This window comes from Amblyraja radiata, chromosome 8 (genome assembly GCF_010909765.2).
Source record: "Amblyraja radiata isolate CabotCenter1 chromosome 8, sAmbRad1.1.pri, whole genome shotgun sequence".
NCBI lineage: Eukaryota > Metazoa > Chordata > Chondrichthyes > Rajiformes > Rajidae > Amblyraja > Amblyraja radiata.
In genome coordinates, this window is record NC_045963.1 from 11,318,233 (window position 1) to 11,390,321 (window position 72,089).

The window sequence follows — 72,089 nt, forward strand, 5'->3', positions numbered from 1 at the left end:
AATTATTTTCTTGCATACCTATGGTATGCAAATAGTCACCACATAAAGGGTACTGACAAAGTTACTGTAGATGGTTTATGCATGCAACCAATAATATAGCTACCTCAATACCACTAACCACGCCTTAGTTACCAATTATAATAACGCCTTCTTCTCCTTCTGCGCGGTACAGTAGCAGACTGGAGACAGTGACTGCTGATGTGTGTTTAACCCTGTGTTCTCATTGAAGACTAGTGTAAAGTACAAGTGTGTTTGATCACTCATTTACATGATGTCAGTCGGAAAAAACTCGCATCTCCTGTTACCCGGGTTTTATTTCTTTTTCTGAGTTTTATCTCTTCCCCTGAGTTTTGCTTTCACTGACCATGGCATCCTCGTGCCAAAAGCCCGCGCCCCTCATCTTTGATTCTGACATCACAGAGCGCTAGGCTACCTTCGAGTTGGACTTCAGCCACTACATCAACATCGCACATCGGAACGAGCCTGATGCGGTCAAAGCCTCTCTACTTCTCAACCTTGCCGGCCCCGATGCCATGAGGAGAGCAAGAACCTTCACCTACGACTTGGGTCCCGATGATCAGGTACAGATACCTCTAGAGACTGCTGACGACCCAGTATGCCTGCTGCGCAAGTTCAGGGAGATTTGCGATCTGCCCTCGAACCGTATTTTAGAGAGGGCGTGTTTTTTCACCAGAAAGCAGCTGCCGGAGGAACCTGTTGAATGTTTCATTGCTGACCTGCGATACCTAGCCCAAAGGTGCCGTTTCGGTGCAATGACAGACCAGCTTACCAGGGACATTTTAGTGACGGGGATGCTCGATCAGAGGTTAAGATCGGAGCTCCTCAGGAAACCAGATCTGACTCTGAGCGAAGCCATGCACGCATGCAGAATGGTTGAGGTCGTTGTCCCGCAGATCGGTCAGCGGGGGTCGGACACAAAACCGATCAATCTGACCGGGCTTAACAGACCGCGTCCTCGGATGGACAACACAAAATTTGTGCCACGGGCCAGCTACGGTCCCGGCGGGGTGCCCCCCAGTGAGTGCCCCAATTGCAACTACATGCATCAAAAGCAGTCGCCGTGCCCAGCCTACGGCAAATCCTGCAACTTTTGTAAGAAGTTAAATCATTTCTCTGCAGCTTGCCGCTCCCGTGGGAAAGTTCCACAGGCTTCTAGACCTAACTTAAACATGCTGATGCAAATTGATAACCAGTATGGTTCCCAGTCCTCGCTAGACACGGCCCACGATTCTGATCCAATTAATTCTCAAGGGGAGGCGAGTGTGTTCTCACTCCTCCACGCACCTGGTCAACTACCCGATCCGACTGTCCTGGTTACTGTCAACAATTGCAGTTTCCATGCTAAGCTCGACACGGGTGCCAAGGTCAACGTAATGTCAACAAATGTCAACCTGTTCAAGAAGATTAGAAATAATGAGCTCCTAACTGCAGACCGCTCCACTCTGCATGCTTACGGGGGCGAGGTGCTGAGACCGATGGGAAAGGCCACCTTCAATTGCGTGCTGAAGAAAACATCGCGGGCCCTTACGTTTTATGTCTTGAACTCTGACCGTGTGACTCTGTTGGGCAACCAGGCATGCCAGGACCTGGGACTGGTGTCGTTCGACCGAACGGTCCACAAAGTGCTGATTTCGCTGGATCCGATATCGGAATACCCTGACCTGTTTGACGATGAGCTGGGCAAGCTGCCCATCACCTACAGAATTGCCATTGACCCGAAGGTGGCGGCCGTGCTCCGCGCACCGCATAGAGTGTCCCACGCCATGAAGGGCAAAGTTGAGTCGATGTTGAACGACATGGTCGCCATGGGAGTGCTGGAGGCGGTCAGCGAGTCCACCGAGTGGGTCTCCACCATGGTTGCCACCCTGAAAAAGGACAGAAACGAAATACGGGTGTGCATCAACCCGAAGGATTTAAACCTCGCAATCAGGTGCCCCCACTACCCCATGAGGACCGTGGAGGACGTTGCAGCCCAAGTCGGACAGGCCACCGTTTTCTCGGTCCTCTACGCGAAGAGTTCCTTTTGGCAAATACCACTGAACAAGGGCTCCTCCGACCTGACGACATTCTCGACACCGTTTGGCAGATTTAAGTTTCTGCGGATGCCATTCGGCATCAATTCTGCAAGCGAGGTGTTTCAGAGGGCGATGGAACAGTTGTTCTCCGGCCTGCCGTGCGCCATCATCGTGGATGACATCCTGGTTTATGGAAAGGACGTTGCCGAGCACGACATGAACCTCTGCCGCGTCCTGGATCGGGCTCGGCGGATCAACCTGAAGCTGAACTCTAAAAAGTGCAGGTTCCGGGTCTCGGAAGTCACGTACATCGGGCATGTCTTCACTTCGGACGGACTAAAGCCCGACCCATTGAAGGCTGCCGCAATCACCGAGATGCCGGCCCCCACCGACGTGCTCGGTCTGCAGCGATTCCTGGGTATGGTGAACTACCTAGGGAAGTTTATACCCAATCTCAGCGAGCTGAGCTCGTCCCTGCGGCAACTGACCAGAAAGGAGACCATTTGGTCCTGGTTCCCGCAACACCAGCAGGCGTTCGACTGTCTGAAGTCCAAGTTGATCAGCACCCGACACTAAGGTTTTTCGACCTATGGCGCCCGATCACTGTCACCTGCGACGCCTCCAGGTTCGGGCTCGGTGCAGCCTGCCTACAGCCCTCTGATGATGGATCGCAGTATCCTGTCTCGTACGCCTCCCGCACCATGACCAACACCGAACAACGGTATGCTCAGATCGAGAAAGAGCTGCTCGCGGTCGTGTTCGCCTGCTCCAAATTCAAGGACTTCCTTTTTGGCAGCCGTTTTACGGTCGAGACTGACCACCAGCCGCTGGTGACCATTTTAAACAAGCCGATCCATGTTGCTCCTGCCAGGCTGCAGCGCATGATGTTGCAGCTACAGCGCTTTGACTTTAAACTCGTCTACAAGAAGGGCACGGAGATGCACGTTGCCGACACTCTCTCTCGCGCCCCACGGGCTTCCTGCGACCGCCATCCCTACGAACAAGAGGATCTACTTGTGCTCGGCGTTAACTTTGTCCACACTAAGCAGCTCCAGTGCCTGGCCGAGCACACCGCTGCTGATCCCGCTCTGCAGCAACTTTCTTCCGTGATCAAACATGGCTGGCCAAGCAAGCACGCCAGTGCACCGGCTGAGGCTCAACCCTTTTTCCTGGTCCGCGGCGAGCTGGTGATCCAGGACGGCATCATAGTCAAGGGTCACAAGGTCGTGGTCCCTTCCTCCCTGTACGACCAGTACTTCAACGTGGCCCACAGCGGGCACCCTGGAGCTGATGCGACTATTGCCCATGCTCAGTGCCAATGCTACTGGCCTGGCATGGCCAAGTACATCCGAGACCGCATCTCGTCCTGCTCTACCTACAACAACCTTGCGCCCCACCAGCAATGGCAGCCACTTTTACAGCAACCGGCGCCTGCCATGGCATGGACTTCGCTGGCTGCTGACATCTTCGAATGGCGTGGCAAGCAATATCTCGTCCTGGCCGACTCTTACTCGAACTGGTTCGAGGTGGACCTTCTTACTTCCCTCACGTCCGAGATGGTTATCCGCAAGCTGCGAAGACATTTCTCCACTTTCGGCTCCCCAGTCCGTTTGCAGACCGACAACAGCAGGCAGTTCACAAGCAACGAGTTCCAGGCATTCGCCAGCAAATGGAACTTCCACCATTTCACAAGTAGCCCGGAGTACCCACAGAGCAACGGTCTTGCGGAGCGGGCCGTCCGAAGTGCCAAATTTTTAATGGAGCAATCGCGCCTGACAAAGTCCGATTTTTACCTAGACATCCTGAACCTCAGAAATATCTCCAGAGACCCGACCATGGGTTCACCTGCCCAGCGCCTGATGTCCAGGACAACCAGGCCACCGATCCCGATTGCTCAACATAAGCTGCTGCCTCGAGTGTTGGAGCCTGCCTCCGTCCAGAAGTGCATACAGGAGAGACATGACGTCCAACGGCGATCCCACGACAGGTCGTGCAAACCTCTTAAGCCTTTGCTGCCAGGACAGGTCGTTCGGCTGCAGACTGCCAGCGGCTATTCCTGTCTCGCAACAGTGGTTGGCGTGGCCGAGTCTCCCCGCTCCTACCTGGTTGACTTTGAAGGAACTGTTTATCGCAGGAGCCGTCAGCATCTGCTTGCCGTGAACGAGCCGAGACCGCCGCCTGAGGGTCCATACGCTCCGCCGCTGCTGTTCCAGCCACCGACAACCGTACCGGTTGCTGACCCCTGCATGCCCCAGACCCCTCGCGTGCTGCGATCTCCTCCGCGTGGGTCGCCCTGTGCCGACTGCGTTTTCACCCCTCCTGCATGTCGGCCCCCCCTACCGTTCTCGGTTTCCCCTGCGGTTTCACCATCTCCAGCTCCCGCTGATTCCTCTGTTCTTTCCGGTGAAGTGGGGGAAGGCATGGTCCGTACGCGCTCGGGTCGGGTTAGTAAGCCGCCTGTTCGTTACGGCTATTTTGTTTAATTTTGTTTAACTCTGTTGCCATGGTTCCATGCCATGTTTGCTTTTCTAAGGGGAAGGATGTAGATGGTTTATGCATGCAACCAATAATATAGCTACCTCAATACCACTAACCACGCCTTAGTTACCAATTATAATAACGCCTTCTTCTCCTTCTGCGCAGTACAGTAGCAGACTGGAGACAGTGACTGCTGATGTGTGTTTAACCCTGTGTTCTCATTAAAGACTAGTCTAAAGTACAAGTGTGTTTGATCACTCATTTACAGTTACAAAGCCAGATCGACCTTTGTTCTCATAGCTCTTATAGGTTTATATACTTCTATCAGATCTCCCCTCAACCTCCAGTGCTCCAGAAAAAACAATACAAGTTTGTCTCACCTCTCCTTGTAGCTAGTACTCCCTGATCGAGAAAGCTTTCTGGTAAATCTCTTCTGCACCCTATCCAAAGCTTTCACATCCTTCCTGTAATGGATGACCAGAACTGTACACAGTACTCCTAATGCAGCTAACCAAAGTTCTATAAAGCTGCATCATGAATTCCAGACTCTTTCACTCAATGCTCTGACCTATGAAATACTTCTTATTTACCACTATATCTATTTGTGTTGCCATGGACTTGGACCTGACAGAGAGCAATTGACTTGGATCCCAAGACTCCCTTGTACATCAGTGCTATTAAGGGTCTTACCATTAACTGTATACTTTGCCTTTACATTCGACCTTCCAAAATGCAACAACTCAAACCTGCTTGGATGAAGCCCTATCTGCATTTTTCCACCTATTTCCGTAGCTACTCTATATCCTGCTGCATACTTTGGCAGCCTCACTGACTGCAACTGCAGTAATCTTGGTGTCATCTGCAAACATATTAACTAACCCACCTGCATTTGCATTAAAACTCATTTATATATAATCACAAACAAAGATCCCAGCACAGATCCTTGCAGAACTCCACTGGTCACAGACCTCGAGCCTGAGTGTCACACTTCAACCACAATTTCCTGTCTTCTCTGAGTGAGCCCTTTCTGAATCCAAATGACCAAGTCACCAAGAATCCCATGCATCTTAATCTTTCAGATCAGCCATTCATGGGGGATTTATAAAACTGCTTTACTAAAATCCAAGGAGAAAACATTCACCACCCTACCTTCATTGATTGTCTTTGACAACTCTTTAAAAACTTAATTAAGTTAATAAGACATGACCTGCCACATGCAAAGTCACGTCCCAATTAGCCTATTTCACCCAACTGGGAGTAAATCCTATCCTACAAAATCCTCTCCAATGGCTTTCCCAGATGTGAGGCACACCTGCCTAAAATTCCCTAGATTCTCTCAGCTTTCCTTTGTAAACAAGTAGACGTCATTGGCTACTCTCCTGCCAGAGGGTGTCAGTGGTTATGGGGAGAAGGCAGGAGAATGGGGTTAGGTGGGAGAGATAGATCATCTATGATTGAATGGCGGAATAGACTTGATGGGCCGAATGGCCTAATTCTGCTCCTCTATGGCTAGAAAAGATACTAAAAATCTTTGTCAAGGTCTTTGTCAAGGCACTTGCAGTCTCCTCCCTTGCCTCCCTCAATACCCTGGATAGATTCCCTCAGGCCCTAGGATATTATCCACCCTCGGAATTCCTATTTATTCATAGGAATTAATGCTTTTCCAGAGACCCAACGCCACCTCCTCTTGCTCTCAAACTGCCCTTGCATATTAATATTTCAACAATGACCTCATTGTCCTCCATGTCCTTCTCCTTGGTGAATACAGATGCAAAGTACTTTGCCTACATCTCTCGCAAATTCCACCCTTTATCCTTGAGATCTTAGATTTCCATATCCTGACATAGTTGTGAATTTGGAATAATGTAATATTTTTCCTCACTGATTTGCACATGTTTACTAACTTGCCCAGAGTGTCAATTTTATTCTTTAAATTAACAATTGAAAATGTAATGTTCATATGCTGCAGCCAATTGGTTGATTTCCATTCAACAAACACCTCTATTTACTAAATGACTATGATGCTAAATTACAATGTGAAACTGCCAGTAATTTCATTCTTAGATCAATTACAATTTCAGGTACTTTTGTTTACTGGATTGAATGTATTAATGCAGATTTCCCTCTTCCAAACAAGCTAAAACTCACTTATATATGAGGTTATAGAATACCACTTGATTATGCAATCACTAAAACTGTTAGTAATGAACATGGTACCACTATTATTTTTCATTTTCACTTCTTTGTGCAAATGGAAAGTTAAATTGCCCACTATCTTATCTAATGCTTTAAACAATTCCCTTGTATCCATTAATCTGAGTGGTGTTATTGATCACAGGGTGTACCAGCAGCACTATTATATTTAAGTATGACCAGAGGTTATTAAAAATGTTTCTGTTTGAACTCTTCAGAACAAGCAATAATACTATATTACAATTTCTGGTGGGCCAAATGCAAAATCTAATTTTCTCACAGTGGGAGTGGTATGGAAATAATCCTTTGATTTGCATTATAAGATTTGACCCTGTTTATATTCAGACACTGACATTGTGGTGCAACTCGCCGCTCAAGCCTCACAGCTCCAGGGACCTGGATTTGATCCTGAGCTTGGCTGTTGGTTATGCATGTTTTACCTTTGACCCAATGGTCTTTAGGCTGCTCCACATTGGTGGGTTATCCACGATATTGTTAACTACCCATTCGTGAAGGCAAGTGGCAAAAATATCCATGGGGAGCTGATGAGCCTGAAACAGAGAGTGTGAGTTGTCGGGAACAGGGCAATAAGGAGAGCAGAAATGGGTTTGAGGGGCTGCTGTTGGGGCACAGCACATACCCAATGGGCCGACCAAACTATTTTTGTGCCAATGTAAGAAAATAAATGATTTTGATTTCTAAGAATATACTCATTTTGTTTTGTAAAGCAGGTACTACTTCTACTATCCCATGTTTAACACTGTGAAGATATTACAGCTAAATATTAGTTAAAACACTAGGGGGGAAACTGCTCAGACAGAAAAGTTCAATGCTCCCTGCCCCCACCCCCCCCCCCCCACCCCCCAGCCTCCAACCTCATCGTTCCCCAGCCCCGCACGGCCCGATTTTACCTTCTCCCCAAAATCCACAAACCTGACTGTCCTGGTAGACCCATTGTCTCTGCCTGTTCCTGTCCCACTGAATCTATTTCCACATATACCCCCTGGTTAAATCCCTCCCGACCTATGTTCAAGACACCTCAGACACTCTCCGTCGTCTCCAGGCATTCCATTTTCTAGGCTCCCATACTCTCACCTTCACCATGGACGTCCAGTCACTCTACACCTCCATCCCCCACCAGGATGGTCTCAAAGCCCTCCGGTTCTTCCTCGACCGGAGAACCAACCAATCCCCGTCCACTGACACTCTCCCCCGCCTTGCGGAGCTGGTCCTTAATAACTTTTCGTTTGCCTCCTCCCATGTCCTCCAAATCCAAGGCGTAGCTATGGGCACACGCATGGGCCCCAGCTATGCCTGCCTCTTTGTAGGGTACGTCGAACAATCCTTGTTCGAGAAGTATCAGAGCCGTATCCCCGACTTCTACCTCCGCTACATCGACGATTGCTTTGGTGTTACCTCCTGCACCCGCACACAACTCACTGACTTCATCAACTTCACCACCAACTTCCATCCGGCCCTCAAAAACACCTGGACCATTTCCGACACTTCCCTACCATTTCTTGACCTCACTATCTCCATCGCAAGTGATAGACTTCTCACCAACATCCACTATAAACCCACTGACTCCCATGGCTATCTAGACTACACTTGTTCTCACCCTGCTTCCTGTAAGGACTCCATCCCCTACTCCCAATTCCTCAGTCTATGCCGCAACTGCTTCCAGGATGAGGTGTTCCACACAAGGGCATTGGAAATGTCCTCATTTTTCTCCCCTACTATAGATGAGGCGCTCACCACGGTCTCTTCCATACCCCGCAACACTGCTCTCACTCCCCATCCCCCCACTCGGAACCAGGGCAGAGTCCCCCTAGTCCTCACCTTTCACCCCACTAGCCGTCACATGCAACAAATAGTCCTCCGTCATTTCCGCCACCTCCAACGTGACCCCACCACTCGCCACATCTTCCCATCTCCCCCCTCTGTCTGCTTTATGCAAAGACCGCTCCTCCGTAACTCCTTGGTTAATTCTTCCCTTCCTACCCGTACCACCCCCTCCCAGAGCACTTTCCCTTGCAACCGCAGGAGATGCTACACGTGCCACTTCACCTCCCCCCTCGACTCCATTCAAGGACCCAAGCAGTCGTTCCAGGTGCGACAGAGGTTCACCTGTACCTCCTCCAACCTAATCTATTGCATCCGTTGCTCTAGATGTCAGCTGATCTACATCAGTGAGACCAAGCGTAGGCTTGGTGACCGTTTCGCCGGACACCTCCGCTCGGTCCGCATCAACCAACCTGATCTCCCGGTGGCCCAGCACTTCAACTCCCCCTCCCATTCCGAATGTGACGTTTCTGTCCTGGGCCTCCTCCATGGCCAGAGTGAGCACCACCGGAAATTGGAGGAGAAGCACCTCATATTCAGCTTGTGCAGTCTGCACCCCAGCGGCTTGAAGCTTGACCTCCAATTTCCGGTAGCCCTTGCTGTCTCGTCCCCTTCTCAGCTCTCCCTCAGCCCTCAGGCTCCTCCTCTTCCTTTCTTCTCCCCCCCCCCCCCCCCCCCCCCCGCCCTACCCTGCATCAGTCTGAAGAAGGGTTTCGGCCCGAAACTTTGCTTATTTCCTTCGCTCCATAGATGCTGCCACACCTGCTGGGTTTCTCCAGCACTTTTGTCTACCTTCGATTTTCCAGCATCTGCAGTTCCTTCTTGAACAAAGTTTGATGTTTACCCAGCAGTGGTGATACAGAGATGGACATGGAGATATCAAGTCTGACTTTAGTGAGGGAAAGGTAGGTACGGTCAAATAAGAAGTTGGAGGATGGTAAACATTTACTTTTGAAGCCTTTTCTTCCTTTACATAAGCAGGGTTGTAAATTGGCACAGCGTTAAGGGCATGTCCCACTTGTGCGTCATTTGTGCGTCACGCAGGTGGCGTGCGAAGATTTAGTGAATCCCAAAATCCTGGTACGGCGCGCGCGACCGCTTGTCACTGCCTACGTCACCACGCACCATGCGCATGTAATGCATGGCATGCGCACATCACGTCCGCGTCACGGCCCAAGTGGGAAAGGCCCTTTAGAGTTGTTGACTTACCTCACCAGAGACCTGGGTTCGATCCTGAATACGACTGCTGTCTGTGCGGAGTTTGCACGTTCTCCCTGTGACCGCTTGGGATTTCTCCGGGTGCTTCAGTTTCCTCCCACATTCCAAAGACTTGCAGGTTTTGTAGGTTGATTGGCTTCTGTAAATTGTCCGTAGAATGTAGGATAGAACTAGTACATGGGTGATTACTGGTCTGTGCAGACTTGGTGGGCTGAAGGGCCTGTTTCCATGCTGTATCTCTAAACTAAACTAAAACATCTAACCTCATTCTACTTCAAATCGTGGTCACATTCTACCTTTTTTTTTAATGTTAATTTAAGAGGCATGAGAGTAATTGTTTTCGAACTAGGTGATGGGTGTGAATCATTATGAATTAGGCACATTCCCTTTCTTTTTTGTTTAGCTTTAACTTTTTTGGATTCTTTACTTATTTCTTTTCTTTTCTTAAGGCCCTCTTCTCTTTGGGGCCTTTTTTTCCTTCTTTTTCCCCCCACATTTTCAAGCACGCAGTCTACTTAACCATCATCATTCATTTAACGCCAATTACTGCAGACTACACTTTACTACTATCCTCACTCTTCTCTTCTTTCTCTTTTCCCTTTTTCTATTATAGGTTAAAGTTTAAAAAAAAAGAAGTTGTACACGAAATGTAGTATGTTGCATATCATGATTAAGATATATGTACATTGCTTCTAACAAAAAAAAAGTCATGAGAGTTTTGGGTAGGCACATGGAATGTCTTCTCGCATGTTCACACACACACTAGTGTAATGCACAGCTCATCTTCTACAATGTTAAACGCTGAAACCAGTTGGAACAAAATGGGAAATGGAGCCATCCAATTTAATTATTTCCACATTGCACTTACATTGAGCAGAGACAATGAAATGCCATGTTTCTTGTTCACATTAGAATTATCGTAAAAAGTTACAACATGTTCCCAACGTTTCTTTGCACTTACTGCCCACTTTACAGAGATAAATAATTACATTCACCTAATGCAAATAATTACGTTGCACGCCCAACATCAGTAAGGTCACGGTGCTATTCTACTTCTGGACCTTAGAAAAATTCAACGTAATGGCTCTAAAGGAAACCTAATCCATCACAGTGTTCTCATGTGTTAATTTTGGAATTAAATGAAAATTGATGGCGACCACTTCTGCTTAAATGACAAAATATCTTGTGACTTGAACATCACCGTGTCAGAAGCTTGCCACACAATTAGAATACAACGAATAACCCTGTGACTTAGCCAAAAATAGCCTCATTATATTCTTCTACCAGTCAAATGATCAATAACTTGCATTCATTGACAATGAAAGATGTCACTTGATATTCATTTTCTACGCTCTGTTTGTACCAAGCAAGAGAATTAGACAAGCAGAATCTCAAAAGATTGAATCTGGCAAATTAATTGCAGAAGACCAAAGCGAAGATAAATCCCCTTTCTCTATTGGAACTGCAATTAACATCCAATGTTTTCAATGGGAATTCGCAATCAATATTGCTTCATTGAATGGAAAACATTGGCATGGACAATGAGGTATCGCATCAAATGATTCAGATAAAATGAGTTATGAAACAACCAGATTGGGATTGAATATGTCACCATTTCTTAATACTATTTTTCTGGGAATCTCTTTATAAAGAATGTGTGATAGTATACTGTAACATTTTTACAAATGCAGTGATATAGCATAAATATATTCACGAAGAAGGTTACCAAACAAGGCAACATATTTAAACTATTTACATGTTTTTATTCTTCTAACTTATGGTGTTAGCTGAATGTAACATTGTCACAGACATTGTAGAATTCAGTAGAGACACACAAATAAATTAAAACATTGTGGAGAAGCAAATGCACCATGGGAAATTCAGTCCAATCCAAATATAAGCATTGATGCAGAAAATAAAAATGTTTTTGCTTAGATATACACCATGCATTATGTTGGCAACAGTGGAGATAATGCAATATTAGAAGGAGATGAACGCACAAAGAGAACACAAATACAACATTGAAGACCAAATCTTGTATTTGAGTGAGTGTAGAAACAAGGAAATGCAGATGCTGGTTTACAATAAAAGACACAGAGTGCTGGAGTAACTCAGCAGGTCAGGCAACATCGATGGAGAACAAGGATGTGGCATTTTGGATTGGGACCCTTCTGCAGGAAGGTGGAGGGAACCAAGCTGGAAGTCTGGCGAGTAATAGGTGGATACAGGTGAGGGGGGGGGGGGAGGGTTGATAGGCAGATGGTTGGACAGAGGTCAGAGATGTAAAAACAGAAGGTGTGAGACAAAAGGATTAAGGAGTTGGAAATTGTGAAGCTGGAGGAAGGAATGTAGATGGAATGGGAGGGAAGGGTGGGGGGGGGGGGGAATAAACAGGTGCGAGTCCAGGTAGGGCACAGGGGAGGAGGGGGGAAAGAAAGGGGGGTTTGGGGAAAGGCCGGGGGTGAGATTGGGGATTACCTCAAATTGAAGAATTCAATGTTCATACCTTAAGTTGCTACTCAAGCGGAATATAAGGTGCTGTTCCTCCAGTTTGCTTGTGGCCTCACCCTGACAAGGGAGGGGGGGGGGGGCGCAGGACAGAAAGGTCAGTATAAGAATGGGAAGAGGAGCTGAAATGGTTGGCAACCAGGAGATCCAGCACAAGTGTTTGGCAAAATGTTTGCTGAATCTCTGCTTGGTCTCACTGATATACAGGGGCCCACATCAAGAACACCAGATGCAGTAGATAAGATTAGAGGAGGTGCATGTGAACCTGAAAGGACTGTCTCACCTGAAAGGACTGCTGGTGTCCCTAGATGGAGGTGAAGGATGAGGAAGAGGGATATGGTCTACATCTCAAATGATACAAAAGTGAGTGGTTTTGCAGATAGTGAAGATGGTTGTGAACGATTGCAGGAGGATCTGGATCGATTGGCCAGGTGGGCGGAGGAATGGTTGATGGAATTTAATGTAGTGAAGTGTGAGGTGTTGCATTTTGGGACGTCAAACAAGGGCAGGACCTACACAGTGATTGGTAGGTCTCTGGGTAGTGTTGTGGAGCAGAGGGATCTAGGAGTACAGGTGCATGGTTCCTTGAAGGTCAAATCGCAGGTAGATAACGTGGTCAAAAAGGCTTTTGGCACATTGGCCTTCATAAGTCAGAGTATTGAGTATAGAAGTTGGGAGATTACGTTGTATAAGATGTTGGTGAGACCGTATTTAGAATATTGTGTTCAGTTCTGGGCACCATGTTATAGGAAAGATATTGTCTAGCTTGAAAGGGTTCAGAAAAGATTTATGAGGATGTTGCCAGGACTAGAGGATGTGAGCTATAGGGAGAGGTTGAGTAGGCTGGGTCTCTATTCCTTTGAGTGCAGGAAGATGAGGGGAGATCTTATAGAGGTGTACAAAATCATGAGAGGAATAGATCGGGTAGATGCACAGTCTCTTGCCCAGAGTAGGGGAATCGAGGACCCGAGGACATAGGTTCAACGTGAAGGGGAAAAGATGTAATAGGAATCAGAGGGGTAGCTTTTTCACACAGAGGGTGGTGGGTGTATGGAACAAACTGCCAGAGGAGGTAGTTGAGGCTGGGATGTGCTCCTTCATTCTCACATCGTATAAGAAACAGTTAGACTGGTACATGGATAGGACAGGTTTGGAGGGATGTGGACCAAGTGCAGGCAGGTGGGACTAGTGTAGCTGGCACATTTTGGCCGGTGTGGGCAAGTTGGGCTGAAGAGCCTGTTTCCACACTATATCACTCTTTGACTCTATGAATCTATCTCCTGCGGCTGCAAGGGAAAGTACAGCGGGAGGGAGTGGTTAGGGTGGGAAGGGATGAGTGAAACAAAGAGTTGTGGAGGAAGTGCCTCTATGGAAGGTAAAAAAGGGTGGGATTAACATAGAAACATAGAAAATAGGTGCAGGAGTAGACCATTCGGCCCTTCGAGCCTGCACCGCCATTCGATATGATCATGGCTGATCATCCAACTCAGTATCCCATCCCTGCCTTCTCTCCATACCCCCTGATCCCTTTAGCCACAAGGGCCACATCTAACTCCCTCTTAAATATAGCCAATGAACTGGTCTCAACTACTTTCTGCGGCAGAAAATTCCACAGATTCACCACTCTCTGTGTAAAAAATGTTTTTCTCATCTCGGTCCTAAAAGACTTCCCTCTTATCCTTAAACTGTGACCCCTAGTGCTGGACTTCCCCAACATCGGGAACAAACTTCCTGCATCCAGCCTGTCCAACCCCTTAAGAATTTTGTAAGTTGCTATAAGATCCCCCCTCAATCTTCTAAATTCTAGCGAGTACAAGCCGAGTCTATCCAGTCTTTCTTCATATGAAAGTCCTGCCATCCCAGGAATCAGTCTGGTGAACCTTCTCTGTACTCTCTCTATGGCAAGAATGTCTTTCCTCAGATTAGGAGACCAAAACTGTAGGCAATACTCCAGGTGTAGTCTCACCAAGACCCTGTACAACTGCAGTAGAACCTCCCTGCTCTTATACTCAAATCCTTTTGCTATGCTATAAAAATCAGCATCTGCAGCTTCTTCTTTCTACATTTATGTCCAAGTCATTTATATATATCACAAATAAGCAGAGGTCCCAGCATAGATCCTTACGGAATTCAATAGAAGGCAAGTATAGATAGGTACTTGATGGCCAGCATATACAATGGGGGTCAACAGCTTGTTTCCTTGCAGTAAAGATTTTATGACTAGGACTTCAGTAGTAAAAATTGTCTTGCTCACTTACAATCACAACTTTATCATTATGCAAATATCGGGAAGAAATGGGTGGCACGGTGGTGTAGCGGTAGAGCTGCCTTACAACACCAGAGACCCGGGTTTGATCCTGATATGTGCTTATCTGTACGGAGTTTGTATGTTCTCCCCATGAGATGCGTGGGTTTTCTCAGAAATCTTCGGTTTCCTCCCACACTCCAAAGACGCACAGGTTTGTAAGTTATTTGGCTTTGAAAATTGCCCCTAGTGTGTGTGTTGCATAGGGTTAGTGTTCGGGACCGCTGGTCGGCGCGGGCTCGGTGGCAGAAGGGCCTGTTTCTGCGCTGTGTCTCTAAACTAAACTAAACTAAACAAAAATGGCAATTAGAACTAACCCAACCTCAACCAATGTAAAACACCTTCATTTACCAATGTCACTCCTATGGAGTTATACAAAACAAGTGATGTGTGAGATGATGGAAGAGTTTCATTAAATGAATTATGGTGAATGGAACATAAGCATCTGAACTTTGAGATTATAATTGTGGCTCATGGAACAAAATAACAAAATATAAAATGCTTCCCATTTGAAACAGGTAGGTATTCCAAACGGCTGCCCATCCTTGGAACACATCCAAGATGGCAATGATTGAAATGCCAGCTTAAATGATCTCTTTCCTTGTTTACACCAGTGCAAGAATTGGTCATTAATACACCTCACACATTTAGTACCAATGCAATTTACCAAAAGATGACAAAAATAAACTGTGAGAACAAACTTAATACATAAAAGTTTTATGTACAATGCTTTGAGCACAAAGCTTTATGGATCAATTTCATTTTTAAAAGGCTACGATTATTCAAATGGAAATGTTTATGGATATACAATTACTATAATTACATTGTATTCAAACCAACTGTTATTCAAATGACTTTTTGCTTCATTCTCTTTTTAATAATAACTTTAATCTAAGTGGCACAATTCATATCCCTTTCACAGCATCCCAAAGAGATTTGCAGCTAAAGGCAAACATCTGAAGGATAGTCACTACTACACCGGAGGAAACAAAGCAGCCACTTCAGGCGGTAAGTCCCTAAATAAGCAGTGTGATAATGACCACCTATTTCTTTGATGACAACTGAGAGATGAATATTGGCCAGTACATTAGGTATAATTTCCAAACCCCTTCTCATAATTGTCCTGTACCTCCTTTACATCCATCAAAATGGGCAGACGCTACCTCAGTTTAACATCTCTTCAGAAAGGCGACACCTCCAACAAGCTTTAATTCCATGTTTCTTGTATCGTGTTGTGATTTATGACTGTTGGCAGACCAATTTCCCTCCTGGGATAAATAAAGTTCTATCGTATCGTACGCCAGCATATATTCAGTACCGCAGTGGTTTATTGCCCCCAATATATGCTGGGTCTCTGGTAAAAAAAAATTCAATGCCCAACATCCGACGCAGAGATAGGAGTGCAATGAGGTATTTAGTTTTAATAGCCGCCCCATTTCATTTTAATAGCCGCCCCTCCCCCCCCCCCCACACACACTTCCACCTCCATCAGCAATCTTCCACAAGTGGCATGAGTTAGCTGCAGTTAATATTGAGGCCACTATACTCAAATTTTGGGAAAATGCACCCACCCCAACGCTTAAAATGTGAATTACAAGCATGTTTAAAATGTTACATCTCGAAGATATGAGATTCGTCCTAGGAGGAAAATCAGAACAATTCTTAAAGATATGGTCTCCTTTCATTGATTTATTACAAGTATAATATGGTGCAACACAACTCGGGAAATTAACCGTTTCAGAACTGGGTGAAGGGTGAAGGGTGTGGAAAGATATGAAGTAGGTATATTCCTTTTCTTTTTTTTCCCCTTTTTTCTTTTCTTTTTTTCTTTGTTTTTCCTTTCTGGGTTTCTCTTTTTTTCTACATCTTTATGGGTTCTTTCTCTCTATCTATCCACAAACTACTAATTGTTAACCTCTGAGGCTTACACGTCACTACTTTCCTTAATCTTTTATTTTCTCTTTTTTTCTTGCTTCTGTTATTTTTCTACTGTTAAATTTAAAAAAAAGAAGTTGTACATGAAATGTATTATGTTATATGCCACGGCTTATATGACTGTACATTGCTTCTAATAAAAATATTTAAAATAAATAAAAAAATAAATACAATATTGAGGCCACGTTTTAGGGTGGGGTCAGAAAGGGGATGAAATAAATGGTTTGTTGGTTTTAGACACAGTGTTACTTTCAGCATCTTTTCGGGATGAATTAGACTTGGCGCCCTGATTCATTAGCCATGGTTCCCACCCGCCTGCACTTTTAGATTAGTTTTTTAGTTTAGATACACAGCGCGGAAACAGGCCCTTCGGCCCACCAAGTCCGCACTGACCAGTGATCCCCACACAATATCACTATTCTACACACACTTGGGACAATTTTTACATTCATACCAAGTCAATTAACCTGGAAGCCTGTACTTCTTTGGAGTATGGGAGGAAACTGAAGCTCTCAGAGAAAACTCACGCAGGTCACAGGGAGAACGTACAAACTCCGTAAAGACAGCACCCGTAGTCAGGATCGAACCCGGGTCTCCGGCACTGTAAGGCAGCAGCTCTACCACTATGCCACCATGCCGTTTACTAGGGCTAGACATGGAGTGCCACAATAACTAATCTTCTACACCTGAAAGATATCTGGGGAAGTGTAGCAAGGTCCTAGAGTGAGCCCCGATCTCTCCTCCAAACAATATTCCGGAGCCAACTCAATCAGAAGGGTCTCGACACGAAATGTCACCCATTCCTTCTCTCCAGAGACACTACCTGTCCCGCAGAGTTACTCCAGCATTCTGTGTCTATCTTCAATCCAGATGATCTATTTCTTAATAGACAAAAAAGCTGCGGCTGGTTCCTTTAATGAACTGTTAAGCAACAGAATGGCATCCTTATCAGTTTTTAACCTCCTCGGTCGCTGGTGAGACGGTCAGAGCACAGTGAGGCTACAGTATGTGATTCAGGGAAAGATCATTCTGCAGCTGATGATTTTACTGATCCCTATTCTAAATGGAGGATGATACCATCCAGGAATATACCAGAGAGGACCAGCAATTGTGCTAATGATTGTGAAAGCACCCAGGGACTGCGCTATGAAGCAGTAAACTCTGAAGACGGAATAACTAAAAAATAAGTAATATTGAAAAGAACATTTTCACTGTGTGCGAGGTGGTGATCGATAAAAAGCAATTCTCTGAGTGCAATCTCACTAATGAATTAGAGAGAATTAATGCCATTTTCTTGAACATGTTCTGTCCGGCACGGACAATGAACATTCAGCTATATTGACAGGCGCAAGGAGCCCATGTTTAAGAGGATTTTTTTTTAAACTTCTTGGTGAGACAGCATTTTGTGATTGCTTTTAATTTTGTTGATTATAGGTGGCGAGACATGGAGACCAGAAGCTGCAGTGGGGAACTTGGTCCACACTGGCGGGCAAGCCAGCTTCAGGTTCCACAGCCTTGGATCAAGGAAAGGCCATGGCAGTGAGTTCACGAGGGGCAAGTTGGTGGGCAGTTAAACCAGGACTATTTTGCAGGCAAGTGAAAACAGGAGTAATGGTAACCAAGATTTCTCAAGAGTCAAGAGTCAAGATTCAATCGTATTTTTTTGTCAGATGTCCCAGATAACAATGAAGTTCTTACTTGCAGGAGCAAAACAGGATATGTAGACATAGTACACTGTAAACAATATAATAAACAAGAACCAAAGTTCAGTGTGTATATATATATATATATATATACACACATACCCACATATATATACATAGAAACATACATATATGTGTGTGTGTGTATATATATATATATATACACACACACAAACACACACACACACACACACACACATATATATACACTAGACCAACTGGGACCCGTTGGGTCCCTGTCACACGGGAGGCCTGGTCCCCCAGCGCTAGCTGTTCCCTTTTTCCAGCAGTCACCCATAGCCGACAATTGCGCAGGGGCTGCTCATTTCGCCTTATTCAGCCTCCCTCATTCTTAAAAAAAATGCATTTGTACTTGCTAGGGCGAGCAGAACTCAGTGTACTTGGATAGCAACAATGTTGCGAGCAGGGCTGAGCACAGGGAAAAAGCAGTTATTTTTATCCATGTTTCTGCACATTTGTGAATATTTTCATAAATAACTCGGGAAATAATGCATCAAATTTTCAGATGAGGTGATTTTTGACATCATGGAGTAAATCTCTATTGGAATATGTAAAGATTTCACCATTAGCGCGTTGTGTTTTCGAGGAGATGTGAATCACAGACAAACAAGACACACACACACAAATAAATACATCCACATCCAAGATCAGAGTTTCAAAAGTATATAGAAGAGATATATATATGTGTGCGTGTGCGTGTGCGTGTGCGTGTGCGTGTGCGTGTGCGTGTGTGTGTGTGTGTGTGTGTGTGTGTGTGTGTGTGTGTGTGTGTGTGTGTGTGTGTGTGTGTGTGTTTTACAATATTGCACACCAAAATGTGACAAAGGGGGTCAAATTTCTAATTCCTTCAAAAAAGTTGACATGCACTTTATTGGGTTCATGACTAACATAGTATCAACAAAAAATAAGAAACGATAGCATATTGATGGCAAGTTTCCGAAAATGGCATCAGAATACAAATACAAATACATTTTGTGTCACGGTTGTCGCATGGTTTCCACCAGTGACCTGTTTGGCACAGTAAGTGAACTTATTTCTTATTCCTTTCTATATTTATGAATACCACATGGAACAATAAAATTGCAAACACCGTTTCCACTTCATTCACCTGATCATGTAGTAGAATACTGCCTTTACCTGAGTGGACACCACGACGCACATTACACATCATACACACAAATGTACATAGTGGTGGACACTCAAAGGTTTGGTGTCCCAGAAAACGAACGTTACATTATTAGCGAAAATCAAACATTTTCACCAATGTGATCTAAACGGTACATTACCTTATGGATTTGAGCTATATCGATGGCCAATGATTTGTCAGAAGGTGATTTGGGGTGGTTTTTTAGTAAGTAAAATGTCTCCATGACGGTAGTTGTGGAGCTTCCGGAAGTTGACGCGAAGGAATGAAGTTAGCGACATGGTTCGTACGAAAGGTAAACAAGAGACAGTGTGTTGCCAAATTGAAGATTGGCTCCATTTCTTAGTTTTGAAGACCAATTTATGTCCCCAAATTTTTTTTTAAATTGATTTAAAAAAGTCGGAAAATATATCGTAAACGGTCATCGCGTTTTTGACACCACGTTTTTGATATATTAAATTGGAAAATAAGAAAAAAATAATTAACTCGCCCAAAAATCGTTACTACCATAGGATACCTCGTTGGGTTTTTGAAAAGCATTAGAGGTTTGGAGCCTCCGTGGTTTAACTTACAGAGGTACCGAACCTGATAATGGTTGTTGTGACAATGGACACCAAGCACAACGACCGTTACAGGATCTTTGGGAGGCGGAATACCAGACTTGTTACTGTATTTTTCACCTGGTATTGATGAAGATATTTCCCAAGATCATTATCAAAACGTATATGTATAGGGGCCATATGAAGTTTGTTTATGAATTAAATATTCATGACTAAATGTGGCAGAGTTTTTAATGTCACATTTTTGGTGTCCAAATTGGTGGTAAAACGACGAAAATTTATCTGTCGAAAAACTTTTTTGACTTTCGGTCTTGAAGTTATCTAATTTATATCCGTTATTTATAAGGTTTCACATTATGGATAGATTTTTGTTTATAACAGTGTATTGGTGTGAAAAACTGAATATTAATCTTGTTCCTCAAAATCGCTCCAGTATTGTAAAAAGACAATACTGTACACACACACACACACACACACGCACGCACGCACGCACGCACGCACGCACGCACGCACGCACACACACACACACACAGGTTACATTTAAGGGTTTTTTCTGAAATTCCTGCCCATTAGCAGGTTAAACAGTGAACTCCTATCCAAGTAATTGGACAATCTTGCATACATTTATGAGGCTTCTTCTTGAGCCTGCTCTACCTCAGCAACCCAAAACAAAGAGTACAAAAATAACAACAATTGGTATCCAAACATCAAAGAATCACTCCTGAGCAGAGCTGGGGAAATTCCTCCTCATAACTTCAAATAGATATGGATGTTTCCAGCTTTACACTATGTTCATGAAGATGAAGGAGACTGGTGGAGCTAACTAAGCTGATGGTGCTCACAAGATGACACCCAGTGTCATACTCGCCAGCCAGCCCATCAGCTCTTCGAGTGCACAACGACCAGCGATCCCCACACATTTACCCTATACACACAAGGGACCTATTCCAAGCCAGTTAGGCTAGAAACCTGGACCTTTAAAGTTTGGGAGGAATCCCACGCAGATCATGGGGAGAACGTACAAACTGTGTATAGACAGCACCCGTAGTCGGGATCGAACCCGGGTCTCCGACAATGAAGTCCTATAAGGCAGCAACTCTACCGCTGTGCCGTCATGCTGACTTCTACCAACTTCAACCAAACCAAACTCCTCACGTCCAAAACTCACCATTCCTCCGATTCTCGATTCCTGTGCATTGTGTTCCATTTGTCCACCATTGGCAGGTGTGGCGATGGTTACCTTGGAAACAGAATTGCCCTTCCCAAAACCCGCCCCACTACTTCCTGGCAATCATTCTCTTTGACCACTCCATTCTCATACCACCTTCTTTGATTCAACATTATTGTTGATTACATCTTTGTAAAAATCTCCATACCTTGCAGCTACAGTATGTTTTGAAATATTTGGATGGCACAATATGCTCACTCAGAAATCATTTCCGATTGATGTTCCAAACATTCCCATAATTTGATTGAATCATCAGCCCAGATATCTACAGGATGTATTCCTATAGGAAAATAATACTACTTTGTGGAATAAGAATGGTTGAATTACTTCCCAGAATCTCTCTTGTTTTAGATCCCTGATGACTCCACTTTTAACGAAGCACATTCTCACCAAAGGCTCAAGTTTGAACTAGTTCACATATCTGAACATGACCAATGTTAACAAGTCCTTAAGAAAAAATAAGTGGGTGCTAGATCTGTGTATTAAAGCAATTTACTCCCCAAGAGAGTTTTTAGCACATCTTCAAAAATATGTACATATTCAATCACAACTAACTCACCAATTCATGTTATAATAAAGCAGACTTGACTCTTAATCTAGAGAGGAATGTGAACCCATAGGCATTTTCATATTGTTCATCCTTGGGAGAAATATTAGACATCTGTATCTGGTAACAAGGGTACTGTGCTCTTCTCTCGGTTTCTTTTTCTTAATCATATTTCTTTTAAAAGGTTCCACATTCCACATCAAAATGCAAAATGTTCTTAATCCCCAGTTGAGTATTCACCTTAATTCCACAGGACAGAGCCATTGACTGGCAGGAAATACTAGCAAAAATCAGTGAGTGATATATAATTGCTCGAGTACAGAAACAGGCAGGTTTTGAGGATGAACACACTGCCTGGCAGACATTGCGAAGGTGGTTTTCAGTTTTGACCTGCTGTTCCTTCCAGCAGGATCCAACCGCAGACCCCTGGTCTGTTAACAGCAGGGGCAGCCACTAATCCCTGAGGATAGAAGATCCTGCAACAACTATTAATCTGCCTGGATCCAGTCTGAACTGTTCGTTATGTAGAAAATGAAATGTAATGAAAAGCTTGCAATGATCACATAAATTAAAATTCTAAACTACTTTATACAAAAATCAGGAATACATTTACATTAAAGTTCTTGAAATTAACACATTAACAAAGGGAGCAAACTTACGAAGTGCAGCTTCTCTTGAATCCAATCTTTTTTTAAACTATACTCAGTATTTGGTTTCAGTTTCACCTTCATACAGTTAGATTTCAGTTTGGTCACAGAAATTCCCTCTCTGTGAGTAGGAAGGAACTGCAGATGGTGGTTTACACCGAAGATAGACACAAAATGCTGGAATAACTCAGCGGGACAGGCAGCATCTCCTTCCATCCAGGCATGTTGCCTGTCCTGCTGAGTTACTCCAACATTGTGTGTCGATCTTACCGCTCTGTGTGGCAGGAGCTATGCTCACTCTCTCTGCAGGCACCACACTGGTGGGAATCAATGGTGGAGGACCAATTAATGAGGAATTACCAGTGTGCCACGCTGAAGAATTAGCTGGAGGATGATGTGCTCCCTTCTCATATTATCATTTTTGTCTATTTTCAGAATACATGCAATATTGAAAGGTCAGCATTTATTACACATCCCGAATTGCCCTTGGATGAAGTGGTTTACTACCCTATTTCAGAAGGTGTTTAATTTAGCCATATATCACCTTGGTAGGGCTGCAGTGACATATAGGCCACATTAGGTAAGGATCCATGATTTCTTCCCATGAAGAACATTTGTGACAGAGATGTGCTTTTATAAACAATCCAGTAGTTTTGTGATCATCATTATTCATCATTGGGGAATTTAATTTTAAGACTAGATTATTGATTTAATCAAAATTGCGTAACTCCCACTGTGTGATTTTAAGATAGACACATAGATTGTTAGGCTCGGCCTCGCGATTCTATTCTGATCATTTAACCACTCTGCCACAGCCACCATACACTTCAAGGATGGCACGGTGGCGCAGCGGTAGAGTAGCTGCCTTACAGTGCTTGCAGTGCCGGAGACCCGGGTTCGATTCCGACCTTGGATGCTGTCTGTACGGAGTTTGTACGTACTCCCTGTGACCATGTGGGCTTTCTCTGAGATTTTCGGATTCCTCCCACACTCCAAAGACATACAGGTTCGTCGGTAAATTGGCTTGGTATAAGTGTAAATTGTCCCTAATGTGTGTAGGATAGCATTTATGTGCAGGGATCGCTGGTCGGCGCGGACTCGGTGGGCCGACGGGCCTGTTTCCGTGCTGTATCTCTAAACAAGCTTCTGTTGAGGAGCAGGGCATCGAAGGATGGGTGGTTTGCAAGCACACTCTACCGGCGTTAAAATCAAAAGGGTCTCCTGAAAGGATATTATTGATTCTCCCTCATTTTAAGCTGAGCGTGTGAAATATAAAGCAGATCCTACACCCAAAACCTGCAGATGATGATAACACTGGGGTCTCTATTTTCCGCAGATCCTTAACATAAACATATAGCGTGAAAGTAAGCATGTAGTGTGTAATTCATAAACTGCAAATTAGGTGAAAGAGTAGGAAAGCTATCGATAGACCAACTTTTGAAGATGCAAGTCACTGCAATGCACACTATTGTTCAGGCACCAATAATAACCAAGTATTTTATACCCTTGTGGGATTATAACAAGGAATAGTTAAAGGTGGTGTAATGTATGTTTTGAGCAGATAAATATCTAACTATAAAATATCATGGATAGTCACAAAAAGCTGGAGTAAGTATAATTCACGCTTAGTCCACCTTGGCCTACGCAAACTCCCGGTTGCCAAACATTTTAACTCTCTTTCCCAATCCCATATTGACCTTTGGCCTCCTCCACTAACAGAGTGAGGCCACATGCGAATTGAATGAATAGCACCTCATGTTTCACTTTGGCAGCTTACAACCAAGTGGTGTGAGTTTTGACATCTCTAATCTCAAGTAACACTTGCATTCCCTCTCACCCCATCCCTACCCCAACCTAGTCATCCTGCTAGTTTCACTGTACGTATCCCTTCATTATCGCCTCTTCCACAGCCAGCAATGGACCATTGTGGGCTCCACCTTTCCTTGATCATCGATGCTGGCTGTGATTTGCTCTGTGCCTTTTCATGCCTCTAGTTCAGGGGTCTCCAAACTATTCGGCACGCCACGAGATTTTATCCGGCCCGCAGCAAGCTCTTAACACGTTCCATGCGGCGGGCTGTAAGCGAGTTCGGTATTCCGACTGCGCATGCCCAGGTCATCGGGCACTCTCTATAAACATTGTTGGGCGCGGATCTGCTGTTATCAGACCTTCGTTTCATCCATTGAGTGAGCAAGATTGTGCTGCTGCGTGGGGTCGTGGTCAGGCCCGGGTCCCCGGCGCTGCATGCGCTGTTCAGTTGCTGCTGGGCCGTCCCCGTTCCCCCCCGGGTGCCCCGGCCCTGTTCGGGGATGGTCGGAGGTGTTGGCCTGGGATTGCAGCCGGCGAGTGGGGAAGGCGCTGACTCCAGCTCGGCTCTCTGGGGGATCGCTGGTCAGCGCGGACCCAACTCCCAGTAAAGTCCCTGGTGGACTCTTCTGGAGTGATGTCAGATAGGGAAACAGGTGGAGTGAAATATAAAGCCAGAGAAGAGGACAGGAGAAAAGCAAAAGGGGGGAATAAAGGTGAGATGATCCCGAGTCCCTCATTTCCCTTTATCCCCCTCATTCCCCTCCCCTCCAAACTGTTTCACCTATATCCCTCTCTCATCACCTGTCCTTCCCTCCATAGATTCAGCCTCATCCACTGAGTTCTTACTACATTTGGTGCTTTGACCTTAAATAATCAGTTTGGTTCTTTCTGACGAGGTTTCTGCCCTACCTTTGAACCAAATCTCTAATGACATCTTTAATATTGTGATAAGGTGATCTACCCCACCTCAGTGTTCACAGGCTGCCTACACCTTATGAAATTAGATCTCCCTTCAATGTCTCTCCTGTTGTCCACTTGGGTAAGACCACACTCTCCTCATTCCATTCCTTCTCCGACAGTCAGAGCAGTCATCAACTTCTTTTCTACTCCTATCGACAACTCTTCTTTTATCTTAAACACTTTTATCTTGGATTAAAATCCATCATAAAAGTGATTAAACACACTTATGGGGCGGCATGGTGGTGCAGCAGTAGAGTTGCTGCCTTACAGCGACCGAGACCAGGTGCTGTCAGTACAGTTTATATGTTCTTCCTGTGACCTCATGAGTTTCCTCCAGGTGCTCCAGTTTCCTCCCACACACTCCTCCCAATTTGTAGATTAATTAGCTTTGGTAAAATGTATAAATGTATAAATTGTCCCTAGTGTACAGGGTGATCGCTGGTCAGCATGAACTCGGTCGGCTGAAGGGCCTGTTTCCATGCTGTATTTCTAAAGTCCAAAGTCTAAACCAGGAACTGCAGATGCAGGTTTACAAAAAAAGGACACAAAGTGCTGGAGTAGTCCAGCAGATCAAGCAGCACCTCTGGAGTACATGGATAGAGGTTATAGAATCGGGGTTTTACATATTATGTTGTGCTGCTGCAAGTAAGAATTCCGTTGTTCTATCTGGGATATATGGCAATAAAATCCTCTTGATTCTTGACTCTTATTTTAGCTCATAAATGTATTTGTGCAGTAACATAGAATTCTTAAAGAGCATTTGAAGTCCATCCTCATAATTGGCTCCTCAAATTGGATCCTCAATTCAATGAAATTTTGAAATCAAAAAAGCAGTTCCATCCATCCCATTAACGTGGTTGTATAAAACTTTATGATTTTGTTGGTTAACCTTGATTGATGGCTACATTTTGTTTTGAATTTCTTCCATTTGTTTTACTTAAGTTCCTTTTTGAGTTCATTAAATCTAGAAAACTGACATTTCTTTGTTTTTTCCTACGGCCCGCAAAAATGTGCCAAATATATAATGTGGCCCTCATGCTGAAAAGTTTGGAGGCCCCTGCTCTGGTTTTCCTCTCCCCTGATCCTCAGTCTGAAGAAGGGTCTCAATCTGAAACGTCATCTATTCCTTTTCTCCAGAGATCTGCCTGACCTGCTGAGTTACTCCAGCATTTTGTGTCTATCTTCGGTGTAAACCAGCATCTGCAGATCCTTGCTACATACAAAATATCATAATTCTGTTCATTAATCTAGTTCATGTTCAAGTTCAAAATTAATTGTCACATGTACCATAAGGTACAGTGATATTTGAGTTACCATACACCAATACTAAGTAAAAAGCAACAAGACACACAGCCACGTAAAATAAAATTTAACATAAACATCCACCACAGCGGAATCCACATTCCTCTGTGATGGAAAGTTCAGTAAAGTGCAATCAATCTACATGGCAGAGTTAGAAGATCCTGTACATTAATTCATACTTTTCATAGAATGTTTGACAGAATATAAGATTATAGTTAATGCACTCAAATTTGTTCAAGTTTGTGAACATCATTGCATTCCCTCAGTTCCACAAGTCTGAAGGGTTATTCTTTCTATTATCAATCAACTAAACGAAACATCTTGATGCAGAAAAACTGAAATATTTAATCATATTTTTCTTGCTTATGTGTTCCGATTTGTTTAAATCAGTAAATTACACATTCAAATCAATGTCATGACATTGTTCACTGTGTAATTGAACTGCGCACTGTGCACTTCTGCAACTAAATATCTTTCAATTTTCAAATTTCTATGAATCCATTTTTACTTTAAATTGTTAAAAAAAAAAAACGACTCCCCCCCCTCCCCGCACCCACCCCCCACTTTCTCCACCTCAGATTTAGTCAAATATAATGGCAGAAATGGAGGTTTGATCTCTGTCAAAGTGGCCTCATAAACTTGCATCTGTCTGATTGTTTGTTGGTATAAAATGATGCTTTACTGCCCTCTACTGGACAGATCTTCCCTGTAAAACAAGAGCTAGTAAAAAGACAAAAGGATGTCCGTGAGTTTGGCTGGAAAGAGCTACACTTTGTAACATGTTAAAACCATGGTGGGGAGTGGCAGAAGGGATCCATTTTAGATGGAGCCAAACAGTGAGTGGAAATCAATATTTCTCAACATTAAGCTCGATGGATCAGATTCAAAGCCATCGTTCCAGCAATGCAATAATTCCAAGATTCCCAAACAATTGGAGATAGTTGGTATGCAAGTTCATGAATTTAAATATTCCATGCAATCATGAAATCTGAATAATGCTGCAGTTACTGGCAACGAAAATGAAGATGCGAGGAAAAGGAAGTCTGGACAACAAGACAAGTGCCAGATTTAGTGGGCACTCATTGGATGCCATGTGCAAGGTGGAATGGATTCACAGAAACATCATCTGGTTACTGGTAGCGGGAGCCTGTAGCCAATACCAAAGTCATGTGGCTGGAGTTAGCTATGGAAGTCAGTACCTTCACATTCATGGATTCATTGTTGTCAGCTATTTAATGATCTCTTCAGATCATGAAAAGTGAGAACAGGACAAATGCATCTCCACACTGACAAGTCCAACTTCACTACCTGCATTGTGCCCCCCATTCTAACCTATCACTTAAGGTCATAAGGAATAGTAGTAGTATTAGGCCATTTGGCCCATCGTCCACTCCGCCATTCAATCATGGCTGATCTATCTCTCCCTCCTAACCTCATTCTCCTGCCTTCGCCCCATAACCGCTGACACTAATCAAAAATCGATCTGTCTCTGCCTTAAAATATGTCCACTGACTTGGCCTCCACATCCTTCTGTGGCAAAGAATTCTACAGATTCACTACCCTCTGATTAAAGAAATTCCTACTCATCTCCTTCCTAAAGGAACGTCCTTTAATTCTGAGGCGATGATATCTAGTCCTAGACTTTCCCACTATTGGAAACATCCTCTCCACATCCACTTCTCACGCCTATACCTATTCTAGGTTTCCCACATCCCCATCTCTGCAGCCACCAGAAATATCCAGTCTCACTTTCCGAAGCCTTGTGTTTCTACCAGATAGTCACAGATAACAAATGTTCTCTGTTCAGTATTGAATGAATCCACGTCATTACACTCATTTGTGTTATTTTTGTTCTTTGCTTCCAGGAAGAGAGAGCACAAAACACTTGGCACCTGACAAGTGTAGGGTCTGTAGGCTCTTTGGTGCTACTCCTTGCATAGGAATATATCAGAGGTAGAACGAGGAACAAAATGTTAATGTTACACCTGGATGAGTCACTGCTGCATAATTCCAGTAAGCCACATTCAGTTCTGATCTCTGGTGCAATTTGTGTGAGATTTGCATTGTCCCGTGACCACATATGTTTTCTCTGGGTACTCTGCTTTTCTTACACATCCCAGAGATGTGTGGGTTAGTAGGTAATTGCCCACTGTAAATTGTTTCTCTAGTGAAGGTGGATAGAACCTTGGAGGAGTTGATGAGAAGGTAAGATGCACAAAGTGAGATTAGTGTAATGGGTGCCTGCTTGATGGTTGCCATGAAGTCAATGGACCAAAGGGCTATTCCGTGCTGCGTGACTCAGTAACATTATCCTTATTTTAGGCACGGGCTCTCAATTAACAGCAGAGTCTGGCAGAACATTGTAATAAAATTCATAACTCATAGTACAAACTAATTGTCCACTCCCTGCTTATGGCACAATACTTCCATTTGCTACCATGCAACTTCACCCTTTTCCATATCTAATTACCTTGTTTTTAAATTCCCTTACCATGCAACATTTGCATTCTTCATCCAGACTGCTAGTTTGCCCCTTACCAAGACCAATGTCTGACTGCTCTACTCCGCCTGCAGCCAAGGTTCATATTCCTCATCAGATACGTGTCGCCACCGATCAACTGCACTCTGACAACTTGCATTTGTTTTCCAAACAGACTTTATTTACTTGTGCACAATGAGAGCAGCACGGTCCCAGTTACTGCACCACTCTGAAATTCAACTCAGAACTGTCAACTTTTAATACAGATTTTACCCTTGAATTTGCGCACAATTTCTAATTTCTTATCATCAATAACGATACGTTCTCAAAACACTAATACAAATGCAATAACACTAATTCAAGTAAAACTACATGCTATTTAATCCTTTATTTAATTTTCAGTAAGGATGACTGTCAAGAACCTTGTAGTGTGCATCAAGGAATACTTATTAGGAACATTGGTGTGCGTCAATGAATGCTTAAAGATTGCTGTGCTGTACAGCTATCTTAACCTTCGTTATACTGCAGCTTCAACTGATGTACTATGATCAACTTTCATCTGCAATAGTCAATGGTTCTTCATCAGAGCCGCTGAGTGTTTTCAGCAATTTTGTTTCTTCAGATTTCCAGCATCTGCAGTTTCTTTTGATGTTTATTTATTGTTAAGTTCCTGCTCCTTCTCTTTCCGGAATGTTGAACTATAGAGGACCTTTGTTCCTCTCTCCAACAGGATGTCTATCTGCCCTTGATAATTTGTTCACCTGAAGATTTCTTGTTATCCTTAGTTGTGATTTTCCAACAGTTTTTGGTTTTATTTGAGATTTCTGGAATGTTTTCGAGGCTCATCTCCATTCAGGTAACTTTCCGGCATATTCATTGGGATTCATAAGACTGGAGGTGTTATGATGTCACAATGGTGTGCTTTCAATGTTAAGAGCTAAGCTATAATTGTTCATAAACTGATAATTTTGTGACATCAGATTGGCATCAGATAAACAGAGACAAAGGCAGGTCACTTAGACTTTGCTGACTGCTATGCCATTCAAACCAATCATGTCTGACTTTTCACCTCAGCTTCACTCTCCTGCACTAACTCAATACCATTTTTATATAAAAATCTATTAAGCTTTCATAAGTTCATAAGTATTACGAGCAGAATTAGGCCATTCAATCCATCAAGTCTACTCCGCCATTCAATTGTGACTGATCTATCTCTCCCTCCCAACCCCATTCTCTTGCCTTCTCCCCATGACACCCATACTAATCAAGAATCTATCTATCTCTGCCTTAAAAAATATCTGTATACCTGGCCACCGCATCCTGTGGCAATGAATTCCACAGATTCACCACCCTCTGACTAAAGAAATTCCTCCTCATCTCCTTCCTAAAGGAACATCCTTTAGTTCTGAGGCTATGACCTCTGGTCCTAGACTCTCCCACAAGTGGAAACATCCTCTCCACATCCACTCTACCCAGATCTTTGCCTTGAATTTGCTGAGCAGCTGAGCTGAGCACCGGGTGTAGAAATCTGAAGATTCACTATGTGCTGGAGCTTCAATGAATACCCTCAGTGGCATTTATACTGATCCTTAGTTCACAGGACTAGATCAGAACACAATGCTCCAGGTATATTTTCACCAGGTTCTATACAAACATAGCAGGCACGTGCCGTGAGTAATTACTCAAGGTAGGCAGTCAGCCGCTATAAAAAAAATCTTAAACCGCGCATGCACAGATTGTTCTCTCCGTAAAAAATAAAAATAAGTAACAATTCAATTTTCCCAAGGCTTCTAAATCTCCTTCATTTTTTAATTACTGAATGGATGGGGGACGGAGGATGAAGGCAGGTGGAGAGATGGTGAGAAAAACGGGAGCACACCGGGACGTTGAATCAGTTGTCATCTTATTGAATGACAATACTAATTCAAGGGTCCAATTGGAGGGAAAGTTCCTTTCACAGCGTGTGGAGAGTCTGTGCCAGGGGTTAAAGATGCGGGGAGGGCAGGAGTGTTGAAAAGGAGGGGGTCGGAGATCATGTCAGACTCACTCACCGCTGCCGCAGTGCTCCTGGCACAGACAGCAGAACTGGCCGCCACTTCCGGGGAAGGAAGCAGCTCGGGTGACTGCGAACGGCCGCCGGGACCCGACAGCAGAACCAGCTGCCACTTCAGCGCCTTCTGCTGGCCCGCTCACCTCTGGCAGTGCTCTCCGTCTGAACACCTATCCCCTGCCGCTCGCCGGCTTCGCTCATGTCAGCCGCTTCCCGCAAATCCTTAAATTCCGACAGCTGAGTAAACTCAATTGGTCCCTTGAGCGGAATTTAAGGATTTGCGGGAAGCGGCTGATGTGAGCTAAGCCGGCGAGCGACAGGAGAGAGGATTTCAGACGGGGAGCACTGCCAGAGGTGTGCGGGGACTGGCAGAAAGGGGTGTCTGGTCTCGGGGGCCACTCGCAGCCACCCGAGCCACAATGCGGTGGCTCCGTGCCCGGAGCGTTGCAAGTGGGTTACTGACCCCGATTCCCTCTTTCACAATGCCCTCTGGCCCTCCCCGCAACCTTATCCCGGGCCAGATTCCCCAAACACTGTGAAAGGAGCTCTCCTCACCCACCCCGGGAAATACAGTATTTATTGATTGATTGATTGATTATTGATTGATTATACCTTTAATAATCCTTTACAGGAAATTACAGTGCCACGACAGCTTCAAGACAGACATAACACCATACATTTCCTCAAATGGCTTCCATACTTAACAAGTTAAAATACAAGTTAAAATACAAGTTAAAATACAATTAATTTAAAAAAGGTGCGGTTATTTATGCGCATTATATAACCTTATAGCAGCTGGTAAACCGGACTTCCTATGTCTCTCAGTTTTGCACATTGGTGCAATCAGCCTCTGACTGAAGATGCTGCTCTTGATCACCTACAGGGCATGGAGTGGGTGAGTGGGGTTGGTCATTATTGAACCCAGTTTGTTCAGAGTTCTGGCCTCTGCCACCTGCTGGACCAATGTTTATAAACATAAAGCATCAAGAAATGTACTTACCACGTTATTGGTACATGAACTCCATTCTTCACTCTTTGTTTCCTAAGATACTCTTAAAATAATGGCAATCCATATTTGAAAAACCCGCCAAGAAACTCGCTCTGCGCGTGCGCAGTAGGCTGCTGCACATGCGCAGGTGCTGCAAAGGCAGAATTTCTGCTGTCTTCAGCCCGCTTGAAATTGACGGCTTGAAGCAGCGCTGACGGCACGTGTGCTGCACTGACCTTCCTGTGTTACAAGCGCTGCGGGTGAAAGGCACGGAGAATTATGCCTACCTAAGAGATCGATCTCTTAGATAGGCATAATTCTCCCATGCCTTTACTATTTATATTTAATAATTGTCATTTCATAATTTTAGTCAGGGTACTACCTTGCTTACCCTGACGGCACGTGCCTGAAACTTAGTAAGACCTCACTAAATTTCTCAAATTCTAATGCAAATTCTCTTTGCTCCCTCCCTCATTACTTGCAGTGCTGTACCTATTATGTTTCTATTAAATGGCAAGTGGGTATTTGAAGTTTAATCAGATGGGTTGTTAGAAGTTTTGTGGTAATGGTTTGGATATACAGTACCATTAAGCACGTACCGGTTGAAGAAAAGGTAAATGAGAAAGGCCCAATATTATCTCAGAAAGCAATGTTGGAAGGAACTGCAGATGGTTGTTTAAAACAAAGATAGGCACGAAAAGCTGGAGTAACTCAGCGGGACAGGCAGCATCTCTGGAGGGAAAGAATGGGTGACTTTTCGGGTCGAGACCTTTCTTCAGACCAATTTCATGGACTGGACATAGCTTTAACGGATAGAATATGCAAAGCCAAACAACATTGTGTTATATAGTAAAGGGCAGTTACAGCTTTTAAGGTGGCACATCAGTTGCATGTGATTTAGACTGTGAGCTAACTGCTTGCTTTTTCACAGCATGCGGGTGTAGGGTCTTGGTAGCATGGTCAATTGTTGCAAAGCTGCCTTTACAGCACAGCTGCTGGGGATCTTTAGTATGGATTTAGCTTACTGTATTCTTGCTGCTGGTTGAGTCGACAATGCTGAGTACACAGGAGGAGGGTGTGCTTCCTGGGTTTTGTAAGCAGAGCCTTGCTGTTGTATTATGCCGTGGACTGTGTGGAGCATTGTTCTTGATCCTTTAGCTGGTGGATACAGAAGAGCTCCCCTTGATAAGGCATCAAAACCCATTCTCACACTTTGAATGGCTTTTGCCACGTTATTGCGGGTGGACACGTGGTACTGTTTATATCAGAGCCTTGTGGCTTTGGCTCCTTGCTGGGATAACTGTCATGTTTCAATGGGTATCATCCCACCTGAAGAGCCAACCCTTCAATCCTGCAGTAATTTGGATTAAAGAACTACAATAGGTTCCCGAGAAACCGAAATAAAGTACTTTCTTGTGATTGCAGACACCGACTGGAGCATTCACGGAGTGGAGCCCTTTATGAACAGTTACCCACCTAGCTGATCTGGGATCCACTTATGGTCACAGGGGCAATACATGTTCCCCAGCGGCTGGGAGGCACAGTGGCGCAGCAGTGGAGTTGCTGCCTTACAGCGCTTGCAGCGCCGGAGACCTAGGTTCGATCCCGACTGCGGGTGCTGTCTGTACGGAGTTTGTACATTCTCCCCGTGACCTGCGTGGGTTTTCTCCGAGATCTTCGGTTTCCTCCCACACTCCACAGGCATTCAGGTTTGAAGGTAAATTGGCTTGGTATAAGTGTAAATTGTCCCTAGTGTGTGTAGGATAATGTTAATGTGTGGGGATTGCTGGTCGGTGTGGACATGGTGGGCCGAAGGGCCAGTTTCCACACTGTATCTCTGAACTAAACTAAACTTTGTGCATTTGTTGTTCTAATTGTATATTTTTAATTGGATAAAAATATTGAATTTTCTTTAATTCTAAAATATATAGTTGTCATTTTTTTTAATCATTAGGAGAAGCCTCCTGCATATGGTATGAGGATGGACTGCAGATATTGGTTTACACCAAAGATAGACACAAAATGCTGGAGTAACTCAGCGGGGCAGGCAGCATCTCTGGAGAGAAGGAATGGGTGACCTTTTGGGCCGAGACCCTTCTTCAGTCTGAAGAGACAGAAGGAACTGCAGATGCTGGTTTACAAAAAAGATACAAAGTGCAGGAGTAACTCGGTGGGCCATGCAGTAGCTCTCGAGAATATGGATAGGTGACGGTTCGGGTCGGAAGTCTGAAGAAAGGTCTGAACCCGAAATGTCATCCATTCCTTCTCTCCAGAGACGCTGCCTGTCCCGCTGAGTTACTCCAGCATTCTGTGTCTAACTCCTGGATATGGGTTGATATTTCAAGAGATTCATCGCAAGGAAGCTTTTGAAGACCTATTACTCTTCCCTGCATAATCTGGCTTAATATAATCTTGACTTCAGGCAAATCAAGATCAGAGATTTGATGCTGAACAGGTTGGCCAGTAGAGTGGGAATATCAGCGAAAGTGCAGCTCTGCAGGTCATTGGCCCGAAGATATGAAAGAGACGGGAAAAAAATCAATAACTGCTGTTATATTTATTTAAGTTGGTTAATCACTTAATATCATTTTATGGTTGGAGCAGTTTAGTGTTGAAGAACTGTATGTGCCTCCTGGATATTAGCTATAATTGAATAATTCTTCATTATTCTTCACAATTGATTTTAAATTCTCTTCTAACTACAGCACCACAGGTGAATAATGCACTCACTGAAATGTGTTCTGCCAATTTAAAAATGCTTGCAGCAACAAAAGCTGTATGCACTTTTCAAATGCCTGTTTTATAAACGTGAAATATCAAAAGGAAATCGTGTTAAATATTTCAATATTCACTGGCTTCCTAACATAATTGTTTGGACTAAAGTCTCAGCAGTCATATTTCAAGTTGCATCGAATACAAAAAGCTATTGTGGATGAGGATCATATTTTGCCCTATTCGAGGTCTGCAAGTTGATCCCTCAGAGACTCAAGTACTATGAAATCAAAATCATTAGTGACTTTGTGTCCTTTTACACACAAACTGCTAAGTGCCGAAGATTAATTGACTAATGAGGGAAGTGACTAAAGGTCATCAATCACATTGACTTACTTTTAAACATGAGTGAAAGCGTCGTCCAAAAGCTATTGGTGAAACTGTAGCTTAGTTTGCGGTGGAATTGCAAGTTTTGAGAGGCATCCAGATCATCATTTGAAAATGAGGCAATGGATTTTGACTCTCCGATCACTGAGAAGTACTGAAGGCCAATAAACTGCTTTATATTCCTGTCGGAAGCATTGTCCATTTTGAGAAGAGTCTATTATTATATTGATGTTGAAGTGCAACATCTGGATGGACACTCACATACAGCTTGTTGGGTTCATGATTTACAGTGTCAAACAGCGTGAAGGTAAATGATGCCTGGGGTCATTGCTATTCTTGGCAGTACGAACATTATTCTAATCATTCCTTGTTGGTGCTTTAATGGATGTTCAGCCTAATAAATGGAGAGGCAATACGCTGCATGTACTGGAATCTTGAGCAACTGTAGATGTTGGCATCGTTTGTCCATTTCCCTCAACAGATGCTGCCTGATCCATTGGATTCCTCAGGCACTTCATTTTCCGTCTGATAAAGCCAGGTAGATGTTGTATTAGCGAAAAAAAGAATAGCAGAATCTGGTTTACAAAAAAAAACACAAAGCGGGCCAGGCAGCATGTCTGGTGAACATGGATTGATGACATTTCGGATTGGGACCCTTATTCAGAATGATTGTGGGGGATGTGTGGGTGGAGGGGAGGAAAGAAAGCTGGAAGAAAGGAGGGACAAAAAGCCTGGCAAGTAATAGTAAAAGCCAGAGATGAAAAGACAGAAGATGTGCGACAAAAGGCTTGAAGAGTTGGGAATTGTGAAGCTAGAGGAAGGAATGTAGGTGGAATGGGAGGGGGAGGGGAGGAAGAGGTGTGAGAGAGGGAGAGTGTAAAGAGAGGGGGGGAGGGGGGTGCAAGAAGAGTGGTTAGTTGTTACCTAAAATTGGAGAATTCACTGTTCATACCATTAGATTGTTAGCTACCCAAGTGTAATATGAAGTTCTGTTCCTCCAGTTTGTGTGTGGCCTCACTCTGGCAATGGATAGGACCCGGGACAGAAAGCTCAGTGTGGGAATGGGAAGGGGAGATGAAGTGATGGGCTATGGGGAGATTCAGTAGGCCTTGGTGGACAGAACATTAGTGTTCAGTGACCGTCCACCCATGCTGCTTCACTATGTGGTCATAGAAACATAGAAACATAGAAAATAGGTGCATGAGTAGGTCATTCGGCCCTTCGAGCCTGCACCGCCATTCAATATGATCATGGCTGATCATCCAACTCAGTATCCTGTACCTGCCTTCTCTCCATACCCCCTGATTCCTTTAGCCACAAGGGCCACATCTAACTCCATCTTAAATTTAGCCAGTGAACTGGCCTCAACTACCTTCTGTGGCAGAGAATTCCACAGATTCACCACTCTCTGTGTAAAAAATGATTTGCTCATCTCGGTCCTAAAAGACCTCCCTCTTATCCTTAAACTGTGACCCCTTGTTCTGGACTTCCCCAACATCGGGAATAATCTTCCTGCATCTAGCCTGTCCAACCCGTTAAGAATTTTGTACGTTTCTATAAGATCCCCCCTCAATCTTCTAAATGCTAGCGAGTACAAGCCGAAATGATCCATTTCATGTTGTAGATTTCAACCTTGCCAGCCATCTGAATCAGTCGGCTCCATTGGCAGATACTTTTTAGGATAGTGTTTACTGGTTGTAGAGAAAAAGCAAGATGAAAAGATTGATCGCAGCAAGATTTGGGGTGCTGCTCTCTTGTATACACTTGCAATTCCAAAGTGTGCTGAATTAGTTTGTGCCAGGATTTGAGATGTAGGTTTAGTTTAGTTTAGTTTAGTTTAGAAATAGAGTACAGCGTGGAAACAGTCCCATCGGCCCACCGAGTCCGCACCGACCAGCGATGCCCGCATATTAACACTATCCTACACACACAATTTACAGGAACAATTGACATTTATACAAAGCCAATCAACCTACAAACCTGTACGTCCTTTGAGTTTGGGAGGAAACCCAAGATCTCGGAGAAAACCCGTGCGGTCACGGGGAGAACGTACAAACTCTGTACAGACAGCACCCGTAGTCGGGATCGAACCCAGGCCTCTGGTGCTGAAAGCGCTGTAAGGCAGCAACTCTACCATTGTGCCACCATGCCGCCCACGTCTAGATTTTCCTTCCGTTGGACAAAATGAAACAGCATGAGAGTGGAATGGTGCGATTTATCATCAACTCCCTGACTTAATATGAATTTCCTTTCCTCCTGCAACCAACAAGAAAGATAGTCAACTACCTCTTCCCTAATTGTTCAATGTGGACATTAGCAAAGAGGCAAGGCAACAGTTCTCAATTCTATTTGCAATTGTCATTGGGTATACAACCTGAATGAGTAGGATTTATGTACATGCACAGAAAACCATTGAAATCCTGAATTTACTGCCGGGTTTGGAAAATATCTGTGAGTTTTCTCAATTTCAATCTCTCTTTTTGATCAAGCTCTTAAATACCTTCCCTAATATCACATTGGATGAATATCTATATTCAGTGCCTCATCTCCCTTCATTCAATACCTACCTGCTGAAATCCTCAGTCCCATGCTAGTCCTTGAGACTAATGTTGTCAACAAATCTTTATAACAACAATTTTAAAAGTCACCTCGATTTTCAGCATGGACCATGTAGCAGATGGAATTTCAGTCAGTTCACTTACCAAACCAATTGTTATATTTTGTCATTGTTATATTGTGTGCAGTTTTGGTCCCCTAATTTGAGGAAGGACATTCTTGCTATTGAGGGAGTGCAGTGTAGGTTTACAAGGTTAGATCCCGGGATGGCGGGACTGTCATATGCTGAGAGAATGGAGCAGCTGGGCTTGTACACTCTGGAGTTTAGAAGGATGGGAGGGGATCTCATTGAAACATATAAGATTGTTAAGGGCTTGGACACGCTAGAGGCAGGAACCATGTTCCCGATGTTGGTAGTGTCCAGAACCAGGGGCCACAGTTTAAGAATAAGGAGTAAGCCATTTAGAACAGAGATGAGGAAACACTTTTTCTCACAGAGAGTGGTGAGTCTGTGGAATTCTCTGCCTCAGAGGGTGGTGGAGGCAGGTTCTCTGGATGCTTTCAAGGGAGAGCTAGATAGGCTCTTAAAAATAGCGGAGTCAGGGGATATGGGGAGAAGGCAGGAACGGGGTACTGATTGGGGATGATCAGCCATGATCACATTGAATGGCGGTGCTGGCTCGAAGGACCGAATGGCCTACTCCTGCACCTATTGTCTATTGTCTATTGCCATTTAAACACCTGAAACAGTGCACCATTATTCTGTTCTATGATTCTGGAATTGTAACTGAGAGACTAATATATTTTCTTTCATTTACATTTTTCCATGCACAGATTCCAAATGCTTTCTTCCTCAAAGGCATAACACATTTTCATTGACACTAGAAGATTTCATCCATTTACATTATGGTGTGGTTGAATATATCTCTGTTCGTTTCTGTGAGTATTCTTTGTATGATTAATCGTAAGTTCACCACATTGCAGAAACATAGGGAAAGAACGGGAACAATGGTCACATCGATTGTCAGGTTTTCCACAGACTTTTCAAACAGGATACAGTGATGTACCAGCCCTTTTACAGTTTGCTGCAGTCGCTATTCTTCACAATATATGGTGGAACCAAATTAACTTCCATTTATGTAGTCAATAATGGAGCTTTGATTACAATGCCATGATGACATCTGTAACACTACAAACTCATTTTAAACTGCTAGCCTTGTACCCCGTGCAAGCTGATGTTTGGACTTTTCAAGTTCATTTTGTCCACTCGTTTACCAATTTACATAATTTAATTAATTTGATAAGTTTCAAATGTTCTCCCTGATGCTCATAGAAATATAGAAACATAGAAAATAGGTGCAGGAGTAGGCCATTCGACTCTTCGAGCCTGCACCGCCATTCGATATGATCATGGCTGATAATCCAACTCAGTATCCTGTACCTGCCTTCTCTCCATACCCCCTGATCCCCTTAGCGACAAGGGCCACATCTAACTCCCTCTTAAATATAGCCAATGAATTGGCCTCAACTACCTTCTGTGGCAGAGAATTACAGAGATTCACCACTCTCTGTGTGAAAAATGTTTTTCTCATCTCGGTCCTAAAAGGCCTCCCCCTTATCCCTAAACTGTGACCCCTTGTACTGGACTTCCCCAACATCGGGAACAATCTTCCTGCATCTAGCCTGTCCAACCCCTTAAGAAGTTTGTGCAGACTCCCACACTCCAAAGAGGTAAAGGTTTATAGGTTAATTGGCTTGGTATAAATGTAAAATTTTCCCTCGTGTGTGTAGGATAGTGTTCGTGTGCGGGGATCGCTGGTCGGTGCGCACTCAGTGGGCCGAAGGGCCTGTTTCCGTGCTGTATCTCTAAACTAAACTAAACTAAATTCAACTAAACTAATTTAAACCTTTCATTCTTTTGTAATCTTATGTAAGAATTACCTTACATTTCACCTTAGACTGTGAATATAGAGCCTTTGTTACCCTCAAAGCCCTGTCTCACGGTACAAGTTCATTCCAAGAGCTCTCCCGAGTTTGCCTTGATTCGATCTCAGAGATGTACGGTTGTGGCCATTCGTCGGTAATCGGGGCTCTCGTGGACATTTTTCAACATGTTAAAAAATCTTCACGAGTCTTCCCGTGCTTACCTGCCATTAGCGAGTCTTCCCGAGTATCTTCCGTTAGCGTTACGAGCCGCTAAGAGACGTCCCCGAGCTCCGACGTACCAGCTACGTTCATTCTCCGTGCTTACCACGAGTTTGATTTTTTTTAAACTCGGGAGAGCTCTTGGAATGAACTCGTGCCGTGGGACAGGGCTATTACAGTTACAATGATGAGAACTATTTGAATGGCATGAAGAGGAAATACAGATTTCTGGAGCTGAAGTGGAATGTTTCTGGTTATGTCCCTTACTTTTTTATGTTGACATTGATTAGAAACATACACAAATCATATACATATGCATGATAAATCATTCTAAAAATACAGTCTGTCAGATTTCAAACACTGCAACCTGTATCTTAGCTAAAGATTATGTTTAATACAACTGTTGCCATTATGAAGCCAAACAAAATGCTTCGTAGAGCATCCTACCTACTTATAACATAATTTGGCCTTTTGTCTCAGAGTCTCTATCACAAACTCAAATCAAAGCTTAATATTGTCCAGAAACTGCACTTTATTTCTGTGCTTCTTGTGTAATATGAATAGTATCAGGTATTTAATTTCACTGAGAAAGTTAATATGAATATATTCTTGTGATAGGCCACTTATTGTGCCACAGGTTATAAGTTCTCACAATAACAAATAACAACAACTTCAATATAGAAAAATCAAAATGTCCATGGTGTTTTACAGATACATTATCATACAATGAGTTGACATGAGGAGATACTAGTGAAGATGATTAAAAGCTTGGAGAATGGTTAAAATTGAGCAAACTCGCAGATATATTCTAAACCCAACAGTAAATTCAGGATTTCTACATTGTCTACATGTCTTCTTATGTATGCACATAAATTCCAGATTTTACCTTCCTTCACCAAAAAGATCCAGGCCTAGGCTTCAAGATTGTTGAACTGTAGTTTAGTAAACAAGGCAACAACACAATTCAAGCTGGCAGACTGGTAAAAGGCTCCCATATGTTTGGTGGACAATTTCTTATGCCTGAGATAATGACCTGTGTAAAAAAGGCATCATCAATATTGTTGTATCTTTTTTGTTGCAGTTAATGATTTATAATTGCTTGCAGAAGCCCTTAGATTTAACAATATTTGCTGTTTAAAAGCTGCGTTTCTCCATTATCCCTTACCCAACAGATGCACGTTATTAGTGTAGTTTAGATTCAACAGACTGATTACTCGATGAATAGTTAAAATTCACTCAGAGCTACTGGTATTAAATGTGCAATATAATTGCACCAACATCAATAGAACCAAATTTTGGAGAATAATGCTTCTGTACTATTGTATAATATAGCACATTTAATGTAAGTATCCATTTATATATTTCTATCCATGGATATCCTAAACAACAAAAAAATAGTACTTTTCATTGAAAGGGAAGTAAAAACATGCAAATGTGCCTTGCATTTGTCAGGAATTCCTTTATTGTTGGTTTCAGATGTGGCTTTTATTGCCAAACCTCTGTTTAATTTGTGGTGAGAATGACAGATAAATGCATAAATCATACGTTTGCAAGCATCCCACAGTGTAATGTCATGTCTTCTCCATCCTCGCTTCCTGCAGACTAAGTTAACAAAAGGGAGCCAGAAGGAACTGCAGATACTTGAATCTTGAGCAAATATCATAATATTTTTTATTAATTATTAATTCATGCCATTTATAACATTCACCACACAAATATGCATGCCACCTTTTACATGGTATTACAGTACTACACAAAGACTCTCTCTCGCTCGGGCACTAGTTAGCAAACCAGACACAAGCAGCTGGCTGTTGAAATGCTCCAGTGTATTTGATGGAATAAAGTTGGACTTCATCATGAATGTATTTTTATTATTGGGCCTCCAATAAACATGGTGTCAGAAGTGAGATATGAACCCACGCCTCCAAAGGAAACTGCTATCTGAAAAATGCTGGAGTAACTCAACAGGTCAGTCAGCATCTGTGGAGGAAATAGGCAGTTAATGTTTTGGGTCGGGGCCCTTCTTCAGAGTGATTGGCAAAGGTTAGCAAAAGTATGTTTACCAGATTTGATTCATTGAATACAATCTGCCAGTTTGAATAGTTTTTACCTTGTTTACTCTATTACGGAGCATTTGGTGTCCAAAACATGTGATTCAAAATTCCACAGTGAGGTAAATTTGCAGGAATTTTTTTTAATCATCTTTAGTTTAGATATGCAATGTGGAAACAGGCCATTCGGTTCACTGAGTCTACGCCGGCCAGCGATCCACGCACATTAACATAAGCCTACACAAGCCTAACTAGGGACAATTTACACTTATACCAAGTATACAAACCTAAGCCAATTAACCTACAAACCTGTACGTCTTTTTGTGGGAGGAAACCGAAGTTCTCAAAGAAAACCCACGTAGTCACAGGGAGAATGTACAAACTCCATACAGACAGCACCCATAGTTTGGATCAAACCCCTGTCTCTGGCGCTGCAAGCGCTGAAAGCTCTGCAAGGCAGCAACTTTACCGCTGCGCCACCATAGTGACAACAAAACCATCAGTGCCTGGTACTGTTAGTTTGTCAGTCAGCAACTGCTGGAAAATGGAAGTTGCGATTTGCAACATCTTTTCCCTTTACAGTCTGCACTGCTTCCCTTATTATAGATGCAATCAGAACAGAATCATTGATTTGACCAATTTTCTATCCATTTTTCTCCCAATAAATAAACATTGCTGTTAGTTTTTATTAAATGAGATATAATTGTCTTTTCTTTTAAAAACTAAATGAAAATAGATAATTAATGCTCACTGGCATTAGGTAACTAATTTTATACTTGTGATACAATAAATCCTGATGTTGATATTTAAAACAATGTTAGGAATTTCTGTTGATAATATTGAAGATCTGCTCATCAGAAGTAAATGCAAGTGCATTAACGAGTATTTCAGTTATCAAGATTTTATTAGAGCTGATTTAGCCCAATTTTCATTTAAGGATAATCTAATTGAAAAATTATTAAATAATGAAGGAAATTGATTATATTTGAGTTAATAATTTGTTCCAATTAAACCAATTAAGGAGGATCAGAAACAGAGTGTTAGGGTATGTGGTAGTTTAGCTGTCAGGAGGTGTTTGTTTCCCCCAAATAGCCTCATAAGTGGCCCATTTTCAATTGTGTCAAAGAAGCTTGCAAATAATCACTCAGTTCAGCATTAGCCATACACCATTCCATGTTCTTTTTTGGTGGGTCAAATGATGAAAAGAATTAGCATTTTCTTTAGATTATATTTTAAATCAGATAAGCAAACTTGAAGGAACTATGAAGTCTAAAATTGAGTCAAGTTTTCATCAGTTATGGTCTAGATCTGGTTTTGTTTTAGTTTTTGTCAGATTCAAAAGATGACAAATTCATTATTCATTACTCTAAACTTTTCTGTCCCAGTCTTGGCTGGGAGTCAAATGAAATCATTTGTGGGAAGGAACTGCAGATGCTGGTTTACACCGAAGATAGACACAAATTACTGGAGTAATCTCAGCGGGGCAGGCAGCATCCCTGGAGAGAAGGAATGGGTGATGTTTTGGGCCAAGACCCTTCCTCAGTCTGAAAAAAGGTCTTGACCTGAAACGTCACTGATTCCTTCTCTCCAGAGATGCTGGCTGTCCCGCTGAGTTACTCCAGCATTTTGTGTCAAATGGAATCACATCTTCTTAGCGGCCCTTTGAGGTGAAGGATAACTTGCTTTCACTCTGTGGATTGTGAAGTAGTTGATAAGGACAGTTTCAAATCTACACCCTGTCACAGATGGGACATGAGATACCTGACTGACGAATGACTCCTATGGAAGATGGTGCACTCCTTCTCCACTTTCTACTGGGCTTCCATGTGCTCTGGACAAAGTCCCTCAAGGTTCACAGTGTTCCTTGTTGATTGGAAATGGGCGAGTGTAATTAGACTTGATTTTAACCTTCTAAAGGACATTTAAATTGGTTTAATTATCCTGTTAGTGGATTTGGAGGAATTTGATAATATTGCATTGGATGTCTCTCTCTCGCACTGTGGACCTGCTCACTGAAATACACAAGTGAATGAACCTTACATGCAACATAAGCAAAAATAAAATCTCGTACTATCTGCCCTGTTGCACAACACTGCTAGTCAATGCCCATGATAGGATCCTAGAAAATGAGGACCACTTTCATAAAGGGTCTGTCCCACTGCGACGACCTAATCCGTGAGTTAACAAGAGTGTCCTCTACCTTGAAGCTCGGGGGTACTCGCCTGGAAAACCTCGAGCTGGATCGAACGTCCGCGTTGAAACCGCGAGCTGGATCGACCGACCGCGCACACACACATACACACACACACACACACACACACACACACACAAAGGCGGGGGCCAGGGAAAGCGGGGGAGCGCTGTCTGAAATTCACACCCGCGATGAAGGGGAAGGTAAAAGACGGCTGCCACAGTGTATGGTCTGTCCTTTAGAGAGCACTGGGGAGGGGGGGGGAGAAGGGGAGAGAGGGGAGAGAATGGGGGGAGAAGGAGTGGAGACACTTTTAAGAAATATAATAAAGTTCAGCGGGCATTTTACCTACCAGTAAAACTCCAATGAGCCAATTAAAATGCCCGGTCAGCGAAGGAGTGCCTACGGCTGCCCTCGACTGCCTGTAACTAAATAGCGACCCCACTCCACTGCAGTACGAGTCAAAAAGACCCATGCCGACCAAATTTTACCGGTGGAAATGTTTTCAACATCTGAGGCTGCGGGTATGCGAGAACTTCCCTTGAGCATGAAGGAGAGTTCCAGTGACCTCATAGGACCTCCTAGGACCTTGTGTCGACCATGCTGCGAGTTTGAGTCGATATCTGTAATTAGATTATAAAGAGACCACCCCCATGTGGTTCGGCCCCTCAAGGTCCGGGGACCTATAAAAGTCCGCTGCCACGAGGTCCTGCGTCAATCTTCTGGGAGAACGCTTGGGACTGCGCGACTTTCTGGAGTGTCTCTGTTTGAGCGAGGCCTAGAGGGCTTGATTAGGCAGATACGAGGATCGATCCCGCGGTGGTTAGGTATAGTGATTGAACTGTAATTGTGTTTTGTCAAAATAAAGATTAGTTGCTCAAGTGCTTGATTCAGTGGTTTTTGACTGAAACTAGAGTGGTGGAAGCTTAGAACGAGCTATTTACAAGGTCATATGGAATAGGAGTAGAATTGTCCATTTGGCCCATCAAATCTACTCCGCCATTCAATCATGGCTGATCTATCTCTCCCTCCTAACCCCATTCTCCTGCCTTCTCCCCATAACCTCTGACACCCGTACTAATCAAGAAAGGTATTTTTCCTGATTTTGGGAGCCAACTCTTAGCAAAGGCAGACATCCGTGCCTCCAGTGCCCCAGCAGCAAGCCCTTGCTATCTGAGGTTACAAGTACTTGAAGATCAGGACCACAAAATCCGGCACAAGATTCACGGTGTACTGGGCAGAGCAGAATCACGAGCTCTCTTTACTTCAAAGTCTCTGCATTCCTCAAATTGAATGGAAACCAGCGTGAAAATTTGGACCTCAGGCTTTAGAGGTACAGGCCATTCTGCCCACTGATTGCATGCCAACCAACGATCACCCCTTACACTAACACTATCCCACACATGGAAGACAATGTCTCACACTTTGTTTCATCAAAGCCAGTTAACCTACAAACCCATACTTCTGGTAACAGAAGTACCTGGAGCAAACCCATGCAGTCACAGGGAGGATGTACAAACTCCATACAAACAGTACCCACAGACAGGATTGAACCCGGGTCTCCTGCGCTGTAAGGCAGCAACTCTACAGCTGTGCCATGGTGCTGCTCTTCCTTGTTCTACCAGGAGTTTCGTCAGAAATATGGGCTTGATATAGTTAAAGATAAGTGCAACTTAGGGTCAATTCCTTAAATTAATCGTTTTTCTTTTCCAATTTTGCCGTTGCACTCTACAATTCAGATAAATAACAGCAACTCCTGTAATATTCTCCAAGATCAGCTTATTGAATTATCAGCATTTTATTTTGCCATAGGTAGACATTTAGTTAATGACAAAGGGCAATTCAATCCCATGCTTCATCTTGGACCCTGATGGAAATAGAATTTAGAAGATATGTCCGTTCGAATCAGAAACGGCATTCTCAGTAATATGTACAGCAAAGCATGGGATAATAGTTTGTGTGATTTATTCCATAAACCGAGCATTTTAAAATCCACAAATTTATTTTGACACAAATATTAAACGGCTTGCAAAGGATGCCAAAACATTACAGCTTCCAAGAATAAAAGCCACGGAGAGTGGTGAGTCTCAGTGTTCTTTTGAGCTTTTTTCCAGCCTCATTATATTTCATGCCATATCGAATGCCTCAGACAGTGTTATATCTACATTGAAAGTCAACGAAATGTGACAGCCAGATACATAATAATGAACTTCCAGCCCTGAAGGGCAGTCATGATCATTCAATATCATGAAGGCCCAATGGAGGAAAAGTACCCAATGCCAGTGAAGATGTAGTACCTCTTGTTTTGGAAAACAGCAGAAAAGATGTGCAATAATTTGCATTGCTTTATCCCCCCCCCCTTCTCTCCCCCACTCGCTCCCCTTCTCTCCCCCTGCTGCCCCCCTTCTCTACCCCTCTCTCTACTTCTCTCCCCTTCTCTCCCCCCCCCCCTCTCTAAAGGACTTACCATTACCGTGCAGCCGTTTTACCTTCTTCTTTATCGCGGGTGTGAATTTCAGACAGCACTCCCCGCTTTCTCTGGCCCCCGCCTTTATAATGTGTGTGTGTGTGTGTGTGTGTGTGTGTGTGTGTGTGCGGTCGGTCGGTCGATCCAGCTCGCGATTTCAACGCGGACGGTCGATCCAGCTCGAGGCTTTCCAGGCGAGTGCCCTCGAGCTTGAAGGTCGAAGACACTCTTTTTAATTGACGGATTAGGTCGCCCAAGTGGGACAGCCCCTTTGGAATAGATCAAATTTGTAAAATTGCACAGTGGAGAGGAACGAAAGACAAGTCTGAGGGAGAGCGAAGAGATATAGAAAAAGATATGAAGAAAATGGTGAAAGTGGTTAAACATTTAAAAATGCTAATGAAGAACGATCTCAACCTGAAACATTGCATGTCCATCCCTTCCACTGATCGCCAGGGCTGCTATCTGACCCGTTGAGTTACTCCAGCTTTTTGCGTGTGGGGGGGGGGGGGGGATAGAAAACAACTTTCAAAAGCACAAAATCAGACATGGATGTAGTCTATAAGAACAGGTTAGTCTGTCCAAAAAGATTATTGTAATAAAAGTGTTGGGATATTAGAGTAATGGTTAGTAAAATATTTTGATCATGCACCGCCACAGAATGCACATTAGAGGGATTAAGAAAGTCTTTATTACTTGTGGTTCCAAGAAATGTATAGTTTTTCGTCCACGGTGCAAATTGCTTTAGTTTCAAGATTTACAAACAAAACTAGATTATGCACCATTTTTATTCTGCTTATCCACCAGCTTTGAATCGGGATCAAAAACATGTCTTGCCTAAATTTGAGGAAAAAGGAAAGGAGGTCCATGTCTAGGAAGGAACTGCAGATGTTGGTTTAAACCAAAGATAGACACAAAATGCTGGAGTAACTCAGCTGGACAGGCAGCATCTCTGGAAAGTAGGAATGGGTGACGTTTCGGGTCGAGCCCGTTCTTCAGACTGAGACCCAACTGAGTAACCATCGTGCTAATATTCAAGGACAGCTTGCTTGTCAGAATGTGTACTGAGACCTGCAGAAGATGAAAAGATGGTTGTCCCACTGCGGCGACCTAATTGGCGAGTTTAGAAGAGTTTAGGAGAGTTTGAAAAAGTGTCATGTTGAAGACCTCCTTCGACTATGTTGAAGACCAGCTTCGACTAGCTTCAGGAAAATTGGACGCCGAATAGTGGAGAGTGAAGACGACCTCCTTCGATCTCCTTCGACCTCCCTTCGACCATGTTGAAGACTATCTATGACTACCTTCGACTACCCTCGATTACCTACGACTAACATGTCGACCTACTACGACCTACTTTGACTAAACCTACGAGTAAAAAAAATATTGATTTTTTCCATGGCGACCATTTTTTACTCGCGGGCATTTTTCAGCATGTTGAAAAATACGCTGCGACCTAGCTGAAGCCTCAAGTACGCGGGGATTACTCTCGAGCATGAAGGAGAGTTACGAAGACCTCCTAGGACCTCGTGTCGACCATGCTGCGAGTATGAGTCAAGGGCAATCTCGTCTAAACTCGCCAATTAGGTCGCTGCAGTGGGACAGCCCCTTAATTGGGATACAGTCGAGGTATACGGTTCTCAGAATTAGAGCAGGTGAGCAACTCAGAAAAGTTCACATAATTCTAGCATACGACGCCCAGGTGAAGAGCAAAAAACCCCATGAGATTCAAGATGTTCCAGAAGTTAATTCCACGGTTGATCAAACAGCTGATACAAGGCAAGGCAATAGAAGATGATATATCATCTTAGAGAGATGAATTAAACATCTCTTTCAACACAATAGTATTAGTAAGTACAAGATACCGTGACTGAATTAAATGTGTAAATGGTTTCAAAAGAAGCATTCTTGAATATATAAATATGATTAATATAATGGTGACGCATAACTACTGTGACCAAGGGTAGGTTGAATAAAACCATCAGGATAACCAGCACATGTTGTTTGAGCCCCTTGTGCTTTTTGTACCTTTGCAAAGGGCTGGTTGGAGCTTAAGAACTCACTGAAAACACATCCGTATAGTTTGGCACAGGGGGTCTTGTAAGGAAGAGTTTGTTAGTAGCATGGGAGAAAAGACAGGTCAGTCTTTACCATTGACAAGTATTGAGGTTGGCGTAAGGGGTTACTCTGCCAGGTGTTGGGAAGAATAGGGTTGTTAGAATAGTAGGTGGTGGGTGTTCAGTGATTGTGTGGGGGACAATATCGGCAACCACTCTGCACCCTGTCCCCGCAAATGATATTAGTTGGGGTAGTTAAATTAAGACCTGGTGATAAAATAGGTAGGCTTATCATCACCAAATAGGTGGGTGATAAAATAGGCTGTGCCCTTAATCCACATGAACCCTGCCCAGAATTGCACACATCAAATTGAGAAAATGTAACTCTGCATTCTTGACAATACCAATGCAACTGATTTGCCCCTCTCTCGTTCTCTCTTCTATGTCCTTAGGATCTCAGAAATGCAACTTCTGCATCCTAAATAGCACTGCCAAGTATTTACAGCATTCCTCTGATCATAGGCTTCAGCGTGAACAACACCTCCATTTTGACATTCTCCCCCTTGCTTTCAGATCACTCCAGGGTCTCACCTCTGCTGATTTATTTACTAGAGCAACAAACACAGGACTTCATACACACAAAAATGTCAATAATTTCAACCAGTGTACAGTCAGCAATGTTGGACTCAGCTGCTGAATCTTTACCAGAATCACTCACAGCAGGTATTGCGGCCGTTAGGTTGGAATTTGTTCCTTGAACAACCCCCTTCCTTCTCTGCTTTGCTGGATTCAGTCAGGAAATTTCGATTTAAGGAGCCAACCAATTTATATTTTATTTAGAAATTACTGTAAAAAAGGACAATTTGAGTTAATTAATTACATATCTTCCCTTGTTGAAAATTCATTTAAAGTTCTGCCTTATCTTTTATTATAACTTTTATTGCCATCACTGGCCATTAATCCCACTATTTTCCTTGATTTTTCCAACTTTAACAAAGTCAGGCAAATTGTATGTGTGCTGGAAAAGTCAGCGGAGGTAATAACTGGGAACATTTGGAGGACAGAGGTCGATTCTATCTTTGACTTTATCAATGTTCAAGTTTCAAAAGCTTTTCATCAGAAATTTGAAAGCCAGATTTCATAACAAAAAGATAGTAATAAAGCAGCGGAAGAGACATTTTAGGAGGTTTTCAAAATGCTCAGAGCCACAGATTATGCAGAAGCAGAGAGAATGGAGAGTTGGACTTCAGTGGAATTGGTGAGAGGATGGTGGAATTAGAAACTCTCTCAGTCTAAATGTAACTTGAAGAGATGTGGACTGCACGGCTACAAACCAAGTGCTCGAATATGCTGTTAGATTGAATAAGCATCTATTTTCTGGAACAGGCATGATGGACTGAATAGTGTGATGGGAGGAGAGTGATGGTGGTGAGGGAGGAGGGGATAGCTGGTGCAAGGGTTGAAATTGGCAGGCACATCAGTTTTAGGAGAGGGAGCGATTCCCATGACAAGTGTGAGTTAAAATGTTTCTAAGAATCAACCCAGATGATTCTTAAAAAGTGACAATTTTCTGAGCCTCTTCTACAATTTTAACCATTCACCCTTTCTCTTCATATCAGCCAAATAGGGTTAAAAATGAAAGAAATTAAATAGATTTTCATTGAATCTCTGTATACATGTGTGCACAGATCTATGGCTTGCAATCTTAGTTGTCATGACAGTTTTCAATTATAGAATTGCCTGTCCCACTTAGGCGATTATTTTGGCGACTGCCGGTGACTGTCACAGTTAGGCAGGTCGCTGAAAAACTAGCGCCTGGACCCCCCTACGACAATGTCCACGACAAGCGACAACAACCTACCACCTAGTCGACGTCAAGCTACGGCAAGCTACCGACAACCGGCGACCCGATCGTCACGACTTAGGACGTCCACCTACGACCACAGCTACGACACCGTACGACCACACAGGCGACAACTTACGACAACCAAAGCCAACCTACATCCAACCACGACACGCTACGACCATGTCGGCGACAACTGAAGACAATTCCTGTCGCTTCTTGATTTCTCTTGACGCCGGTACCTGTCTCCAGTACCTGTCCCCGGTTGACGTAGGTTGTCGTAGGTTGTCGCCAATGGAATTCACCAAAGTCAGGTTCACCGGCGACAACCTGGTGACAACCTATGACAGCACCTACGTCAGGAGAAGTCAAGATACACTAATTGGCGTCAAACCCACTGGCCGACTGTCGCCGAAAAATGTTGAACATTTTGAAAATCCAGCGGCGACCAGAAAGACGCTACCATATAACCATATAACCATATAACAATTACAGCATGGAAACAGGCCATCTGGGCCCTTCTAGTCCGTGCCGAACACGTATTCTCCCCTAGTCCCATCTACCTGCACTCAGACCATAACCCTCCATTCCTTTCCCGTCCATATAACTATCCAATTTATTTTTAAATGATAAAATCGAACCTGCCTCCACCACCTTCACTGGAAGCTCATTCCACACAGCTACCACTCTCTGAGTAAAGAAGTTCCCCCTCATGTTACCCCTAAACTTCTGTCCCTTAATTCTCAAGTCATGTCCTCTTGTTTGAATCTTCCCTACTCTCAGTGGGAAAAGCTTATCCACGTCAACTCCGTCTATCCCTCTCATCATTTTAAAGACCTCTATCGTCCCCCCTTAACCTTCTGCGCTCCAAAGAATAAAGACCTAACTTGTTCAACCTTTCTCTGTAACTTAGTTGCTGAAACCCAGGCAACATTCTAGTAAATCTCCTCTGTACTCTCTCTATTTTGTTGGCATCCTTCCTATAATTAGGCGACCAAAATTGTACACCATACTCCAGAATTGGCCTCACCAATGCCTTGTACAATTTTAACATTACATCCCAACTTCTATACTCAATGCTCTGATTTAATGCTATGACTGTGGGTGACTGAGGAGACTACTCACGACAATACAGGCAGCACCCCGGCGACCATTTGACCACAGCCTAGTCGCCTGTAGTCGACTAAAAAATCGCCTCAGTTGGACAGGCCCTTGAGAAGGTAATGTTTTCAAAGTCAGTCTGACCAATAAAATAGAAGGCACTACCACAAGGCTACACTGATGTAAGTATTGAATATTAAATCCCTTTTAAAAAAAAAGGAAAACCTGCAATAACTTATATTAACTCAAAAATAGTTTTTAAAAAAACTATTGTAAAGTAATAAAATGATAGCCAGAAAGACGTTGAGGGAAAGGATGGGTAACGTTTCAGGTCGGGATCCTTCTTCAGACTGACGTGAAACATCCTTTTTCTCCAGATGATCACCTAATTTGAACAAGTGCATGGATAGGAAAGGTTTAGATGGATATGGGCCAAATACGGGCAGGTGGGACTAGTGTAGATGGGGCACCTAGGTTGGCATGAGCAAGCTGGGCTGAAGGGCCTGTTTCTGTACTGTATGGCTCAATGATTCTATGACTCTACAAACTGTTTACAATTGCAATGTGTAACTACAAATCATAAAATATATTTGTCATGAGAGGACTAGAGTTTCATTTTTTACCCTATTTGGCTGATATGGAAAGGGTGAATGGTTAAAATTGTAGAAGAGGCTCTGAAAATTAAGTCACTTTTTAAGAATCTTCTGGATTGCTAAAAGAAACATTTGAACCCACACTTGTTATGAGAATCCCTCCCTCTCCCCAAACAGTTGTGCCTGTCAATGTCAACCCTTGCTCTAGCTATCTATCCCCTCCTCCCTCACCACCATCTCCCCGCCCACCACACCCCATCCACCCCAAGCACATACATGACTAGTGTGAATAATTGCTCAAGCTCCTTTGGGGCCAGCACTTTCGGAGATGAAGTCAAAGCCATCTCACGGCTAAATCGATGTGACCTGCACATATTTCTCACCCCAAACTGGACTCGGCAAAAACATTTGCTGCCCCTTTGAACCGAGTCAACAATTGGGTATTTTTTTCAGATGTTTTGTGAACGGAGGGGGACCTGCTGTATTCTCCCGTTTCACGCTTTCTTAAGTTTCTGTAGGAAGTTTAATTCCCCTCCCTTTCCTCCACAGGCACTAGATAGCTTTCAGCCTCTTGCCCAAGTGGCCTTTCTTCAGATGTGAGTTTTGACAGTGAGTCCCGGTAGGATTATAAGAAACAATATCAATGACACTCCCCTGTTAAACTTGTGACCCTCACTGCTATGACTAGAATCATACTGAGAAGCTACAACTGAAGAGGTCAAAATTACCCTTCAAATATCAAAAGATTCTCTCAAACCTTTTGAAGGTTTGGCTCCGGTTTAATTTCTCATGTATCCAAACTTGAACATTTAATTTTGGGGAGTTAAGGAGAAATTAAAATGAATGACCTGATGTTTGGTCAAAATAAAATAAATCCAACAGGTAATATCTGTGAGATATCTGAGGAATTATTGAAATTGTAATTGAATAATTTAAATTACATTTACAATCTATCACGTAACAAAATGGATGTGAATGCTATATTTTATCATACAGACATCAATATAAGTTAGCACACTTGAGGTACAGCTTTTGACTGGAATGGAACAAGTGAAATTAAAGGTGAGGAGTCAAATGTTTACCAATCACTGCTATAATAAAATATTAGGAGATAAAGGAATATAAACCATAATGAACTGTAATCTATGGTTATTTGCCTATAATTAAATTTGATCTGCATCAAGGAAGGTATTGTTCTAAGTATATAATGAGAAAAGTTAGATATCGATTGATTCACTAATGTCTTTCAGGAGCCTGCATCTCATTCCCATCCCAATCTATGGTTTGAGCGTGTATCCAGTTATCCTCTGTCATCCTCTTGAACTACCCACGCAAACCATAGTTTGAAAAGATAACTTGTTTAAATCCCACTGTCATGATATTCAAAGTGTGTTTATTTCTATTTCCGGAATTGAAACATTGAGGCGGTTTTAACCTCTGAGGGACTATGTGTTTTACAGCAGGGGGAAAGTTAAATTCCCAACCAAAAACTATATTTACTACTCATTAGAAAGGATCTCAACCGTAGTTTGAGAGTTTAACTTCAGGTGTTTGAATTTTCTGAGCAATGTGGAATTAGCCATGAAGCGACAACTGTATCTAACCTATAGCTGCTGGTTCAGGTGTCTCTCTCAGGGTTTCCTTTCGATGGGTTATATTGGCCCATTCCTTAGTAAATATTGTGAACGTTGCACTTTCCCACTAACTCACAGCAACAGAGACACCGTGAAGGTATCTGTAGCGATATTGTGATACGCAAAAGGAAGCTAGAAAGACAACTGCTGGTCTTGTGCCCGTGTCCCATATAGGCAGTTTTTTAAGCGACTACAGGCGACTAGGCTGTCGCCACATGGTCGCCTGGGTGTCGCCTGTATGGTCGTGAGTCGTCTCCTCAGTCGCTCAAAGAATCGTAGCGATTTTCTGGTCGCCGCTGGATTTTGAAATGTTCGAAATTTTTCAGCGACAGTTGGCTTGATGCCAATGAGTGTAGCTTGACTTCTCCTGACGCAGGTGCTGTCGTAGGTTGCCGCCAGGATGACGTAGGTTGTCGCCAGTGCTGACTTTGTGTTTTTTTGTTGTTAAATTATGAACCTATTTCAAATTTTATGTCGAAGGGGGGTCCAGTCGCCCGGTTTTTCGGCGACCTGCTACGACTATGACAATCACCGGCAGTCACATAAAATAATCTAAGTGGGACAGGCCCATTAGGAGTAGTGGAAGCTGCTCCTCTGCTCCTGATCCTCGGAGAAGGACTCAGGCTGAACGATATCTCACTGCAGACTGTTCACTGCAGACAGGCTTAGAGACCAGGACCATTGAGAACATCAGAGCCTTGTATTCTCACAGTACAGGAGCTGCTGCCCAGTAGACCCAGCGGATCCACTCTGCTGAATACTGTGCAAAGGACCAAAGACACCAACTTGTGCGCTACTAGATCCATCCATGGCTCCGCAAGAAACGTATGTTGGATTTTAGCCATTGATAAGTGTGTCAGTCTTGTGCCAGATGCCTTATTTTGCATTGTAGCAGGTTTTCCTTGAATAAAGTCAGTCAGAAAGAAGGGTTTCGGCCCGAAACGTCGCCTATTTCCTTCGCTCCATAGATGCTGCTGCACCCGCTGAGTTTCCCCAGCAATTTTGTGTACCTTCGATATTCCAGCATCTGCAGTTCCCTTTTGAACAGAAAGAACAGGCTGTCAGTTTCATGCCTCGGATAGGCTTCCCACAGCTGCTTTAGATTTAGTTTTTTTAGTTTAGTTTTAGAGCGCGGAAACAGGTCCTTCGGCCCATCGAGTCCGAAGTGACCAGCGATCCCCGCACACTAACACTATCCTACACACACTAGGGACAATTTACACTTATACCAAGCCAATTAACCTACAATACAATACAATTTATTTGTTGTCATTTGAACCCAGAGGTTCAAACGAAATGTTGTTTCTGCAGTCATACAAACAAGAAGAAGAACCAAGACACAACACAATTTACACGAACATCCATCACAGTGAATCTCCTCCTCACTGTGATGGAAGGCAAAGTCTTATCTCTCCCCTGCACTTCTCATTCTCCTCCCGATGTCAGAGTCAAAGCCCCCGGCGGTCGATGGTAAATAAGTCCCGCGGCAATTATAAAGCCGCGCCGGGTGATGCAAGGCCCTGCTCCAGGTCTTGGTGTTGGAGCCCTCGGCGTGCGCTAACAAGTCCCGCGGCCATTTAAAGCTGCGCCGGGCGATGTAAGGCCCCACTCCAGGTCATCCTCAACCCCTCAACTCGGGCGGGAGAAGTCGCCATTGCGGAAGCCCCGAAAAGCGGTCTCCCAGCATTCTACATTCCAATGAGACAAAAAAAAAATTAAAAGACAGACGGATTGCAGAGGCCACTGCGACGTGAGTCGCGCCGCCCACCCAACCTGTTTCTAAACAAACCTGTGGAAGGAAACCGAAGATTTCTGAGGTCACGGGGAGAACTTAAAACAGACATCAGCCATAGTCGGGATGGCACCCGGGTCTCCGGCGCTGCAAGCACTGTAAGGCAGCAACTCTACCACTGTGCTACCATGCTGCCCTAATAAGAAGAGAGCAGAATATATGTTACTGTTACAACGGAAGAGAAATTGGATGACGTTGGAGGCTTCTTGAGATTTCTTCCCATTTTCCAGAGGGCCCTGCAACTGCAAATTGTAAACCTACCCTGCAGAAAGCAAATGATTTAAAACAAATAATGTATGCACTCCATGATGCCAAATGAAGAGGAAAACATCCTTTCTCACTTCCTCTGTGACATTTTGTAATCAGGAATAAGGAGGCGTCATGGGTCAAGTATAGGCATCTGAGGTCAAATGGTGGGGCATGGGGAATTGAACATCAAACTTAAAAAAGAGACAGAAGGAACTGCAGATGCTGGTTTACAAAAAAAAAGATACAAAGTGTTGGAGCAACTCAATGGGCCAGGCAGCATCTCTGGAGAACATGGGTAGGTGACGGTTTGGGTTGGAACCCTTCTTTGGACTGATTGTGGTGATGGGAAGAAAGCTGAAAGACGCAGGACAAATCCTAGTGGGTGATAGATACAGGTGAGGAGGATTTTGATAGGTAGATGTTTGCTCAGTCTGCCAAGGCGTGTTAGATCTCTCCGTTGCGGACAATTTTAACTCCCTTTCCCATTCCCATACTGACTTTTTTGGTCTGGGCTCAGTCCATTGTCAGTGAGGCATACGCAAACTAGAGGAACGGCACCTCATATTCTACTTCGATAGCTTGCAACCTAACCATGTGAACATTGAATTCTCAAAGTTTAGGTAACTAACTACAAACAACCCCTTTTTCCCCTTCCCCTCACTTCCCAGTGACCTCACATGGTCTCACACCGATTTATTCTCTTCTCCCTTCCCTTCCACCTCCATCCATTCCTCTGGCTTCACAATTTGTATCTCTTCTATCGTTATCTCACACCTTTTGTCTTTTCATCTCTAGCCTTTATCCAACCATTTGCCTAGGAAAGGAAAGTGCAATGAAGATTGACGAACAGCTTAACTTCAAGTAACCATTGCATCCTTCTCTCCCTGTCCCTCCCCCACCTAAGTCGTCTTGTTGAGTCTCATTGTCTGTAACTCACTTTCACCTAGACCACAGCTAACAATGGCCTGTTTCCTTTATCATCATTACTTCTTTGCATATCTTTTATTCATTTGTTCTACATCTCTCCATATCACCGTCTATATCTCTTGTTTCCCTCTCCCCTGACTCTCAGCCTGAAGAAGGGTCTCGACCCGAAACATCACCTATTCTTTTTTTCCAGAGATGCTGTCTGACCCGCTGAGTTACTCCAGCTTTTTGTGTCTATCTTAGATTTAGGAAGACGTTGCCTAGATTCGAGGGCCTGAGCCATAGATAGTGGTTGGTGAGACTCGGCCAAAAGTAAAGCACTAAGGATTTTGTTGCACATTTATTGAATTAGTCTTGTTAATTGGCAGAAATTGACCCTTTGACCAAAATTATAATATTACAAAGGACTGTTGAGTTAAAATCTCTGTTGCTTTCTGTGGGATTTGAATACCCTCACAGTTAGCTCATTTTTTCTCTTCTTTGCCAATTTGCATTGTAGTCACTGATGCATATGATATAATTTTCTGGGGTTATATCAGTTACAGCGCACAGACTTTGAGAATCTGAATGATTATTTTGCAAGAATAATTGTGCACATCTGGTGTTCTGTCAACGATAACCTACAATCGTGGCACAAATGACGGAAAACTGTCAGAATTTTGCACACAAACGAGAAAAATATCTGATAAATGTAGCAGACTCCTGTCAAGTTAATAGCTCACTTCATGCAGAATTATATTAATTTATGAGGAATTTACACAGGAACCTCCTATTAAAATAATTGTGTTCTATGATTAGAATTGCGACAATTCTTAAATGCAACATAGTGCGAGTCATGAGGAGATATGCTTCAAGATATCAACGGACTGATTAGATGAACACAAAAGTGACAAACAGAATTTATTGCAGGAAAGTGTGTGATCATTTGGGGACACAATCAAGTTAAGGGAACAGGCTATAGTTTTGTTTAGTTTAGAGATACAGCGTGGAAACAGGTCCTTCGGCCCATCGCACCGCGTTTCCCCGCACATTACCGTAACCGGCACATGCACTAGGAACAATTTACATTTATACCAAGCCAGTTAGCCTACAAACCTGTACGTCTTTGAATTGTGGGAGGAAACCGAAGAACTCAGAGAAAACCCACCTGGTCACGGGGAGAACGTACAAACTCCGTACAGACAGCACCCTTAGTCGGGATCGAACCCGGGTGTCCGGCGCTGCAAGCGCTGTAAGGCTGCAACTCTACTGCTGCGCCACCGTGCCGCCCTATAAATGGCAGGTTAGAGCAATAGAGGGTTCACGGAGAGCAAGCACACAGATTCCTGAATGTAGCCGGGTATGAATAAATGGTTAACCAATTTTCATTAAAATAAAATATTAGTACTAAAATAAAGCTGCCTTACTGCAATTGTACAAACCCTTGGTAAGACTGTACCTAGGCCATTGCATATCATTTTGGTATTTTTACCTAAGATCAAAAATATTCATGTTGTTGGGAAATTGCAACAAAGGTTCACAGGACTTGTACCTGGGATGACAAAAGTTGCACCATGAAGAGAGATTGAGTACATGAGGATGTATTATTTCGGTTTTATTAAAATGAGAAGAGAATCATTAAAACCTAGAAAATTCTTACAGGTCTTGATAGGACGGAGTTAGGGAGGATATTGTCCAGGTTGAAGAATTATGAATCAGGGGTCTAGTCTCAGAATATGTGGTTGGTCATTTAGAACTAAGGTACAGTAAACCCTCGATATAACAGACCACAAGGGGAGGAATGGTGTCATTATTGACAATTGTCTGCTAACCAAGTAAGGGATTACCGAGTAATAGAGTATCATTGCACACGTAGTAGAAACAAACACCTGCAGATGCTGGGTAATACACAAAAGGACACAAAGCGCTGGAGTTACTCGGCAGGTCAGGCAGCATCTCTGGAGAACATGGGGAGGTGACCTTTCGGGTTGAGACGCTTCTTCAGACTTTTTATCTGGTACTGGGCCTGGAATTCAGGTGAGTTGACGGCCCCTGCCTGCTGGTGGATGGGCGGGGAGGGGTTGGCGGAGTTATTGGTCACGGCCCGCAGGCGGCAGGAATCCAGCTAAGTGGCGGCAGCAACGGCGGCGGGCATGTCCCAGAACCGGCCAAGCAAGCTGTATGTGCTGGAGGTGGAGGCAGTAGGTCTGGTCTGGAAGTGGCCAGGGAGGCAGTGCAGGCTGGGGATGGCATTGGAAACCTGGCTTGGTAGCGGATGGGAAGGCTGTGTGGGCCAGCTATAACGTTGGCAACCCGGCCTGGCAGTGAAGATGGGTAGGTTCCGTCTGCTATAAGTGAAATCCGTTATAAAGAGGTCTGTAATAATGAGGGTTTACTGTAAAGAGAAATGTCTTCTTTATTTGGAAATCTCTACTCTGGAGGGTAAATTAAATTTCTTTATTTATATAGCACATTTTTAGTCAACTAGCATTGACCCCAAAGTGCTTCACATAATTACATCCACACACACAGGCAAAGGTGGGTGAAGTGTCTTGCCCAAGGACACACACAGGCAAAGGTGGGTGAAGTGTCTTGCCCAAGGACACAACGACAGTATGCACTCCAAGCGGGATTCGAACCAGCTACCTTCCGGTTGCCAGCCGAACACTTAGCCCATTGTGCCATCGGTAGTGGAGAATTGGTTCATTCAAAATGAAATAAAGTTCTGGTCATTTTGGAAATTAAAGAAAGGGGGATAGCACTGATATTGATGAATGAGGGAAAAATGCAAATACCAACGATCTATTCCACCTTCTATTCCGCATGTTCGTATGTCACATTTTTACAATAAATAATAAAAACACATTTGTTCACAGGTCAAAACTGCAACTGAATTTCTTCACTCATCTACCACAGATAATGCTCTCAAATTCAGCTTCTTCTCTTAAATTCCTTGCAACATTTAAAGCACATAAAAAGGAATCAAAAGTAAATCATTCCACCTAGATGAAACTGAACCATTCCATTTTGGTGGATTTTAGTGCATCCACCTGTGCTGGGAGAATGGTCCATCTTTCAAGTGTGTTGATTTAGATGTGAAAGCAGGAGGGGGCAGTGCCCATCGGTGACCCAGAAAGGAAAGTTACGGTCATGAGGTCATATGGTCATAAGTGATAGGAGCAGAATTAGGCCATTTGGCCCATCAAGTCTACTTCACCATTCAATCATGGCTGATCTGTCTTTCCCTTTTAGCCCCATTCTCCTGCCTTCTTCCCATAATCCTTGACAACCATACTAATCAAGAATCTATCTATCTCTGCCTTAAAAATATCCATTGACTTGGCCTCCACAGCCTTCTGTGACAAATAGTTCCACAGATTCACCACCCCCTGACTAAAGAAATTCCTCCTCATCTCCTTCCTAAAGGAACGCCCTTTAGTTCTGAGTATGACTTCTGGTCTTAGATTCTGCCACTGGTGGAAACATTCTCTCCACATTCACTCTATCCAAGCCTTTCACTATTCGGTATGTTTCAAAGAGGTCCCCCCTCATTCTTCTAAACTCCAGTGAGTACAGGCCCAGTGCTGACAAATGCTCATCATATGTTAACCCACTCATTCCTGGGATCATTCTTGTAAATCTCCTCTGGACCCTCTCCTCACATATGGTGTCAGCATTCTATCTGATTTTGCAAAGCATCAAAAGGCTCTCTCCCATGGTCCTGAAACTCTCCGTGATCCTGAGACCCCAACAATCCCTTTATAGGATGGTCTAGCTGGCTTGAGTCTTCTGAAGCAGTATTTTGGTCAAAGAGAAGATAGACACAAAAAGCTGGAGCAACTCAGCGGGACAGGCAACATCTCTGGAGAGAAGGAATGGGTAACGTTTTGGTTCGAGACCTTTCCTCAGACTCAGTCTTCAGTCTGAGAAAGGGTCTCGACCAAAAACGTTACCCATTCCTTCTCTCCAGAGATACTGCCTGGCCCACTGAGTTATTGCAGGTTTTTGTGTCTATCTTCGATTTAAACCAGCATCTGCAGTTCCTTCCTACACTTTTGGTTAAAGAGCCCTGTTAACGAGTGAAAGAAAAGAAAAGAAAAGTCTGTACTTATATTCTTCAGAATACTTGATAAGCTTACGATTTTTAGTTTTAACAACCATTCTCAAAGCCACTACCCTCCTCTAATCATAGTCATACTTTATTAGCGAAGTATGTTTTGCAACATATGTGGAATTTGATTTGTCATACTAATAAAAAGCAACAGAACACACAAAATACATTTAAACATAAACATCCATCACAGTGACTCCTCCACAGTCCACACTGTGGTAATTTCACATGCATGCATGCACTGAACCAACCTTCATTCTGAAATCCAGGCTATTGATTTGGCTCCTCACTCCACAGATGCTGCCTGATTTGCTGATTATTGGCAGCATTTTCGACATTATTTCAGTATCCTACCATTTTGGGTCTGAGTTCTGCATTTAAAGTGCACACGTGGGTGGAATTTCAACTGGTGATGTTACATGACTGAAAATTCTGGTGGCAGGGGAAGCTTTGCTGGGAACCCAAACTGACAACAGAAAATTCTGAAGGTGCCCAGCAGATCAGAGACCATGTCCAAAGAGAGAAAGGGAGTTCCATTTTTACTCCTTCACCTTTTCACCCGCAATTATTTTAGGAATGAGAAAAATTACCAAGATGAGCATGCGTAGTTCTTGTGTTCATGCTACCAACATCAGGGAGTATTTGAGTTTGAGCCTCATTTGTGCTGCTGCTGTTGCAGCCATTATACTAAATTAAATTGATGCCCTGTCCTCTTCCCTCTAACATCACAGACACTGCCATTACTTTTACATTGACTCCGGAGATGCTATTTTAAAGATGGCATGCAAAATGTGGGATCATCGCAGAGTGAAACAGAGTTAGTTCTATGGCATTAAAATGGCGACGAATAATATTTAAAAAATGGATTCTCAGAGAATTCTATCAGCCGCCTATTCTTCTACTTATTTATTCTGCTGTGCATCAGGAGTGATCACCAAGCTGAGGAACTAAAGAGAATATGTTCAACCCCCACGGAGTAAAAATAGTGAAGCAACATCACAGCCTTTCTCAGCAGGATTGCTGGTTCATTGCAGAGCAATCCTTGACAAACAGTGAGTTGTTTCCATTGGTATGTGAAAATAGCTCCCTGTGTCTTTATTCTTCTCCTTTAACCATTTACTTAGGATTCTACATTCAGTAACCCACGGTGTTATCACACAATGATACGTCAATTCAATTATAAGTAGAATGCTTGTATTCCACATGGCAAACGGTAGGACATTGCTGCTGTAAAAAATCACTGCTGATACTCCGAGCAGTCACTTAATTAAAATTGGCTTTAAAAGTAATTTGCCCATAAAATGTTGCTGCCAGATATGCATATACGTATAATTTTATAGTGAAAATTATTGTGTGTTAATCAATATTGTATATACTTTCCTGAAAACCAGTCATATAAATGTCAGGGCTGTTTCATACAATAACCTCAGAGCCCTATAAAATTTTATTGCTTTTTATTACGATATAAAAATGTATTGCAGAAAGTACTGCATTAAGGGTACCAGCACATGTAGTGAAGAGGTGAAGAATGCTTATGCATTCCAACTTTAATGTTTAATGTGTTAGCTCTCAGCATGCATAAGCAGTTTGTTAAATCTTAAAGAATTTCAGATTCTTCACTTCAATATGAAGATAAAGTCTCTATGCACATTAATTTTATCTTCTCCGTATTTTGATTTAAAAGCAATATAAATAGGTATTGACAATTATTTACTTTACATGATTGTATTTATTTTATAATGTGATGGCATCATAACATGAATTTGGAAAAAAATGAATGCAGCTGATTCCACGGTTTTGGGAGCCAAGCCAATTGTAGAAAGTTCTTAACAAGAATAAGACATATTTTTAAATGTACTACTGCAGTTTAAATAGCAGTTGCTTGCATTTTATTCATTTAAATGGGTTTTTTTGTGCCTCTTTTGCCATTCCAATTCAATGCAGTGAGTTTGCATGAATATGTTTTTTAGTTTATTGCATATCCTGCAGGACAAGGTAAAATATTCACTTATTGAAATCAAAGGTAGAGCTATTGTGGTAATGTCCTGGAATCTGGCCTCTCCCATAAGTTTCCAAGCCCCAGACCAAATTAATAACACGTATAGCTACTTGCACTGTTTTTGACCTCTTGAAATTCTTCATGACACGTCAAATTAAAATCAATGTTCTGATATCTTTTAATCGAAGAAAAGAAAGAGAAATATACCAATTACTTCCGGCTTACCTTACATGGCAGCAGCACAAGGAGGTGGCATTGAACATGAACGGTTCACATGGCCCACTCTAAGGACTACCACACATGCTCTCATTATTTTACTGTACTTTAATTTACTTTAGAGATAGAGCGCGGAAACAGGCCCTTCAGCCCACCTAGTCCACGTCGACCAGTGATCGCACCGTACACTAGCACTATCCCACACACTAGGGACAATTTACTATTTTTACCAAAGCCAATTAACCTACAAACCTGTACATCTTTGTGGTGTGGGAGAAAGCCTATGCGGTCATGGGGAGAACGTACAAAATCCGTACAGAGAGCACCCATATTTTATTACCTCTCGTGAATGAGCATGCCTTGAGAGCTGTTTGTCTCCTATCATTAAAGCAATATCAGTAAAGCACAGAATGATTGTCAGAGGGCATTTGTACAGCATGCCCAATGAATGATGTGAGGGGAACAGGAGGCGTTTGCGAATTTGTCCCCCCAAAGTCGCGAAAAACATTTTTCAAATCAATTGAATCCAGCCGTGATACCCCTTCGAATCTGGAACCATGATAGTAGGAGAACATTCAATATTTAGTCCCAGTCACTGAGGTGATAGTTGCAGGGCACAGCAATGAATGTCAGATTTCAGCATCACTGTTCATTCAATACAATCATACCCTTATTTTATATCACACAGGAATTGAAAGACAACGTAGCCACGACCTTTGCTGCAAAGTGAGTCGACTGACATTGAAAGCAGAAGTTTTGATGTGAAACTTAAAGCAGAAGAATGAGTATCTTCGCAATCCAAGCAGTTTGGAATGCACATTTTATCCCTGCTGCACTGAAGTACTATTAACTCTAGGTGCTTATATGAAGAAACAGAAAATGGAGGAATGCCCAGCGGGACAAGCAGAATCTGTGGAAATGCGGTTAACACAAGCTTTTACACAGTTGATAAGTTTGATTGACCTCTTGGGTCTTTTTAACCTATGAACATCCCATTTGCTAACCTCATGCAGATCTGCTGGCAAGAAGGTCCAATGTGATGAAGTGCAGGCTGAGAACAATGACGGGATAGAGCAACTACAGGTTGTTGCGGCCAAAACCTCGGAGCTCAGAGGGTCATTCCAGGTCCACTTTTACCTCAAAATAAATCAACTTTTAGGATCCAATCTGATATTTTACGAAATCTAAGATTAAGGAATAGAAAAGGGTGATTTCTTTGCATACCCGGGTTATAGATTCTAGGTCTGAACCAGAATCTGGATTAAGACAGTCTGAAGAAGAGTCTCGACCTGAAACGTCACCCATTCCTTCTCGCCAGAGATGCTGCCTCTCCCGATGAGTTACTCTGGTTTTTTGTGTCTATCTCAGGATTAAGACAGATTGTCTGTCCTGCCAGATCAGTGATATACAAACACTAAGTAAAACTAGAGAGGTATGCTAGTTGCAGACTTACCACGGTTTGTGTAAGCAATAGCTAAGATCCATGGATCCAAACAATAGTATTATTTATTCATCCTTCCACTATAATGTTTATTCAGACAAGAACCAGATCTTTATATTCCACTGCTTCAAATATTTCCAAGTTGCAGTGCCATTAACTGTAAATTAATAAGTTGTTACAACTTTATATTTTCTTTTATTAGGATTTTTTTTTTGAGGTGACACATGCTTGTATTTCAGCCTTTTCAGCGTGTTGGGCATTACATTTAGAACTGAAGTTACAATTTCGATAGTTTGTTGGAAAGCTGCTGAATCTGAAATAATACTGAAAGTCTGTTGGAGATAAAATAAAGGTAGATTGCTGATCTCTAAATTTGCCATGCAAAAGATCAAGAGGTTTCACAGAGCCCCATCTCCCAGCAGTAAATTGCATTACATTTACAATTCTCTGGAAAAAGTATTCTATTATTTCATAATATAGATTGTCCAAGAAGAAATGCCTTTCATGAACAGGTCCCTAATAGGAGTTAGTGAATTTAACCTAAAATGTATTGGTAACGTACAGTAAAAGGAATAATTTGATGTAACTGTCACTGTATGTCATGTTGTTACTTGTGGGCGGAGCACCAAGGCAAATTCCTTGTATGTGAATACTTGGCCAATAAATTTACTTACTTATATTTACATATGTATTTTATAAAAATGCACATTCAAAGTAGTTACATAAAGCTGATGATAACAAGGTACATAGCTAAACCTGTATTTAAGGGATAATTTAGTGCCTTGATGAGATGTTTTCACCCTGTGCACCTCCCTTGCAACTGTATCTTTGACTTCCTCGTTGGCAGGCATCGATCAGGGCAAATTAATAACGACATCTCCTTCTCACTGACCACCAACACAGATGCACCTCAAGACAGCGTGCTTACACCCCTGCTCTACTCTCATTATACCCTTGACCACGTGGCTAAGCGCGGCTCCAATGCCGTCTGTACGTTTGTCGACAACATCACCATTGTTTGCTGAGTCACAGGCGCTGATGACTTAGCCTGCAGAATACGATAGAGCGATAGAACATCTAGTTGAGTGGTGCTGAGACAACAACCTAGTTTAATTTAGTTTAGTTTAGATATATAACACGGAAACAGGCCCTTTGGCCCACCGAGCCTACACTGACCAGCGATCCCCGCACATTAGCACTACTCTACACACACTAGGGACAACTTTATGTTAATATCAAACCCAATGAACCTACATTACTGTGTGAGAGGAAACCTAAGATACATGGTACAGGACAGGTTTGGAGCAATATGGATCGAATGTGGGCAATTGGGACTAGTGTAGCTGGGACATGTTGGCCATTTTGGGTAAGTTGGGCTGAAGGGCCTTTTTCCATGCCGTATCACTCTATGACTCTAAGACCATCTGGGTCATGCTCCCTTCTCAGGAAGGAAGTATGGAAGCCCGAAGTTCCCAAGCCACCTGGTTCGGGAACATCTACTTTCCTACATTTGCCAAGTTCTTCAACTGACCTGCACAGCATCCTCAGCAACACAACACTACAGTCCACCTCCTGCACTACTATGAACTTGTTTTATTTTTGTTGCACAGGTTTTCCTTTTCATTACCTGTTAGAATGTATGCACAATTGATGTGTTTGTGTGTTGTCTGAATCTATGGGCCTATGATACCGTTGCAAGTAAGATTTTCATTGTAACTGTACTTCATTGTAATTGTGCATATATTAATAAACTCCACCTGACTTGACTAATTTTAAAAGAAAATCATTCATAGCCATGTATAAGAAAGAACTCCAGATGCTGGTAAAATAGAACAAAATGCTGGAGTAACTCAGCGGGTGAGGCAGCATCTCTGGAGAGAAGGAATAGGCGACGTTTCGGGTCGAGATCCTTCTTCAGACTGATGAGAGGGCGGGACAAAGATAGTATTGAGGAAGCGACAGTAAGACTAATGGGAGAACTGGGGAGGGGATGGAGCAAGAAAGCAAAGGCTATCTGAAGTTAGAGAAGTCAATGTTCATACTGCCGGTGTGTAAACTACCCAAGCGAAATATGAGGTGCTGTTCCTCCAATTTGTGCTGGGCCTCACTCTGACAATGGAGGAGGCCCAGGACAGAAAGGTCGGATTGGGAATGGGAGGGGGAGTTGAAGTGCTGTGCCGCCGGGTGATCAGCTAGGTTAAGACGGACCGAGCGGAGGTGCTCAGCGAAACTCATAGCCATTTCAAGTGCACAGTACTTGTTAATTTATCATGTTTCAGTATTCAGGTGAAAAAAACAGAGTGTACATGAAGCAATATCCAGCATTCAGCACCCTGTGGGGTAGATTTTAACCTTGTGTCATTTTGTAAGATGACTGACAGTGACTTTTCCATTGTTCTGGATTTTTTTGCCCTTGAGGTCCATCGCTGAAATCAATAATACAATGACGATTAGAAATATATCAGGTGCCTTTCCAGTCTCGATTTCCTCAGTTAACTGGCTGAGTTTGCTGAGCCAACTGGTGAAATGAGCTTGCTTTTGTCTACTTATTACCGCAAACTGACACAGGAAATGAAAAGAATACTCTTTATAATGGGATAATAATTGTGCATGTGTTTTAGCCGTCAAACCATAACACCAGGTCTTTTTGGTCAACCATATTGATTTCAAAGTCACTGCTACCGTGGGGTTTGGAGTGTACACTGATGCTACGTTAATGATTTTTTTGCTGACCCTGATAGCTGTGGAATTTAAGACTTACCAGCAGTTTGAACCTTAAATCACTTTGTGCAGTCTATAACTACATAGATGATTACCACTTATTCATAATCATTGCAGAATAAAGTCAACTTTCAAAGCATATGATGACTGGAATAGTACATGCAGCATTAGTCTCTCACTGTGCTTCTAAAAGGAATCTTTGATAGTGTGTCAGAGCAAATTAGCTCCTCAATGTTGCCAATTTGGCAGACAAAGCTGATTATTCCCTGAAATCACACTGCATGTGTGCACAAAATTATAATTAATAACCATAGATGTCAATCACGCTTTTAATAATAATAATTTAGTATTTAGAGGCCAAAGTGGGTTATTGGCATCAGTGCCATGAAATGTAAAATATAGGGCAATTAATAGCGATGAATTCATCCTCTGTTCAGCGTTACAACATACCAACACATTTAAATTTCAAAACTCAACTTTAGCAGCTGGACACATGACCCGCGATGCAATTGTGTCTGGGATTGGCCCACAGTAAACCAACTACAGTAAATATATGCAGGATGTGTTCAGCTATTTTTTTTTCGTATTCAGGCAAATGAGAAAAGCAATCAGGCTGACATTCATCTGACATGGGCTAAGGTGCTGAGTTCATAAATTATTTCCCTTTTGCATTTTATGCTCTGTAGAGAATAGGAAAATGATGTGATTTTTCAGTAATACAAGGCACAGATGGGAATACTTCAGCACAAGTATTGTAAACCAAGAGTCTAATGGACGACGTCTAGTGGCTGGGTCCAGCTATCAAATGATGAAATAAACCTGAATTACACTGTTTGGATGCAAGGCTGCTGAAATGTAGCTTAAAGTATACTTATGAATCAGCCTTTGTCTTCTGCTGGAATCTGTTGATAAGGAACATTAGAAGCCAGCCCCTGACACTTGAAGATGTGCTGCATACAATATATTTTATTGCTGTGGGGTTTCATTTAAATATATAGACTGTAAAATGGGCTCTTTTCTCATTAGCTGAGGAATGTAATTTTCACAAAAGATTCTGCAAGCCGAGACATGCTGTGGTGACATAAAACACGAGGAGGAATAGTTACTTCTTTCAAATGGACCAAACATCGACAGTAGAAAGGAAGCATCTGATGATATTCCAGTGTCTAAGAGCATTGGTAATGAAATACAATGTTCTCACTAAATCATTTGAAGCTTTGCGGGTTGAAGCTATATTTTACAAGCTTGTTGTGTAATTCGTTGCCACCTTACGGAGCAAACGCTGCTTCTGAAGTTGGCAAGCTGGAGAGCCTCTCCAATGCACACTGTCGAGCGATTGTCCCTTTAAACACCTGCAAACAGCAAAATCAGTGGCCGTGGAAAAGATGGCATCGGATAAATGGAACATGAGACCAAGTTTCTGACATGATCACCAGAGATATTAAACAAGTCATGTTCAAACATTATTTAAAATTGCTGTTCTATGTGAAAAATAGTTTTAATTGCAATTAAAATGGCAAACAGCATATGTTGGCTCTCTGGAGATTTGCTGTGCCGCAACGTGCAATCATTCAAATTAAAGGTGATATTTGACAAATTACAATTTGATTGTTACCATGAATCACTTACTGGTGATAGAAGAGAAAATTATAGCGGTGCTGAATGTTATTGAACGGAGAGGGGTAGGAAATAAAAAAATAAGATAATCAAGGAAACAGGCAGTTTTTAGATTTGTCATTTTGCATCCTTTTGATGAAAAGTTGAAATGAAAGTATGGAATGAACATGTTTTAAATGCATTTACTTTACAAAAATGTACTTTTGTGTATGGCTCTCCCACTGGTTCAGCTGCTAGCTTTATTTCAACTAAAGAAGAGTGAAAAGCATGTTCAGCTCGACTGAAAGTTAGGAAGGTTATTTTGCATGGTAGTGGGACACCAGGGAGCACTCGGCTTGAGTAAACAAGCGTGCAGCACTAATTATCAGTGCGCCGGGCTCCGAAAGGAGTCCTAATGAAGAGAAGGCTTCAATCTGCCCAGTTTGATGAATGGCCTAGTCCCTATTGGCAGAAGAAGGGAAGAGCACTTGTCTCGACTGATCTTCTCAGATGCAATTACTGCAGTGGAAGTGATTGGTGACCCAGAGTAAATGATGGGGAGGCTACACATGCTGAGTGTCATGAGTGCAATGGGCAGCTTGTAAGACAGCCAATTACTTTGGACTCTGTCACATGGGCTGACAAATGCAGTGTATGTACATCACTTTAAAATGATCCACAAAAAAAAGCAGCACGTTACATTATTTTGAATTATGACAATACTCTCGGCAACAATAGCTTTTTTCATTTCACGACATCTGCCTTAATGATAATTGCTGGAACTCAACCAAGAGTAAACCGTAAGAGTGCTGGCAGACTTATCATGTAATATTCCAGCCTCGTCTCTTTGGGGTTTGTGGGAACCATTTAAACGGTGAGTTATGCTGCATCCCAAAAGCAATTTGCTTGTACCTGTCTATGTAAATTTATCATTGTTTGCCCTTGTGTCTGCCTCTTTATCATAGAAGCGACCTTTCATTTTCAATAGACATTAGCAGATTACACTTTGCAGTTTTTATTTCTTCCTCACAGCCTTTGTTTATAGTTTTTTTTTGTTTTGTTTTTTAAAAAATGATCTGCACCTTTGCATTAGTTTTTGAGTTTATTATGCAGTAAGTGGATCTCCATGGAGAAGATGTTTTCAGAACACTATTCAGAATTCTGCACCTCATGCACATATAGACCCGTCTCTCTAATTCATTTAATAATAAAAATGCAATGCGCTTTCAGAAACGTATGTATACCATCAGCAACTTTGCCACACCATGTATCACATTTACTATAGAATTACATTGACATGAGAGAGAAAGCATTGTTGGTAAATGACAATAGATGGTGAATATCCTAAAAGCACAGGCAATTTCACAGAAGTAGAAATTATTTAATGTGGAATTAACTGAATTGGTATCCACATTTACTACTGGCGAAGTGTGGTAATCATGTATTTTATTTTCATTGTGAAAAACAAAGTTGCAGTATATGTTAGGTAGACAAAAATGCTGGAGAAGCTCAGCGGGTGAGGAAGCATCTATGGAGCGAAGGAAATAGGCAACGTCTCGGGTCGAAACCCTTCTTCATTTTTCTGGGTTAGGATGTGGTCGTAGAGTTTGAGGGATGAGGGAATCACAGAAGGGGGGCAGTGAGAGAGGAGGTTGTTAAACTGTCTTCGGAGAGAGGAGGAGAACTTCTTCAAAGTAGGCATACCTTGAGGAGATTTCACGGTGGAGTAGACAAAATGTTTAAGAAGGAACTGTAGATGCTGGAAAATCGAAGGTAAACAAAAATGCTGGAGAAACTCAGCGGGTGATGCAGCATCTATGGAGCGAAGGAAATAGGCAACGTTTCAGGTCGAAACCCTTCTTCAAATATATGTACATATATGTATTATATGTTAAATTGGTTTTCGACTTCCTATTTTACTTCGGAGTCACGTGAGTGACTACGTGAAGAACCCGCTCAGCGCGCATGCGCGGCATTAACGCCAGCAGTGCAACAGCGGCTGCAACGGGATTTAGGCGCTCCCGCCTTGGAGGGCATCTACCACACGCGGTGCCTCAGGAAGGCCCTCAGCATCCATAAGGACTCATCACACCCCTGCCACGGTCTGTTTCAACTACTTCCCTCCGGCAGACGTTACAAGGCCTTCTACGCCCGAACCTCCAGACTCAGGAACAGTTTCATCCCAAGAGCTATAGCGGCTCTGAACCGGCCCTAATGAGTGCCCCCCCACCCACCCCCTTTGGACAGTCTCCCTCAGATGGTCACGTCAATCAATTCAGCTTGTTTATTTATGTATTGTATTTATTTACCTTTCTTGTACATCAGTGGAGCTGCACACTAAATCTCGTTGCACTGACGTGCAATGACAATAAAAGATATATTATTATTATTATTATTACAGAATGAAATGGACCGTCAGGTGAGTACCCTGAGGTCGGGTTTTGATTACAGGGGAGCCTTTTCTGCTTGTGTTTTACAGGCAGAGAAAAAGGCTCTGGAACAAAACTGTCCCCCGTTCGAGGCAGGTGTTTTCCCGAATTCAGACGGACGTCTCTCCACCCGCACGAGGGGAGAGAGAGCCGCCTGAGCCGCTGGAGCGGCTCTCGGAGCAGGTGCCTGCGAGATGCGCTGCTTGAGGGGCGCTCTCGCTTCTACAAGGCACAAAAGCTCTAGAAGAACCTGTCCCCCGCTCGACTCCAGCAGAGGAGCGTTCCATTGCAGGGGGGGGCAGCAACAGGCGGTAGGAATTACCGGGCGCTCCGCTATCCGGTGTTCCGCTATTCCCCGACACCGTGCCGAGCCCAGCCCGCTAGTACCTGAGCAGCGGGCTGGATGCATAGCCAGCCGAAGAGGCATCCGGCCGGTAGCTTCAGACTTATCGGAGGGTACGTTTCTCCACCCGCATGGGAGAGAGACAGCCGCCTGAGCCGCTGGAGCGGCAGGCGGCAGGACCGTTCATAAGAGCGCTCCACCATCCCCGACACCGAGCCAAGCCCAGTCCCGCTAAACGCCTGAACAGCGGACTGGGGGAAAAAAATCCACCAGGAAAACCAACCGGCCGGTGTTTCCCGATTCGTCGGACAGGGACATGTCTCCACCTAAACGGACGAGAGACAGCCGCCTGAGCTGCATCCAACGGCTCTTGGAGCAGCTCCAGCGGGATGCGCAGAAAGAGCGCTCTCGCGGAGGGAGATTAGGCACCCCCTCCACAGTGTCTTGTGCACTGCCCTCTGCTCCCTCATTACTGGAGGTTAGCATTGGTGACCAGGGCTGGGCTGGTCTGGAACTGGGGCTGGCGGACGAGATCGGGAGTATGCAAGGGGTGCAGGAGCAGGAAGAGCTGCTGGGTGTGATGGACTGCTATGTAGCAA

General features: G+C 43.2%; 1 long non-coding RNA gene across 1 annotated transcript; it reads left to right on the top strand.

Moving 5' to 3' along the window:
- The first annotated feature begins 26,938 nt into the window (after positions 1-26,938).
- Positions 26,939-36,088, top strand: LOC116975735. Its single transcript, XR_004412731.1, has 3 exons — positions 26,939-26,952; positions 32,562-32,566; positions 35,989-36,088. It is a non-coding gene; the product is annotated as an uncharacterized LOC116975735 (long non-coding RNA).
- The last annotated feature ends 36,001 nt before the right edge of the window (positions 36,089-72,089 follow it).